Source organism: Triticum aestivum, chromosome 3B, assembly GCF_018294505.1.
Source record: "Triticum aestivum cultivar Chinese Spring chromosome 3B, IWGSC CS RefSeq v2.1, whole genome shotgun sequence".
Classification (NCBI taxonomy): domain Eukaryota; kingdom Viridiplantae; phylum Streptophyta; class Magnoliopsida; order Poales; family Poaceae; genus Triticum; species Triticum aestivum.
In genome coordinates, this window is record NC_057801.1 from 483,091,144 (window position 1) to 483,163,232 (window position 72,089).

The following is a 72,089-nucleotide window of genomic DNA, read 5'->3' on the forward strand; positions in this document are numbered from 1 at the left end:
TGGTTCAGCGGTATTGTGAGATGAAGCGGCCCGGACCGACATTATGCGTACGCTTACGCGAGACTGGTTTCACCGTTACAAGCACTCGTGCTTAAAGGTGACTGGTGGGTGTCTGTCTCTCTCACTTTAGTTGAAGCGAGTGTGGCTACGCCCGGTCCTTGCAAAGGTTAAAACATCACTAACTTGACGAACTATCGTTGTGGTTTTGATGCGTAGGTAAGAACGGTTCTTGCTCAGCCCGTAGCAGCCACGTAAAATTTGCAACAACAAAGTAGAGGACGTCTAAGTTGTTTTTGCAGGGCATGTTGTGATGTGATATGGTCAAGATGTGATGCTATATTTTATTGTATGAGATGATCATGTTTTGTAACCGAAGTTATCGGCAACTGGCAGGAGCCATATGGTTGTCGCTTTATTGTATGAAATGCAAACGCCCTGTAATTGCTTTACTTTATCACTAAGCGGTAGCGATAGTCGTAGAAGCAATAGATGGCGTAAACGACAACGATGCTACGATGGAGATCAAGGTGTCGCGCCGGTGACGATGGTGATCACGACGGTGCTTCGGAGATGGAGATCACAAGCACAAGATGATGATGGCCATATCATATCACTTATATTGATTGCATGTGATGTTTATCCTTTATGCATCTTATCTTGCTTTGATTGACGGTAGCATTTTAAGATGATCTCTCACTAAATTATCAAGAAGTGTTCTCCCTGAGTATGCACCATTGCGAAAGTTCTTCGTGCTGAGACACCACGTGATGATCGGGTGTGATAGGCTCTACGTTCAAATACAACGGGTGCAAAACAGTTGCACACGCGGAATACTCAGGTTAAACTTGACGAGCCTAGCATATACAGATATGGCCTCGGAACACGGAGACCGAAAGGTCGAACGTGAATCATATAGTAGATATGATCAACATAGTGATGTTCACCATTGAAACTACTCCATCTCACGTGATGATCGGACATGGTTTAGTTGATTTGGATCACGTGATCACTTAGATGACTAGAGAGATGTCTGTCTAAGTGGGAGTTCTTAAGTAATATGATTAATTGAACTTAAATTTATCATGAACTTAGTACCTGATAGTATTTTGCTTGTCTATGTTTGTTGTAGATAGATGGCTCGTGCTGTTGTTCCGTTGAATTTTAATGCGTTCCTTGAGAAAGCTAAGTTGAAAGATGATGGTAGCAATTACACAGGACTGGGTCCGTAACTTGAGGATTATCCTCATTGCTGCACAGAAGAATTACGTCCTGGAAGCACCGCTGGGTGCCAGGCCTGCTGCAGATGCAACTGACGACGTTAAGAACGTCTGGCAGAGCAAAGCTGATGACTACTCGATAGTTCAGTGTGCCATGCTTTACGGCTTGGAACCGGGTCTTCAACGACGTTTTGAACGTCATGGAGCATATGAGATGTTCCAGGAGTTGAAGTTAATATTTCAAGAAAATGCCCGGATTGAGAGATATGAAGTCTCCAATAAGTTCTATAGCTGTAAGATGGAGGAGAATAGTTCTGTCAGTGAACATATACTCAAAATGTATGGGTATAATAATCACTTGATTCAACTGGGAGTTAATCTTCCTGATGATAGTGTCATTGACAGAATTCTCCAATCACTGCCACCAAGCTACAAGAGCTTCGTGATGAACTATAATATGCAAGGGATGGACAAGACTATTCCCGAGCTCTTCGCAATGCTAAAAGCTGCGGAGGTAGAAATCAAGAAGGAGCATCAAGTGTTGATGGTCAATAAGACCACCAGTTTCAAGAAAAAGGGTAAAGGGAAGAAGAAGGGGAACTTCAAGAAGAACTGCAAGCAAGTTGTTGCTCAAGAGAAAAAAAAACCCAAATCTGGACCTAAGCCTGAGACTGAGTGCTTCTACTGCAAGCAGACTGGACACTGGAATCGGAACTGCCCCAAGTATTTGGCGGATAAGAAGGATGGCAAAGTGAACAAAGGTATATGTGATATACATGTTATTGATGTGTACCTTACTAATGCTCGCAGTAGCACCTGGGTATTTGATACTGGTTCTGTTGCTAATATTTGCAACTCGAAACAGGGACTACGGATTAAGCGAAGATTGGCTAAGGACGAGGTGACGATGCGCGTGGGAAATGGTTCCAAAGTCGATGTGATCGCGGTCGGCACGCTACCTCTACATCTACCATCGGGATTAGTTTTAGACCTAAATAATTGTTATTTGGTGCCAGCGTTAAGCATGAACATTATATCTGGATCTTGTTTGATGCGAGACGGTTATTCATTTAAATCAGAGAATAATGGTTGTTCTATTTATATGAGTAATATCTTTTATGGTCATGCACCCTTGAAGAGTGGTCTATTTTTATTGAATCTCGATAGTAGTGATACACATATTCATAATGTTGAAGCCAAAAGATGCAGAGTTGATAATGATAGTGCAACTTATTTGTGGCACTGCCGTTTAGGTCATATCGGTGTAAAGCGCATGAAGAAACTCCATACTTATGGACTTCTAGAATCACTTGATTATGAATCACTTGGTACTTGCGAACCGTGCCTCATGGGCAAGATGACTAAAACGCCGTTCTCCGGAACTATGGAGCGAGCAACTGATTTATTGGAAATCATACATACTGATGTATGTGGTCCAATGAATATTGAAGCTCGCGGCGGGTATCGTTATTTTCTCACCTTCACAGATGATTTGAGCAGATATGGGTATATCTACTTGATGAAACACAAGTCTGAAACATTTGAAAAGTTCAAAGAATTTCAGAGTGAAGTGGAAAATCATCGTAACAAGAAAATAAAATTTCTACGATCTGATCGTGGAGGAGAATATTTGAGTTACGAGTTTGGTTTACATTTGAAACAATGCGGAATAGTTTCACAACTCACGCCACCCGGAACACCACAACGAAATGGTGTGTCCGAACGTCGTAATCGTACTTTACTAGATATGGTGCGATCTATGATGTCTCTTACTGATTTACCGCTATCGTTTTGGGGTTATGCTTTAGAGACGGCCGCATTCACGTTAAATAGGGCACCATCAAAATCCGTTGAGACGACGCCTTATGAACTGTGGTTTGGCAAGAAACCAAAGTTGTCGTTTCTTAAAGTTTGGGGCTGCGATGCTTATGTGAAGAAACTTCAACCAGATAAGCTCGAACCCAAATCGAAGAAATGTGTCTTCATAGGATACCCAAAAGAGACTATTGGGTACACCTTCTATCACAGATCTGAAGGCAAGATTTTCGTTGCTAAATTCAGATCCTTTCTAGAGGAGTTTCTCTCGAAAGGAGTGGGAGGAAAGTAGAACTTGATGAGGTAACTGTACCTGCTCCCTTATTGGAAAGTAGTTCATCACAAGAACCGGTTCCTGTGACAACTACACCAATCAGTGAGGAAGCTAATGATATTGATCATGAAACTTCAGATCAAGTTGCTACTGAACCTCGTAGGTCTACCAGAGTAAGATCCGCACCAGAATGGTACGGTAATCCTATTCTGGAAGTCATGTTACTTGACCATGGCGAACCTACGAACTATGAGGAAGCGATGATGAGCCCAGATTCTGCAAAATGGCTTGAGGCCATGAAATCTGAGATGGGATCCATGTATGAGAACAAAGTATGGACTTTGGTTGACTTGCCCGATGATCGGCAAGCCATCGAGAATAAATGGATCTTCAAGAAGAAGACTGACGTTGATGGTAATGTAACTGTCTACAAAGCTCGACTTGTTGCGAAAGGTTTTCGACAAGTTCAAGGGGTTGACTACGATGAGACTTTCTCACCCGTAGCGATGCTTAAGTCTGTCCGAATCATGTTAGCAATTGCCGCATTTTATGATTATGAAATTGGGCAAATGGATGTCAAAACTGCATTCCTGAATGGATTTCTGGAAGAAGAGTTGTATATGATGCAACCGGAAGGTTTTGTCGATCCAAAAGGTGCTAACAAAGTGTGCAAGCTCCAGCGATCCATTTATGGACTGGTGCAAGCATCTTGGAGTTGGAATAAATGCTTTGATAGTGTGATCAAAGCATATGGTTTTATACAGACTTTTGGAGAAGCCTGTATTTACAAAAAAGTGAGTGGGAGCTTTGTAGCATTTCTGATATTATATGTAGATGACATATTGTTAATTGGAAATGATATAGAATTTCTGGATAGCATAAAGGGATACTTGAATAAAAGTTTTTCAATGAAAGACCTCGGTGAAGCTGCTTACATATTGGGCATTAAGATCTATAGAGATAGATTAAGACGCTTAATTGGACTTTCACAAAGCACATACCTTGATAAAGTTTTGAAAAAGTTAAAAATGGATTAGGCAAAGAAAGGGTTCTTGCCTGTATTATAAGGTGTGAAGTTGAGTCAGAATCAATGCCCGACCACAGCAGAAGATAGAGAGAAAATGAAAGATGTTCCCTATGCTTCAGCCATAGGCTCTATCATGTACGCAATGTTGTGTACCAGACCTGATGTGTGCTTAGCAATAAGTTTAGCAGGGAGGTACCAAAGTAATCCAGGAGTGGATCACTGGACAGCGGTCAAGAATATCCTGAAATACCTGAAAAAGACTAAGGATATGTTTCTCGTTTATGGAGGTGACAAAGAGCTAGTCGTAAATGGTTACGTCGATGCAAGCTTTGACACTGATCCGGACGATTCTAAATCGCAAACCGGATACGTGTTTATATTGAACGGTGGAGCTGTCAGTTGGTGCAGTTCTAAAAAAAGCGTCGTGGTGGGATCTACATGAGAAGCGGGGTACATAGCTGCTTCGGAAGCAGCAAATGAAGGAGTCTGGATGAAGGAGTTCATTTCTGATCTAGGTGTCATACCTAGTGCATCGGGACCAATGAAGATCTTCTATGACAATACTGGTGCAATTGCCTTGGCAAAGGAATCCAGATTTCACAAGAGGGTCAAGCATATCAAGAGATGCTTCAATTCCATCCGGGACCAAGTCCAGGTGGGAGACATAGAGATTTGCAAGATACATACGGATCTGAATGTTGTAGACCCGTTGACTAAGCCTCTTCCACGAGCAAAACATGATCAGCACCAAGACTCCATGGGTGTTAGAATCATTACTGTGTAATCTAGATTATTGACTCTAGTGCAAGTGGGAGACTGAAGGAAATATTCCCTAGAGGCAATAATAAAGTTATTATTTATTTCCTCATATCATGATAAATGTTTATTATTCATGCTAGAATTGTATTAACCGGAAACATGATACATGTGTGAATACATAGACAAACTTAATGTCACTAGTTTGCCTCTACTTGACTAGCTCATTAATCAAAAATGGTTATGTTTCCTAACCATAGACATGTGTTGTCATTTGATTAACGGGATCACATCATTAGGAGAATGATGTGATTGACCTGACCCATTCCGTTAGCTTAGCACTTGATCGTTTAGTATGTTGCTATAGCTTTCTTCATGACTTATACAAAGTTCCTATAACTATGAGATTATGCAACTCTCGTTTACCGGAGGAACACTTTGTGTGCTACCAAACGTCACAACGTAACTGGGTGATTATAAAGGAGCTCTACAGGTGTCTCCAAAGGTACATGTTGAGTTGGCATATTTCGAGATTAGGTTTTGTCACTCCGATTGTCGGAGAGGTATCTCTGGGCCCTCTCGGTAATGCACATCACTATAAGCCTTGCAAGCAATGTAATTAATGAGTTAGTTACGAAATGATGCATTACGTAACGAGTAAAGAGACTTGCCGGTAACGAGATTGAACTAGGTATTGAGATACCGACGATCGAATCTCGGGAAAGTAACATACCGATGACAAAGGGAACAACGTATGTTGTTATGTGGTTTGACCGATAAAGATCTTCGTAGAATATGTAGGAACCAATATGAGCATCCAGGTTCCGCTATTGGTTATTGACCAGAAACAGTTCTAGGTCATGTCTACATAGTTCTCGAACCCGTAGGGTCCGCACGCTTAACGTTACGATGACAGATATATTATGAGTTTATAGTTTTTGATGTACCGAAGGTTGTTCAGAGTCCCGGATGTGATCACGGACATGACGAGGAATCTCGAAATGGTCGAGACATAAAGATTGATATATTGGAAGCCTATATTTGGATATCGGAATCATTCCGGGTGAAATCGGGATTTTACCGGAGTACCGGGGGGTTACCGGAACCCCCCCCCCCCCCCCCCCGGGGATTAATGGGCCTACATGGGCCCTAAGGGAGAAGAGGAGGGCCGGCCAGGGCAGGCCGTGCGCCCCCTCCCCCCTAGTCCGAATAGGACAAGGAAGGGGGGGCGGCGCCCCCCTTTCCTCTTTCTCCCTTCCCCCTTCCTTCTCCAACAAGGCAAGAGGGGGGAGTCCTACTCCCGGTGGGAGTAGGACTCCTCCAGGCGCACGCCTAGTGGCCGGCCGCACCTCCCCCCTCCCTCCTTTATATATGGGGGCAGGGGGGCACCCCATGACACACAAGTTGATATTCGTGCTCGTTCCTTAGCCGTGTGCGGTGCCCCCCTCCACCATATTCCACCTCGGTCATATCGTAGCGTTGCTTAGGTGAAGCACTGCGTCGGTAGAACATCATCACCGTCAACACGCCATTGTGCTGACGGAACTCTTCCCCGACACCCTGCTGGACCGGAGTCCGGGGATCGTCATCGAGCTGAACGTGTGCTGAACTCGGAGGTGCCGTACGTTCGGTACTTGGATCGGTCGGATCGTGAAGACGTACGACTACATCAACCGCGCTGTTCTAACGCTTCCGCTTTTGGCCTACGAGGGTACATGGACAACACTCTCCCCTCTCGTTGCTATGCATCACCATGATCCTTGCATGTGCGTAGGAAATTTTTTGAAATTACTATGTTTCCCAACACATAGCTAGCCCGAATTCTTAATAACCTATCCCAAGCATCTTTTAAAGACTCATCAAGTAAATAACAAAAAATTCCAGTGTCATCTTCATCAAAATTATTTAAGCTCTCATTGGTGACCCCGGTGGGTCTTTCTATAGCATCCTTATTCATGAGCTTAGAGAGGATAGAGGGGTTATCCAAGGTACTAGAACCTTGGAAAGGGCCCTTAGTTCTTTTTGCTTCAGCCATGGCAACGGAAAGGCAAAGGAAAAGAGAAAGGAGAAGATTGGCAAAGAGAGGGCGAATAAAATGGCAAGGGTGAAGTGGGGGAGAGGAAAACGAGAGGCAAATGGCAAATAATGTAAATGCGAGGGAGATGAGTTTGTGATGGGTACTTGGTATGTCTTGACTTGAGCGAAGACCTCCCCGACAACGGCGCCAGAAATCCTTCTTGCTACGTCTTGTGCTTGCCTTGGTTTTCCTTGAAGAGGAAAGGGTGATGCAGCAATAGTAGCGTAAGTATTTCCCTCAGTTTTTGAGAACCAAGGTATCAATCCAGTAGGAGGCTCCTCAGAAGTCCCACGCACCTACACAAACAAACAAAGAACTCGCAACCAACGCCAATAAAGGGGTAGTCAATCCCTTCACGGCCACTTGCGAAAGTGAGATCTGATAGAGATAGTATGATAAGATAAATATAATTTTGGTATTTTATAATATAGATGCGAAAAGTAAAGATGCAAATAAAAGTAGAATGAAAGCTTGTATGATAAAAGATAGACCCGGGGGGCATAGGTTTCACTGGTGGCTTCTCTCAAGATAGCATAAGTATTACAGTGGGTGAACAAATTACTGTCGAGCAATTGATAGAAAAGTGAATAATTATGAGATTATCTAGGCATGATCATTTATATAGGCATCACATCCGTGACAAGTAGACCGACTCCTGCCTGCATCTACTACTATTACTCCACACATCGACCGCTATCCAGCATGCATCTAGAGTATTAAGTTCATAAGAACAGAGTAACGCATTAAGAAAGATGACATGATGTAGCGGGATAAACTCAAGCAATATGATATAAACCCCATCTTTTTATCCTCGATGGCAACAATACAATACGTGCCTTGGAACCCCTGCTATCACTGGGTAAGGACACCGCAAGATTGAACCCAAAGCTAAGCACTTCTCCCATGGCAAGAAAGATCAATCTAGTAGGCCAAACCAAACCGATAATTCGAAGAGACTTGCAAAGATAACTCAATCATACATAAAAGAATTCAGAGAAGATTCAAATATTTCTCATAGATAAACTTGATCATAAACCCACAATTCATCAGATCTCGACAAACACACCGCAAAAAGAGTTACATCAAATAGGTCTCCACAAGAGAGGGGGAGAACATGGTATTGAGATCCAAAAGGAGAGAAGAAGTCATCTAGCTAATAACTATGGACACGAAGGTCCGTGGTAAACTACTCACAACTCATCGGAGGGGCTATGGTGTTGATGTAGAAGCCCTCCATGGTCGATTCCCCCTCCGACGGAGCGTGGGCTAAGGCTCCAAGATGGGATGTTGCGGATACAGAAGGTTACGGCGGTGGAAATTGTTTTTCGTTGGCTCCCTGGATGTTTTCGGGGTACGTGGGTATATATAGGAGGAAGAAGTACGTCGGTGGCCTCCCGAGGGGCCCACGAGACAGGGGGGCGTGCCTAGAGGGGGTGGGCGTGCCCTCCTATCTCCTGGACGCCTCGATCGCTTCTTGACTTGCACTCCAAGTCCTCTGGATCACGTTCGTTCCAAAAATCACGCTCCCGAAGGTTTTATTCCGTTTGGACTCCGTTTGCTATTCCTTTTCTTCGAAATACTGAAATAGGCAAAAAAACAGCAATATGGGCTGGACCTCCGGTTAGTAGGTTAGTCCCAAAAATGATATAAATGTGTAAAATAAAGCCCATAAACATCCAAAAGGGGCAATATAATAGCATGGAACAATCAAAAATTATAGATACGTTTGATATTCCTTTTCTTCAAAATACTGAAATAGGCAAAAAATACAGCAATACGGGTTGGGCCTCCGGTTAGTAGGTTAGTCCCAAAAATGATATAAATGTGTAAAATAAAGCCCATAAACATCCAAAAGGGGTAATATAATAGCATGGAACAATCAAAAATTATAGATACGTTGGAGACGTATCAGACCGCGCTGATTCCTCCGGGCAGCGTTCCGCCTTCGCCGAGGGCGTCCCAAGTGGCGCCAACTAATGATGATACAGACCTAGGGTAGGGTCATAAGCCTGACCTATACGCCCTACCCAAGGTCACTACCCCAAAAGCAAAGAAGCTCAAGAGACAATAGGGAGTACCCAATAAATGCGTCGAGTGCGATCCACTCGACCAATCAACCACTCGGTTACCCCTCCTTCCTGAAGTCACACGACCAGTCAATCACTCAACCATACAAGAAACCACTCGACCTACTGAAGACCAGGAGTCACTCAGAACAGCAACGGGCAAGCATTCACTCTGTAGTCTTTAAGGTCATTTAAGGCACTTAAGGCTGGCGTTATCAGTAATGCCCCATCTTTATGTACATTGAACCCTCTGTAATGTGGGATGGCTGGGGTCCTAGCGAACTCTATATAAGCCACCACCCTCCTCTGGGACAAGGGTTCGCACCCCCTGTAACACACACTCATATAATCCAGTCGACCACCTTCGGGAACCGAGAGGTAGGGCTTTTACCTCCTCCGAGAGGGGCCTGAACTCGTAAACACTTGCGTACAACCCTGCCGTAGCTAGGACCTTGCCTCCTCTTTCGTACCCCCTATACTTACTGTCAGACTTAGTACCACGACAGTTGGCGCCTACCATGGGGCAAAGCGTCTTAGCGACTTCTGGCGAGGTTGCGTTTTCTTCTATCTCCATCAGCATGGTTTCCGGCGGCGGTTTGGTCATGGGCCACGAGTTCCGACTCGGTGCGCTCACTTTCGTCGCCAACAACTCTGCCTGGCTCCAGGAGGCCTCCCTCGATGTCGAGGCTCTCACGGCTCGTGGCTTGGCGCACTTTCATGCGAGTTCCTGCGGCGTCCTCCTCAGGCAGTCGTCTTCACCGTACTAGTCGGTCATCGCATCATCGACTCACCCCGCTGGACGCTGCTGCAATCGGTCTGGTCGTTCACGACTCCAGCGATAAGTGAGACACGCGGTGGCTCGTCAGGCCTTCACCCCTCAAGTCACGGCGATTGAGCCCGACATGTATTCTCGCGGATCGGTCGACTTGTCGAATGATTTTGCGGATACCTTTTCTGAGAGCAGGAGTTGTGACCCCGCGGCGGAGGTCCTCATGGTTTACTCCCATCGCGGTCCACCTGGCTTCCGTCGCAGCGGCGACGGCGGCAGAAGTGTTGGTCCGTCACTCGACCACGAAGAGTACCAGCCCCAACCTCTCAGCTCGCAGCAGAGGGAGGAGCTGCACCCCGCAACATGGAGGCTCTCCAGACCCACATCATAGGGGAAACCGCCGAGGCCCGGGACTTGGAGGCGGTGCGCCTGGCCACTCTGGCTGAGCGCACTCGTATGGAGAATCTCCAACATTCTCTCGACGAGCATGCCCGTCGATTGATTCCCGAGTCCAGTCGGCGTCCACGACAGTTGTTTCCACCAGAAACTCGGGTATTCCGTACACCGATTTAGAATTTGGCAGCCGCTACATGTATTGTAGAGTCTATTCGGCCATCTCGTTCGGAGGCTGGAAGAGGCTTGGAGCAGATTAGAACGTTGCTCCGAGCAGCGGGAGACCAGAACTCCGCTGTGTCCCAGTCGTAGAATAGAATCCACAGCAGATCAGTGAGAGCAGATACCATTCAGTCGGCTCACAGTCCTAGATCCCCTTTGCGACATGGAGTCCGTGATCACCGCCAGGATCGGTACCTAGGAAGAGCTGATGGCAAATATGATCGTGAGTACGCCCGCGACAACTACCGTCGAGCGCCTTCGCCCCTTCCGAGGGACGGGTCGTACGCGCCCCGGAGCAATGACGACAAGCGTCCATATGGGAACGACCGCAGAGTTCTAGTCGACCCCAGAGAGCCTGGCTTTGACCCAAGGTCTGTCCTTGTGCAAGGTTTGGTCGACCGGAACAGAGCATACAGGGTAGGGCTGGATCGGGACAGACCCAGGGGAGGCAGAGTCCACATTTCTGGCCCTGAATGTTTTGGAAGGGCCATTAGAGTTGCTGAGATTCCCCATAACTTCAGACGGGCGACTGGCGCTAGTAAGTATACACGTGAGTCGAAGCCCGATACTTGGCTCGAAGACTACCGAGTGGCTGTGCACATTGGTGGCGGCAGCGATGAGGTGGCCATGAAGCACCTTCCTCTGATGCTTGAAGGTTCTGCCAGAGCTTGGCTGAATCAGTTGGCCCCTGGGAGTATTTTGAGATGGGATGAGTTAGCCCGAGTGTTCACCAGAACATTTGAGGGCACTTGTAAGAGACCTGCCGGTCTACCGGAGCTGTAGCATTGTGTGCAGAAACCGAATGAGACCCTGAGGGACTATATCCAGATATGGATCACTCTACACCACACAGTGGAGAATGTGTCAGATCACCAAGCAGTCTGTGCCTTCAAGGAAGGCGTTCGCTACAGAGAGCTCAATCTGAAATTCAGTCGAACTGGAGATATGTCTTTGACTCGGATGATGGAGATTGCCACCAAGTATGCTAACGGCAAAGAGGAAGACCAACTCAGGAGTGGCAAGCATAAAACAGTCGCCCAGGACACCAGAGGAGGGAATTCCAGTCGGAAGCAGAAGCGAAAGGCTAAGGCAGCAGGTCATGCCGAGGCAGCAGTGTTGAATCAAGGAAAGTTCAAAGGGAAACCTAAAGGGCCCTGGACCCCCAAGAAGGTGAATGATCAAGAAGGAAATGATGTGATGGATTTGCCATGTCATATTCACACTAAGAAAGATGAAGAGGGGAACCTGATTCTCCCCAAACATACCACTCAACAATGTCGACTCCTAATCCAGAGCTTCTAAGAGAGTAAACCCAGTGATAATGATAAAGAGCTTGAGAAGGAAGAAGAGGATAAGGACGATGACGGTGGTTATCCCAATGTCAATGCCACCTTGGTGATTTGCCGATATCGAGAGCAAAAGTCGACTGAAGGTCATTAACAGAGAGGTAAACATGGTTGCTCCGGCAACACCAAGATATCTAAAGTGGTCAAAAGTCCCCATTACATTCGACTAGTCCGACCACCCAACACGCGTAGTTACCCCTGGGCGGCAGGCGCTGGTGGTCGACCCAGTCATGGGGGGCACCCGACTGACTAAGGTCCTAATGGATGGTGGTAGTGGCCTGAATATTCTGTATGCTAAAGCTCTCAAAGGAATGGGATTTCCGATGTCCAAACTCAGCGAAATCAACATGCAGTTCCATGGGATCATACCAGGAAAGAAAGCCAAATCACTTGCCAGATCACTCTCGATGTGGTTTTCAGCGATGAGAAGAATTTCCGCAAGGAGAAGTTGACGTTTGAGGTAGTTGATTTGCAAAGTGCATATCATGCCATTCTGGGCAGATCTGCTTATGCTAGCTTTATGGCTCGACCGTGCTATGTTTATCTCAAGATGAAGATGCCTGGCCCCAGAGGCATAATAACGGTTTCCTGTAACCGTCAGAGAGCAGAAGACTATCTTCAAGATGGGGCAAAGATAGCAGATGAGCAGATAGCAGTAGTAGAGTTTCAAGAATATCAGAAGACTGCAGATCTGAGTGATTTGCTGCATGCTAAGAGGCCTGCTTCGGAGTCCGCATTTCAGTCGACCAGCGAGACCAAGCCAGTCCATGTTCACCCGACCGACCCCAATGCTGCCCCGACCCATATCTTGTCAACACTCGACAACAAATAGGAAGAAGCGCTCATCCAGTTCCTCCGTGAGAACTAGGACATCTTTGCATGGAAACCATCTGACATGCCAAGTGTACCCAGGGGACTGGCTGAGCACCGTTTGCGAGTCGATCCAAAAGTAAAACCTGTCAAAGAGCACCTCCGTCGGTCTGCCACGGAGAAGAGAACAACCATTGACGAGGAAGTGGCTCGGCTCTTGGCTGCTGAGTTCATCCGTGAGATATACCACTCCAAGTGGCTCGCCAATGTTGTTATGGTTCCCAAGAAAGACAAATCACTTAGAATGTGTATTGACCTCAAACACATCCATCGGGCATGCCCGAAAGATCATTTTCCTCTGCCTCGCATCGACCAGATTGTCGACTCAACTGTGGGATGTGAGCGACTGTCCTTCCTGGATGCTTATTCCGGGTACCATTAGATCCGACTGTACGGGCCCGATGAGATAAAAACGGCTTTCATCACCTTGTTCGGGTGTTTTTGGTATGTTACTATGCCTTTCGGCCTCAAGAATGCTGGTGCCACATTCATGCGCATGATTCAGAAGTACCTGCTCACTCAAATCAGTCGGAATGTGGAAGCATATATGGATGACATAGTGGTTAAGTCACGCAAAGGTTCTGACCTGCCGACTGACCTTGCTGAAACCTTTGCCAACCTGAGAAGGTATGATATCAAGCTTAATCCGTCTAAGTGCACATTTGGAGTCCTAGGCGGAAAGTTACTCAGTTTTCTCATTTCCGAATGAGGGATCGACGCAAACTCAGAGAAGATTGGCACAATCCTCCGAATGAAAGGCCCAGTGCGCGTGCATGACATTCAAAAGCTTACTGGTTGCTTTGTTGCTTTGAGCCGATTCATCTCACGCCTCGGTAAAAAGGCACTGCCTCTTTACCAACTGATGAAGAAATCTGACAAGTTTGAGTGGAATGACGAAGCTGAAGCAGCGTTTGAAGAGCTCAAAGCCCTGCTTTCCACCCAGCGGTGCTTGCTGCTCCGGTTAGCAAGGAGCCTCTACTGCTTTACATCGCAGCCATAGGGCAAGTTGTTAGCATAGTGCTCACGGTCGAGCGGGAAGAGAAGGCAAGACCTTCAAAGTTCAGCGTCCCATGTACTACATTTCAGAAGTCTTAACCCCCTCCAAGCAGAGATATCCTCACTATCAGAAGCTTGTTTATGGAATTTACCTGACCACGAAGAAGGTTGCACATTATTTCTCTGATCACTCAATTTCAATCGTCAACGACGCTCCATTATCAGAGATCCTGAATAACAGAGATGCAACTGGTCGAGTGACAAAGTGGGCAATTGAACTTCTTCCTTTGGATATCAGATTTGAGGCAAAGAAGGCCATTAAGTCTCAAGCAATTGCAGATTTCCTCGCAGAGTGGACTGAACAACAATAGCCGATTCAAATTCAGTCGGAACATTGGACCATGTTCTTTGATGGATCCAAGATGTTAAATGGCTCTGGTGTAGGAGTGGTTTTAGTGACCCCACGAGGAGACAAGCTCAGTCATGTCCTCCAGATTCACTTTGACTCTTCAAACAATGAAGCTGAGTATGATGCGCTATTATATGGGTTGCATATGGCCATTTCACTCGGCGTCCGGCGCCTGATGGTTTATGGTGACTCAGATTTAGTGGTTAACCAAGTAATGAAGGAATGGGATGTCAGGAGTCCCGCAATGACAGGTTACTACAACACAGTGAGAAAGCTAGAGAAGAAGTTTGAGGGATTGGAGCTCCACCACATACCACGAATCGAAAATCAAGCTGCTGATGATTTGGCGAAGATAGGTTCCACTCAGAAGCCTATCCCCATCAATGTGTTCTTGGAGCATCTCTATACCCCGTCAATACAGTAAGATCCCTTCAAAGAAGAGCCCCCGCAACCGATAAGTCCAACCAACCCGACTGAGATAGAGATTCCAGCCGTGGTCGACCTGATCATGGAAGTCTTGGTGATCAATCCCGATTGGACAGTATCGTACATCACATACATTCTCAGAAAAGAGCTCCTAGAGGACGAAGACGAGGCTCGCCAGATAGTCCGTCGATCCAAAGCTTTCACAGTGATGAAAGGGCAGCTTTACAGAGAAAGTGTTACAGGAGTGGCCCAACGCTGCATCACCCCAGAAGAAGGTCGAATGATCCTAAACGACATCCACTTGGGGACCTGTGGTCACCATGCATCCTCTCGGACCATCATGGACAAAGCATACCGAGCGGGATTCTATTGGCCTCGAGCAAATGAGATGGCGAAACATATAGTCGACAAGTGCGCAGGTTGCCAGTTCTACTCCAACATGTCTCACAAACCCGCATCTGCCCTGAAGACTATTCCACTCGTCTGGCCGTTTGCGGCCTGGGGATTGGATATGGTTGGACCCTTCAAGACTGGCGTGAGTGGCTTCACCCATTTGCTCGTAGCAGTCGACAAGTTTACCAAGTGGATCGAAGCCAAGCCCATTAAAAACCTTGGAGCAGGCACTGTCGTCAGTTTCATTAGAGAGTTGATATTCAGATATGGATTTCCTCACAGCATCATCACATATAACAACTCCAACTTTGATTCTGATGAGTTCAAGGCGTTCTGTGCATCTCAAGGCACTCGGGTCAACTACGCGTCCATCGCGCACCCGCAGTCGAATGGACAGGCTGAAAGGGTGAATGGTTTGATCCTTCAGGGGTTAAAGCCTCGTCCGATGCGTGATCTTAAACATGCTGTTGGAGCTTGGGTGACCGAATTTCCATCAGTCCTATGGGGGCTGAGAACAACACCCAACCGGTCGACTGATCGAACCCCTTTCTTCCTGGTGTACGGCGTTGAGGCTGTACTTCCGAGTGACTTGATACACAATGCTCCCAGAGTTGAACTGTTCTCAGAAGATGAAGCAGAGCAAGCACGCGAAGACGCAGTCGATCTCTTGGAGGAAGAACGCGAGATGGCTTTGGTTCGGTCGACCATTTACAGCAGGATCTACGTCTATTCCACGCCCGCAATGTCAGAGGTCGAGCATTTCAAGAAGGAGACTTTGTGCTCTGAGTGGTTCAGAAACGACCTCACAAGCTCGCTTCGGTCTGGGAAGGTCCCTTCATCATCACCAAGGTGCTTCACAATGGGGCATATCACATCTACATTGTAGCCAAGAAAATGGACGAGCCTCGTGCATGGAACGCAGAGCTGCTTCGTCCTTTCTATACCTAAAATCACTTGACCCGATGAGTTGTAATAAAAGCACTTCAGTTTGTTTTCCAAACACAAGATTTTTACAGTATCTTAATGATTGGTGTCTCGTAATCACTTGTGTCCAAATCCCCCAGTGGGTGGCTTAGCTGCAAACCCGATTCGCCTAAGTTAAAAAACACTCCGAGTGGAGAGCAATCCTCCCATTCGGGGGCTTAGCTGCGACCCCGTAATCGCCTACGTTAAAAAAACTCCAAGTGGAGAGCAATCCTCCCACTCGGGGGGCTTAGCTGCGACCCCGTAATCGCCTAAGTTAAAAATATTCCGAGTGGAGAGCAATCCTCCCACTCGGGGGCTTAGCTGCGACCCCGTACTCGCCTAAGTTAAAAAACACTCCAAGTGGAGAGCAATCCTCCCACTTGGGGGCTTAGCTGCGACCCCGTACTCGCCTAAGTTAAAAAACATTCCGAGTGGAGAGCAATCCTCCCACTCGGAGGCTTAGCTGCGACCCCGTACTCACATGGCGTTAAAAAACATTCCGAGTGGAGAGCAATCCTCCGACTCGGGGGCTTAGCTGTGACCCCGTACTCGCCTAAGTTAAAAAACACTCCGAGTGGAGAGCAATCCTCCCATTCGGGGGCTTAGCTGTGACCCCGTAATCGCCTAAGTTAAAAAAAAATTCTGAGTGGAGAGCAATCCTCCCATTCGGGGGCTTAGCTGTGACCCCGTAATCGCCTAAGTTAAAAACATTCCGAGTGGAGAGCAATCCTCCCACTCGGGGGCTTAGCTGCAACCCCGTAATCACCTAAGTTAAAAACACTCCGAGTGACAAGCAATCCTCCCACTCGGGGACTTAGTTGTGACCCCGTAATCGCCTAAGTCACAAATATCCTCTAAGCTCCGCCACAAATACAATGTATGCTCCATCCCTATCCGCCAGGGCGACGACGTGTCGATTGAACATCACCTCTGACCTACGCCACAAATACGACGTACGCTCCATCCCTATCCGTAAGGATGACGAGGTGTCGATCAAACACCACCTCTGAGCTATGCCACAAGTACAATGTTCCGTCCCTATCCACAAGGACGACAAGGTGTCAATCAAACACCACCTCTGACCTACACCACAAGTACAATGTTCCATCCCTATCCGCAAGGACGACGAGGTGTCGACTGAACATCGTGTCTGAGCTCCGTCACAAGTACAATGTACTTTAATTCGGCAAACGGTGAGAAGATCAAGTCCACTCGGAACCAAAAGACAATCAGAAAAGTTCAAAAACAGAGCAAAAGTCATGATATTCGAAGGAATCCAAGTTCGGAGAAACCCTGCAAAAGTTTAGGACCGCAGCAGGCAGAAGTACTCAGGCATCAAGCCTGAAAGAGTTTAACAATTACATAACCACTCGGCATTCCGAGGCAAATAAGGGTGGGGCATAATGTTTTTGGTCACTCATCAGGAGAGGGACTTGCTGGATCGCAGAAACTGTCAAGATCAATGTTGTCCGCGATGCGAGCGGCAGCGTCAAGGAAAGTGTCCAATAAGCGTCAAGGTAAGTGTGCTTCTTGGTGTTCACAACCTTGAGGACCGCCAGCTTGTCTTCTCTGACATCCTTGCAGTGCACTCAGACCAATGACAGGGCGACGTCAGCGCCGCAGCGAGCGGACGATTTCTTCCATTCTTGCACTCGGCCAGGTATCTGATTCAGTCGTGCCATCAAAGACTCAAGATCTTGTGAGAGTTCCGCCTAAGGCCAGAGTTCAGCATCAACCCGAGTCATCGCCGCCTTCAGTCGGGCAAGATAAGCAATAGTGTTGTCCATGCGTGATTCCAACCGCAGCAAGTTCATCGCAACATCATCTTTAACAGGACAATTGATGGGGTCGAGACCCATCTCAACCAGCCCAGTCTCAGCTTCAAAGTCCTGACAAAGTTTTGCACAGTCAGAAAAAATGGTGAGTCAACAGTATGACAAGACATACCAATCGACAGCAACAAATTAGTCGGACAAGAATACCTTCAAGCTTCAGGACCAGTTTTGCAGCAAGTTGTCCCAGATAGGACTCCAGCTCGCCCTTCTTGGCTTTGAGGTTTCCAACTTCGTTGGTCAAGCTCTCCTTGTCTTTCTTCAGTTGCTCGACCTCCCGATTGGCCTCAGAGACGGCAGTCTTCAGCTTAGAGTTCTCCTCTTCCAACTTCCTGACTGAAGTCGGCTTCTTGTCCGCAAGCATTGTTTTCTCTCGCGCCTCCTTCTGGGCAGCAGCAAGATCCTGATCCTTCTTCTCTAGAGCCTCCTTCATTTTCTCTAAAGAAACAACATTCTTCAGACGAGCTTGAAGTTGACGATTCTCACTACGCACATCTGTTTGAGTGAAGTCACTCGGTTCAAAGAGACTAAAAGGAGAAACACGGAAGAGTGCGAGTCACAAGCTGGACAGTTGATGATCGGTTACCTCCCATGATAGCTGCTTCATCCTCAGCAGTCTTGAGGTTCTTCTTGGCCAGCTCCAGATCAAGACTGAGGCTGATTTGTTTCTTGTTTAGTTTCGAAAGTTGAGCCCCAAGATCACACGACCTCTGCGATCAGCAAATAAGATACATCAGTCGGCAGAAACAAAAGACAATCACAGTGAAAGTTGCTCTAAGACTACCGCCAAATCGAACATTCAACAGTAGTCTCGGGGACTACATCCAATGGGTGCACTCGGCGTGCCCCCACTGGTTGGTTCAACACTCAGCATGGTCTATCCAGCGTGAGTTCAAAAAAAAGAGGAGATTCTCAGACCACAGTCGACTGCCAGCAGTCGATCGTGGTCTCGGGGACTACACCCAGTGGGTGCACTCTGCGTGCCCCCACTGGTTCGGACAAACGCTCGACTCAACCTAAGTCGACTGAAGTGGAAGACCTATTCAACTCTAAGATAGACACACCCTAGTGGGTGATTGGATGTGAAACACAGACCCATGATAGTAGATGCAATATGGGCAGCGAAGCAACAATGGCAGTTTTCATTATTCAAAAGATTAGTCGGGAATCAACTAACCTTGACGTTGGTTTCTAGAGCGGTGCTGGCATTATAAGCCACTTGACTGGCCTCGTGCACCACCTTCATCTGCTCCATCACAAGATTCACCTGGAGAAGAGCCTCCCTGATGGCACTTGGCGAGTCGTCTGGAGTTTGGTACGCAACAAAGAGCGATGGTGTCAAGGCAGTCGAAGCAGCCACTGGGTTGAATGCGTGGAGTTGTACAGGAGCAGCAGGGGTCTGAGCAGTTGACCCTGATGGGCGATCAGTCAACAGCAGGTTAGCGAAAGTGACGTTGGTCCGAACTAGATCTCCATATCGCTCAACCACCGTCTCAAGCACTATTGTTGACTGAGGGACCTAAGCCTCAGGCGCTTTCCCGCTTGATCCCTTGCCCCTCCTCCTCCTCTCCCTCAGAGGCACTTCTTCTTCCTCATCATCTGGAAGCACGACAATGTCTCGTGGAGCTACAACAAAAAGAAACATCAGAAATTCAACTGACCGACAACTCAATCGACAGAATAAATTCGAGTCGAGCGGACTTACTAGCTCTGGAGGTGGCCGCGTCATCGTCTTCCTCGTCACCTGGGGCCTTGTCAATGTCCATATCAGTCGCAGTGGAGGTAGGGCTGGAAAAGTGTATGATCCATTCGGTCAGAACGGAAGAGTCAGTCGATGGAGGAAAACACAGAAAGAACACTCACCCAGAGGCAACAGGAACATCCATCTTAATCCTGGGCAAAGTCTTCTGAGCTTTTGGGGGAACGACCTTGGGCTGCTTAGCGATTTTCTCTGTCGGCTCCGGAGTTGAAGTCCGAGTACACTTCTAAGTTTGGGTGCTCGAGGCTACGGTCTTGCCACGCCCGCCCACTGGATCATGGAGTAGTTTGGATCGATGTTCCGAACGAGGTGGTGAGTCGACAATCTCTTCGTCGTCCGACTCATCGCTCTCCACTTCGTCCTCGTCGTCTGGAGATTGCCAATCGCCGCTCTCCTCCGCACTGTCCACTCCCTCCTGGTCTTGCTCCAGAACTTGTTCGCCATTGGGCATCGAGTACATCTCAGTATAAACCTACAAGACAAGAAGTCGAGTGAAAGTCAATCAAATTCAAAGACAGACAGAAGATGTACACAAATACAGTCGGTGGCAGAGACCAAACCTTGTCTGGCTGGTTGCTGTCGCTGAAGGGGTCGACTCTCCTGGTACCTCTGGGGTTGTCCTTGTTTCCTGTGATACTCCTCAACCACTGGGCCATAGTATTGGCCGATACTTCCTCCGAATGAACCCGAGCGGTGTCGTCGACTCCAGAATCCACATGGGGTGGTCGCGAGCCTGCAGCGGCTGGATCCGCCGACTGAGAAATACCACCAGCAAATCCATGCCAGTGACGCCTTGATTGATCAACTGGACCACCCTCTCAACCAGCATGTTTGTTTCCACCCTCTCTGCAGTGTTCACTTTCATCGAGGAAGGGGTCTGAACAGGATCGAAGGTTAAAGGGGGAAGTCCAGTCGACTGTCCTGGAGTTGCATTGTCCTGGCAGTAGAACCAGGTCGATTGCAAGCCCCTGACCGACTCAGGAAGGGTCATGGAAGGGAAAGAGCTCCTCTTCCTCTTCTGGATACCCAAACCCCCACACATCTGGATAACGTGTGTTTTCTCGTCACTCGTGTTTGCTTTCTTTACCGACTGGGAGCGGATAGTGAAAATGTGCTTGAAAAGACCCCAATACGGTCGACAACCTAGAAAATTCTCGCACATGGACACGAACGCAGCTAGGTATGTGATGGTGTTGGAAGAAAAGTGATGGAGTTGGGCTCCGAAGAAGTTCAAGAAACCTCAGAAAAAAGGATGCGGAGGAAGCGAGAAATCACGGTCGACATGGGTGGCGAGCAAAACGCACTCACCCGATAGCGGCTGTGGCTCCATCTCTCCTTCCGGCAACCGCACATCGCCATTGGCGATCAGTCCGGACTCAGCCAGCTCGTCCAAGTCATCATGCCGGAGCGAGGATCGGATCCAATCACCCTGGATCCAACCCAGCGACAGCACCGACCGCGACGACGACCCCTGATTCTGCTTCTTGCCTTTTGCCGCCCTCGTCGCCTTCTTCGTGGGTTCCAGTGCTGCTGTCTTGTCCTTCACCATGGTGGCAGAGCAGCAGCGTCGAGAGCGGAGGAGCCGGATGCGGTGGAGAAGTAGAGGAGAAGGGGAGAGAATGGACGCGCACAGTGCAGGCGCCTCGGCCCCGTCTCCTTTTAAGGACCCACTTCCGAGTGGCTGACGTGTGGGCCCAGGCGATCCTGTCAAATCGCGCAACAGTCGCGCGCTGGATACGTGGCGAAAAAGGTGGCGTGGGGATTGAGGCGCTCCTGTCTATCCATCCCTCTTACCGCGGCACGCTCCGTCCAGCACGCTTCCCCAAAATTTCAAATCCCGTGAGATCCGGGATATGCCGTAACCAATCGCGGCAGAGCTTCCGCGCCCCAAAACAACACTCGACGGGTGACGTTATAAATTCACTCGGCAGCTTTTGAATCGATCAAGGTGACTGAAATGAAGCCGAAGTTCTAATATGAGCCTTCCATCCAACGTAAGTACTTGTGAAGCGCAAGGGTCAAAGCAAGATCAACTTCAACCTTCTTTCCACTCGGACCTCAATCCATTCGGGGGATAATGATGATGATACAGACCTAGGGTAGGATGATAGGCCTGACCTATATGCCCTACCCAAGGTCACTACCCCAGAAGCAAAGAAGCTCAAGAGACAACAGGGAGTACCCAATAAAGGCATCGAGTGCGATCCACTCGACCAATCAACCACTCGGGTACCCCTCCTTCCTTAAGTCACACGACTAGACAATCACTCGACCATACAAGAAACCATTCGACCTACCGAAGACCAGGAGTCACTCAGAACAGCAATGGGCAAGCATTCACTCCATAGTCTTTAAGGTCATTTAAGGTACTTAAGGCTGGCGTTATCAGTAACGCCCCATCTTTATGTACATTGAACCCTCTGTAACGGGGGATGGTTGGGGTCCTGCGAACTCTATATAAACCACCCCCTCCTCTGGGACAAGGGTTCGCACCCCCTGTAACACACACTCATATAATCCAATCGACCACCTCCAGGCACCGAGACGTAGGGCTTTTACCTCCTCCGAGAGGGGCCTGAACTCGTAAACACTTGCTTACAACCCTGCCATAGCTAGGTCCTTGCCTCCTCATTCGTACCCCCTATACTTACTGTCAGACTTAGTACCACGACACCAACCACGAGTTCTCCTGCTCCCGAGAGTTCAGCTCCAGCCGCCCCCTCTCAGCGCCCGCTGCTGGGCCTGAAGAGGAGCTATGTCTTTGCCGAGCAGTAAGTCTTCTCCTTGGCCTTGTTCGTTGATTCTTGAAGCGATGCTTAGCATCTTCGCCTGTCATTAGGCAGCAGTCCTCGAAGAAGTAGAAGGAGGGCGTGGAAGTCGCCGTGGTCGAAGGTGCCGAAGTGGCCGCCGCGGCCCTAGCAAAGGAGAGTGTCGCGACCCCTGCAGCTCCAGTGGTGATGCCGTCTCCCCAGGGCGTGGAAGCCCGTCCTCAGGAGGTGGCGATGCCTTCGGCGGGGCTGACCCCGTCGGTGCCCATCCTCGCAGTGGCTGCTGAGATTGCCCAGCCTCTGGAGCCCCCGGTCCTTCCTGATGCCGAGGCTTATTCTGTCTTGGCGCCGAGGACGTCTTCTCCCCTGCCCAGCGTGCAGCCGGGCCATGGCGCTCCTGCCACCCCTGGGGCCCTGGAGGAGGCAAGGGCGGCGCTGAGCCTCCTTCGGGGTGAACTTCGGGGCCCGGACTGGCACTCGACATTGGGATGCTTGGGGCTGATTTCTGGTTGGCTCCAGGCCGACGCGTCTGTCTGCACGGCCTGGGGCTCTGCGGAGGAAGCTCAGGACGTGCTCGTGGTGGTTGCCACCGAGTGCGACCTGGCGCGGAAGGAGGCCATGGAAGCCGAGGATCGGTGTCGCATGGTGAAGGCTGAACTGAAGGCTCTTCAGGTTCAGCAGGCCGCCCAGGTCAGCCAGCTCTAGGAGCATGAGAAGAAGCTGAAGGCCCAGGAAGCTGCCGCTGCCGATCGAGACGCCAAGCTGAAGAAGGCGGCCTTAGAGCAGGCTGCGGAGCACGGCCGCCTGACGAAGCTGAAGGATGAGGCGGAGGTGGCCCAGGCGTCCCTTGTCGAGGCCAAGAAGGCGGCCACCATGGAGCGCAGCACCCTTGCGTCCCTCGAGGTGAGGTTCCACAAGACTCAGCAGTCGCTCTTTGGGGACGATCCCTTGAAGAAGGCGACGGCGACGACCTCGAGGGAGAGCCCTGCTGCCCTGCTCCCTGAAGTCTTGGCAGTGCTCGAGGATGCTGTCGACGGGTTTGGCTCTTTGGTGGAAAGCGAGGCGCGCTCGCTTTCTTCCTCCGCCCTTACTGTGTCTTCAGCCATCTCTATCTCCAGGATGCCGGCTTTGACTTCTCCTCCTTCCTTGCTCCCGTGGACTCCGACTCCCAGGACGTTGCTGCTGCCGCTGTGAAGAGCTCCCTGGACGCCATGCTGAGTAGGTTCCTGGTCGTCAGTCCTCCGACCGAGGCCGAGGGAACGGGCGACGTGCCTGGCGACGGGCTCCTTTGGCGGGTGACGGTGGCACCCAGGTCTGAAGAGGTGTCTTTGGCGATGCTGCTCTTCCTTGTTCATCATGTGTCATGTAGCATGCCTCGGGGAGGCATTTAAGACTGTTTGCTTGGAACAATATGTTTTGTAATAATTAGACTATGGCCCCTCGACTTTTTCTTGCTTTGTTGCTCTGCGTCGGTAGAGCCCGGCCCTGCACATACCTCAGCTGCCGTTGGGTCGTCCGGATCGCCAGGACGAGCCCAAGGGGCGAGGGGCTATGTGACCAGTTAGGCTCCTGAGATGCGATGCTCAGGAGTCCTCCTTGACGTGTGAATACCTTAGGAGAAGGCGCGGAGGCAAGCCTTGATGTTCTGCATCGGCAGGAGCCGGCCACGCGTATGCCTCAGCCGCCGTTGGGTCATCCGGATCGCCAGGACGAGACCAAGGGGTGAGGGGCTACGTGACCATTTAGGCTCCTGAGACGCGATGCTCAGGAGTCCCCCTTGACGTACAAACCGACCATCATACCTTTTCCTCGCCAAGCTCTTGCTTGGGAGGGGTGCGCGAAGACCAGGCCCGTGAGGCCTGGCGAGGTGGGGTACGCCAGGCGTGACCTGAGCGTAGCCCCGTGCCCAGCCCCCTCACGCTACCTCCCGAGGGAGAGAAACGCGGTGAGGCTGGTCACTGAGCCTGGAGGCTCCCTGAGGTTAATGCGGCCGCGAGGCCACCCCCAGTTGTTTATCACCAGTGCGGAGCATAGTGCTTCCGCTCTTGCACGGGCATAGCCGCTCCTCGGCAGTGTCGATGGCCAGCGCGGAGCATGGTGCTTCCACTGGTGCGTGGGAGGGGGGTTCCCTTTGAGGAGAGCCCTCGAGGCGTGTACAACCCGCCCTGACACGTGGCTTGCACGACAGGGCTGGAGGAGGTGTATATGGGCACCCGTGAGCCAGCGCAGGACTCACGAGGCCCTACCTCAAGGCGGGTTGCGACTGATCTTGATTAGGGGTGCTTGTATTAGTCCTGTGAGATGGTTAGGCAGCCTGCACCAAATGAGTCTCCTGAGGTTATTGCATGAGAAGGCCAGACACCAACGACCCCAGGAGGTGACATGAACGGGACCGGCCCGCCAGACAGAGCTCAGTCGTTGGGTTTATCAACGCTGCAAAGACGGACCCGAGCACAGACGCCGTGCCTAGTCTTCTCATGCAAAGGTCCTGAAGAAAAAAATTGGCATGCGGTTCCCGTGGCCACAGGGGCACCAGGTCGTGCGCCCTTACTCATCCACCCGCGATTAGCTCATGCAAGAACAAGGCCCCAAGGGCCATGGGAGGTGATGTACACAGGGACTGGCCCGTGAGCCAGAGCTCAGCCTCTTGGATTTAGCGATGCTGCAGGGACGGACCCGAGCACAGACATCGTGCCCGTCCTTAATCATGAGGCGGTCGTGGGAGGGCTCGCAAGGGCGCGAGACGTTCTCAGCGACGATGCGCCGGTCAGACAATTGATAACCTAAAGGTAGCTTGCGAAGGAGGGTAAACTAGCTCTCATAGATGCGAAAAGGGATACATGCCGCAGAGACGGGCCCATGCGGCCTGGGGATGATGCTGCCCGAGGGGCGCCCCCAAACTAAACAAACTAGAGAGATGTCACCCGGTACCGTCGCTGAAGAGGTGTTGAAGTAGCCAAAAACGCACGCTGCTGGAGTCGTTCCTCACGAGCCACTCTGGTGCCGAGCCTTGTGAGGCTCCTGGAGGTGCTCCTCCGTCTCCGCCTGGATCGCCCGATGCCTGGCCTCGCGAGCCGCCATGGCGTCCCTCATGCAGCGTTGGAACACCACAGCCGCACCGGGCAGGCCGAAGGGCATGCAGACGTAGTTGGTGTTGTGGTTGTGAACGTTGTGGAAGACGCTCGGGGCGTCGACCGAGGCGCACGACGCAGAGGATTCTATGCTCTTGACAGTCGTTGGTGTTGTGGCTGTGAACCGTTGTGGAAGACGCAGAACGGTCGGTTGCTCTTGGATGACTCGGGGTGGTCACAGCCGCGCTTCATCTCTGGTTCGGCCACAAGCATGGCTGGCCCCTTGCGCTTCACGTCCTTGGCCTTGGCCTTCTTGTCTTCTGGATCAGCATCGGGGAGCTCGAGGAGGGAGAGGCGCCCCTCCTCAGCCCTTGCGCACTTGTTTGCCATGTTGAACATCTCCAGAGCTGTGCAGAGATCCTCATAAATAGCGAGCTCGTCTGTCATCCTGACATCGCGGACGCCATCAGTGAATGCTGAAATGATGGCCTCGTCCGACACCTTGGGGATCTTGAGGCGAACGTTGTTGAAAAGCTGGATATACTTCTGTAGGGTCTCTCCAGGTTGTTGTTTGATGCGATGCAGGTCACCCGCGGCCGGCGGACGGTCGTGAGTGCCCTAGAAGTTGGTGATGAAGCGGCCGTGCATCTCCTCCCAGGAAGAAACCGAACCCTCGGGTAGGTTCAGGAGCCAAGAACGCACGCCATCCTTGAGGGCCATCGAGAACCAGTTTTCCATGATCTTCTCATCGCTGCTGGCCGCCTCAATGCTCAGCTCGTAGAGCTGCAGGAACTCGGCGGGGTCGGCGGTGCCGTCGTAGCGCGGAGGCAGGTCAGGCTTGAACTTGCTTGGCCAGACGATGTTGCGGAGCTCCGGGGTGAACGTGCAGCATCCTGCCGTGGCCACTGGAGCCCGTTGAGGGGGGTGGAACCTGGTCCTGGTGCACGCACACCGCCACCTCCTGCGGCGGTACGCGGGCCTGGTGCGGGGTGCTGGAAGTACGCGCGCTTCTCCTTGAGGTCGCTGCACCACCTGACAGCTCAGGTCCTCCCGAGTTGGCGCAGGGCGCGGTGGGTCGCGCCTGGCGCCACACGCCTTGGCCCAACGATGACGCCCTGGGTCGGAGGTGGTGGAGGAGCCACGTCGCCCGCTGCAGGTGGCTGCTGAGGCAGTGAGCGAGCCGGAGCGGCGGAGCCCCTGGCCACGCTGACGAGCTCAGCGATCCGCTCGAGCCACTCCTCGTAGAGGTCACCAACCGGGCGGTAGCGAAGGAGCTCCCGCGCCATGAGCAGAGCAGCCTGCGCGTCCGCCTGGCCGCGACGTGCGTGAGAGGACGAAGCTGCTGGGGTCAATGACGGAGTAGCGGTGCACCCGTCGCGGCGCACCGACGGGTGCAGCGATGAAGCTTGCTGCTCGTGGCCGGCAGGGCCCGTGGCGGCGTTGGCCACCGGAGATGGAGCACGACGGGCACATCCATCACCAGCCAGAGCCGCCTGAGCAACGCGAGCGGCGACTGCGGCCCGATGCTCGGCGTGAGCTCGGTGTGCGTCGGCCATGGAGGTGCCAGAGTGGCGGTGGATCGATCGACAGGAGAGAAGATCCGACGCAGCCCTACCTGGCGCGCCAAATGTCGGATTACGGGTTCCACAAACCCTTGAGAGGTTCAAACTCTGGGGTGCGTGCGGAGATCTCAACCTACCCAGCTTGCCTACTCGCGATCCTCCTAAGCCTAGCGCGACGAGCTCGAAGAGACAAAGAGACACAACAGTTTATCATGGTTCGGGCCACCTTGCGGTGTAATACCCTACTCCAGCATTTTGGTGTACTGCTTCGGAGGATTGAGGATGAACTAGTACAGTGGATGAACTGGCCTCAGGAGGTGAGGTGTTCTTGAGCTCGATGGAGCTGTGGGGATGTGAACCAGATCAGATCAGTTGCCTCTATGGTGGTGGCTAAGGCTTATTTATAGTGCCATTGGTCCTCTTCCCAAATGTTGGCGGGAAGGGATCCCACAACAGCCGGATTTGAAAGGGGACAAGTAGTACAGCTTATCCCGACAAAAGTAGTCTTCGTCTGCGAAAAGTGTCTGGTCGTGACGCTGCGGTGGGCTCGTCGATGACATCCGTCCTGTCGTCCTGGCGGTCTTGGTCTCGTTGCATCAGAATGGAAACCTTTGGCTGATTTCTCGGGACTCTGCGTCTGCTGCTTGCCTCCTTTGCACCGAAGAGGAAACCTGTGCTCTGCGCCCGCCTGGCGCCCGCCTAGCCTTGGTCGTCATGGCTCATGTCAGCTGAGCCTCGTGAGGTAAACCTTGCATGGAACTCTCCGCCCCTCGGGAGCCGCCTGAAGAGGCCGATCCCCTCGGGGATCTTGGCGTTGTCCGCCTCGCGAGGGTCTTGAGTTGTTAATGCTGAAGTTGGGCCGTACCAGGCCGTCGATGGAGCCACGCGGTGGGCCGCAGGCAGGCAAGGCTGAATACCCCCTTATCCAGAACGCCGACACATAATTTATCCTAAACTTTTTATATCTTCACTTTTCACCAGACGAGGGAGTAGAAGATAAAAGAGAGCCAGTACCGAACGGAGAGAAGCTGCGGGGGAGCTCGGGTGACGCGTGGAGGAGCTGCGGGGGAGCCGACAGGGGAACCTCCGTCGCCGAAGAGGAGCGGGGGAGGCGACAGGGAGCGCGGGGTTTGTCTGGAATTTGCTGAGGGGGTTCTCAAAAAAAGACCAGGACGACATGCTTTTTCAGAAAAAGAGCAAAAGATAAAGAGAGTCCGCACTACTGTCGCTGTGGCCTGTGAACCTCCATAGGCAGTCTCTCTTCTCGTGGTCCACACGATGCCCGGTTTCCTTCACGGAAAAGTCGCAGCCACGATATTGCTCGACAAGTGTCATCTTCCGATGGTGTTGGTCCGTTGGCAAATCAAGATGAAACAGAAATTCAGATGTAGTACAATTTTGACTAAGGATTGACTTGCTGAGTGATCGGGAGTATCATCAAACACGCACCTAGCGACCCCCACCGAGCATTCACGCAGCTAGCTCGCCATTCATCCATCGATTCCATGGCTGCTAAGCCTTTGCATCTGCTCTTCTACTCAACACTAGTCATGCTTGTTTCCCTCCAATTCCAAGCGTCATCCGCCCAAACCAACATCACATCAAGGTTCCCCCTACTGGCTGCCGCCGGCGCCGGCTGGTCGTCCCCGTCGGGCCGCTTCTCCTTCGGCTTCTACGCCACGGACGGCGGCCTCGCCATCGGCGTCTGGCTCGCCACCGCGCCCAACATAACCGTCACGTGGACCGCGAACCGCAACAACACGCCGGACACGGGCGGCTCGCTGAGGCTCACCTACGACGGTCGTCTCATCTGGATCGGCGCGAGCATCCAGGACAGGCCGGTGGCAGTCCCGCCCCGTCCGGCAGTCTCCGGCGCCATGCTCGACGATGGCAACTTCGTCCTGTACGGCGCGGACGCGTCGGTGGTGTGGTCGACGTTCGCGTCCCCGACCGACACCCTGCTCGCCGGTCAGGACCTCGTGCCCGGGGCGCAGCTCTTCTCCAGCGTGTCCGACACCAACAGGGCCACCGGGAAGTACCGGCTCACCAACCAGCAAAACGACGCAAACCTCGTGTTGTACCCGGTGGGCACGAGCAACGTGGCAGACGCGGCGTACTGGAGCACGGTGACCTTCCAGATTGGCTTCCTCCTCACCCTGCGCCTGGATGCCAGTGGCGTGCTCTACCAGGCCAACAGCAACGGCAGCTTCACCAGCAACCTGACGCGATCTGGATCCGCAAAAGCTGGGGCGGAGGCCTACTACCGTCTCACGCTTGACCCTGACGGAGTTCTGCGTCTGTACCACCACGCCTTCGTGTCCGGCGGTGCGTCAAAGGCCAGCGTCCAGTGGAGCACACCGAGCGATCGGTGCCTTGTGAAGGGCGTTTGTGGGCTCAACAGCTACTGCGTCCTCGATCACGACGGGCAGCCTAGCTGCTTGTGCCCGCCTGGGTTCGGTTTCCTCGACGCGACCAACACGGCGCTCGGTTGCACGGTGAACTCCAGCGCCGGCGAATGCAGAGGGGGGCAGCAAGACGCCGCAAGCTTCTCCATGGCACCCACGCTGAACATGTCATGGGTGAACGCGGCGTACGAGGTGATGGGCGCGGGCACGAGCGCGGCCGACTGCCAAGCGGCGTGCCTGAGCGACTGCTTCTGCGCCGCGGTGCTAAGGGACGCCAACGACGGCACGTGCACGAAGCAGCAGCTCCCTCTGCGGTACGGCCGCGTGGGCGGCGCGTACACGCTGTCCGTCAAGACCGGGGGAGCGGCGAACCCGGCGTCGGGCGGCGGCGGCAGCGGCAGGGACACCCGCAACAAACCCGTCGGCGTCGGGCGCGCGACCACCATCGCATTGGTGTGCATCGGCATCCTAGCATGCGTCGCGTTGTCCGCCTTCATCGCCTCCGCGCGGCTGCTCCGGGTGAAGCGCCGGCACGTGGCGCTCGCGAACGCTGACGCCGGCGAGGGCTTGGAGGAGGAGACGGCGCCCCTGAGATCGTACACCTACCAGGAGCTGGAGCGCGCGACGCACTGCTTCCGAGACCCGTTGGGCCGCGGCGCGTTCGGCACGGTGTTCAAAGGCGCGCTGCGCGACGGCGAGAAGGCCATCGCCGTGAAGCGGCTGGAGAAGCTGGTGGAAGACGGCGAGCGGGAGTTCCAGAGAGAGGTGCGTGCCATCGGGCGGACGAGCCACCGCAACCTGGTTCGCCTCCTGGGATTCTGCCACGAGGGCGCAAACCGCCTCCTCGTCTACGAGTTCATGAGCAACGGCTCGGTGGCAGACCTGCTCTTCAAGGGCGGCGCGCCGGCGTGGCCCGACCGCCTGGGCATCGCGCTCGACGTGGCGCGGGGCCTGCACTACCTCCACGACGAGCTCGACAGCCGCGTGATCCACTGCGACGTGAAGCCGCAGAACATCCTCATGGACGCGGCCGGCACGGCCAAGATCGCCGACTTCGGACTGGCGAAGCTGCTCCAGCCCGACCAGACGCGCACTTTCACGGGCGTCCGCGGCACGCGCGGGTACCTGGCCCCCGAGTGGTACAGGGGCGCCGGGCCGGTCACGGTGAAGGCAGACGTGTACAGCTACGGCGTGGTGCTGCTCGAGATCGTGACGTGCAGGAGGAGCATGGAGATGGAGGAGGCCGGCGAGGAGCGCACGCTGATGGAGCTAGTGTACGAGTGCCTGCTGAGGGGTGAGGTGACGAGGGCCATGAGCAGCGACGAGGTGGTCGACGCGGCGGCTGTGGAGCGGGCGGTGAAGGTTGGGATCTGGTGCGTGCAAGGAGAGCCTGAGTCGAGGCCGTCCATCAAGAGCGTCATCTTGATGCTGGAAGGACATTTGGAGGTGCCATTCCCACCGCCTCCCGCTTCGTAGAAATGCAGCTCCATTTTAATACCTCAATTTTGTAGAAATCAACAATGTGTATTTTGTTGTACTTTGGTTTGCCCAAATGATCCAACTGATAAATCATGACAAAGAATTCCAAATTGAAATACGACGCTCCATTTTGTAGACACTGCTATTTCACAGCCAGATATTTTCTTTTTACCAACCGGGCGATTCACCTTTCCATTAGTGATATTGGACTAATGTTTCCGAAGAGAACGAACTTCCAAACTTGCATGAATGAAAATGATCGTTTGTCTGAATTCTGATACTCCACTAAACGAACAGATTAATAATGTCCCCTCTCCTTTTTTTTAGAGAAAAAGGGCCTAGCCCCGGCTCCATTGAATAAACAATGAAACCCACCAGAACAAAGTCATGTACTAGCAATTAAAGCATTGCAAAGCTTAAAAGCTTAAAAAAAAACTTTTTGAGTTCCTCATAGGAGACCAAAAAAAAACACTTGGCAAAAGAGATTCAGGTCGCTGGGTAGTGGGGATCAAGAACTGTTGAACCGGTATGGGCCCTAGCCCATCAAGATCTGTCTCTTGGGCCCAAGCCCATGAGAGGTGCTGACCTAGAAGAGGAGCCCCTCTTCCCCCTGCCCCGTGTGAGCCGCCAGACACGAGAGGAACCACTCGTGAGTCACCAGACACCACCTGCTCTCCTCTTTGTAGGTACTCTCCCTCTCGTCTCAACATGGTATCAGAGGCCAGCGACGGCGGGGCCTAAGGAGACAGCGGCGACGTCCGGCGAGGTGGCGGCGGATCTGGCGCGCGCGCGGGAGGCTGCGGTGAGCTGCACGCATGAGAGACGCGGGGAGCGGGCCGGCAGAGCTGCGCAGGCGGCTGCTGCTGCTTCTTGGACCGGAGGCAGAGCCCCTGCTCGAGCTCTTCCTCGTCCTCGGGCGGCTGCAGAGGAAGAGGAGCTGCTCGGGGTGGTTGCTGGCGTGCGTGTGTTGAGCGGAGAGTAGAAAGGGGAGAGATCGAGCGGAGAGGAGCTGCTGCTGGGCGTTGTGGTCCTGGAGGCTGCGTGTTTGCTGATGTTGACTCTGTTGCTGCTACTGCTGGTGCTGCTGAGGGGGAGAAGGAAGAGGAGGTGCTGGAGCTTGTTCCTGCGTGGAGCTGCTGCTGGTTGGAAAGAGAAGAAGAGGTGTTGCTGAAGCTGAGCTGCTGCTGGTTGGAAAGAGAAGAAGAGGTGTTGCTGAGTTTTGCTGTTGCTGCTTATCCCGCCAAACGATGGCTGAACCAACTGGTCTTGCCGAGGCTTTGGAGAAGCTCGCTAAGATCCTCGCGGAGTCCAACTCTGGGGCCATCGTTCCTCGACAGGAAGTGGCTCAAAAGCTTGAAATGTCGCCCCTGAACATGAAGCTAGAGGGGGCAATAAATTATTTGAGCTAGTCCAGGAGGGCTTTGTAGGCTGTGGAGCAGAAGGAGCTTGATGGATATTTGTTGGGCACCATTGTAGAACCAAGGGACAAGAGTAGTGCAGAGGGCAAGAGGTGGAAGGTCATCCACTCTGTACTGATGGTGTGGTTGTTGAACTCCGTGGTGCCCTCCATTGGACGCTCTGTGGAGGGGCTATCCTCACCTGCTGAGATATGGAAGATTCTGTCCACTCAATACTCTGACAAGGGCAATGTCATGCTCATTGCTCAGATTGAGGACAAGATTAGGTTGCTGCGTCAAGATGATGGCATGTCAGTGATGGCATGTCAGTGATGACATATGGGGCAGAACTGCAGGCTCTATGGGCTGACCAGGATAACTGTGATCCCTTGGAACTCTATGATGCGGCTTCAATCGAGTCAGGGCATAAGTGGATGGCACGCAGGCGTGTGCTGAAATTTTTGGCTGGCCTCAAAGGTTGCTTTGATGGCAGGAAGGCTTCCCTGTTGCACCAACCTAGTCTGCCTACCATTCCTGAGGCTATTGCAGCGATGACTCAAGAGGAGGTGCGCCTATCCCTTGAGCATGCAGACATGAAGGTTGTGCCAGCTTCGACATTTGCAGTCACTGAGCGCATGGAGTGGGGAGATCCCACCAAATGTCATATCTGTGGGGAGGTAGGTCACTGGAAGAGAGAATGTCCAACTCGTGGCAGAGGCAGGGGATATAACAGAGGGGGAGCAGGCAGAGGTAGAAGTGCTAGAGGCAGAGGTGGATACTCAGAGACCTCATGGAGCCAGGCTTCTAGAGGTAGAGGTGGCTACTCAGGACACTCAGGGGGTCAGAGGGCTCACATGGCCGTTGCAGGAGACACTGGGACGTCCAAAGGCAAAGATGTAGATGATGTTGTCTATGGAGACTTTGCTCACTGGGCCTCCACTGATGAAGGTAATCCGGAAAGAGCATCTCTTGCTACTAATGAGAGTGCTCCAGAGTGGGTTCTTGACTCTGGAGCATCTAAGCATGTTGCTAGTAACTCATGTGTGTTCGAATCTTACACTAAGCATCCTCCCTCTCACACGGGCACTATACAAACGGCTGATGGCACAAAACAACCAGTCATAGGGGTTGGTACAGTAAAGTGTACTCCGACCATTTCCCTATCGTCAGTTTTACATGTGCCAGCCTTTCCTGTCAATTTGGTCTCTTTCAGTGCACTCATTGATCAAATGGACTGTCGTGTGATCCTTGACAAGTTCGGTTGCTTGATTCAGGTGCGACAGACGAGCCAGACGGTTGGGACTGGCACCAGGCGTAGGGGGCTCTGGTACATGGACCAGGAGGTGCAGCCGGACTTGGTGTGTGCTGCGACCATGGAGGATAAGGAGAAGCAGGCGATGATCCATCATTGTAGGATGGGGCATGTATCTTTTGATAAGATGAGTAGAATATTTCCGGATGTTATGTGTGGAATAGGCAAAGGCAAGCTGACATGTGATGCTTGTGAATATGCAAAACACACACGGGCCTCATATGTGAGTAAGGGGCTCAGGAGCATATCTCCTTTTATGCTTATTCATTCGGATGTATGGACTAGCCCAGTGGTGTCAATGAATGGGAAGAAGTATTTTGCTACCTTTATTGACTGCTATTCTCGCATGACTTGGATTTACTTGATGCGTCACAAGGATGAGGTGTTTAGCTGTTTTCAGAACTTCCATGCTCTTGTAAAGAACCAGTTTCAGGTACAGGTCAAGGTGCTCAGGACGGACAATGGAACGGAGTATGTGAACAACATTTTTGGGGCTTTCATGGCTGACCATGGGATTCTTCATCAAACTTCATGTCCGGACACCCCCCCCTCAGAATGGAGTGGCCGAACGGAAGAATCGTCATGTTCTTGAGGTTGCTCGGTCGTTGATGTTTACCATGAATGTGCCTAAGTTCTTGTGGGATGATGCAGTTATGACAGCCACATACTTGATCAACCGAACACCTTCCATGATACTTGGCATGAAATCTCCGTCTGAGTTGATCGTTGGAGATAATAAGTTTGTTGTTCCCCCAAAGTTGTTTGGCAGTACCTGCTTTGTTCGTGATCACCGACCATCTGTTGGCAAGCTTGATCCTCGGGCAGTGAAGTGTGTCTTTCTGGGATACTCGTCTAGTCAGCAGGGGTATAAATGTTGGTGTCCCTCTGAAAAACGCAGGTTTGTAAGTATGGACGTTACATTCAGGGAGTCTGAGCCATTCTATGGTGAGCCGACTGATCTCAGTCTGCTGTTTGCAGAGCTTGACCACCTACACCCTGTGCATGATGGTCAAGAGGGGGAGAAGGATGTGTCTCATACACACGGTGATTCTGTGGACATTAACACTGATAATGATGTGCAGGATCAAGTTCAACCAATAGTGGGTACAATTTTGGTTAGTACCATCACTGATGATGATGTGCGGGCTCATGTCGAGCCAACTGTCGATACACTTAAGATTGGTGCTCTCCAGGTTCCTGTTCGGGATCGATGGCAGATGAATACCCTGGTGTACTCTCGGCGGCAACCACAAGTGCAGGGGGAGCAGAAAGGCAGGGATGCAAGAGTGCAGGGGGAGCAGCAAGGCAGTGAGGCAAGAGTGCAGGGGAAGCAGCAAGGTAGTGAGGCAAGATCATCTGACACAGTGGAGCTGCCCATTACGTTGCGAAAGCCTACACGTGAAGCGGCAAGGAAGGGTGAGGTAGCAAGGAAGGCTCTGCCAAAGGATGATGCTTGTGATGACCTTGATATTGGCAATTTTGTGTCTTACAAGGCTTTGTCACCTTCATATAAGGCGTTTGTTGCCTCTCTACAAACTGTGTCTATCCCTAGGGATTGGAAGGATGCAAAGCAAGATCCGAAGTGGCGTGAATCGATGATAGAGGAGTTAGAAGCATTGAAAAAAAAAACAAGACATGGGTGCTAACCACATTGCCGGCAGGAAAGAAAGCAGTGAGTTGTAAGTGGATTTTTACTGTGAAGCAGAATCCTGAGGGCAAGGTGGAACGGTATAAGGCTAGATTGGTCGCTAGAGGATATAGTCAAACTTATGGAATTGACTATGATGAGACATTTGCTCCAGTTGCAAAGATGAACACGGTACGGGTATTGGTCTCGTGTGCTGCAAACTTTGGGTGGAAATTGCACCGGTTAGATGTCAAGAATGCCTTCTTACATGGTGACTTGAAAGAAGAGGTATACATGGATATACTGTTGGGGAACGTAGTAGAAATTCAAAATTTTCTACGCATCACCAAGATCAATCTATGGAGAGACTAGCAACGAGAGAGAGGGGAGTGCATCTTCACACCCTTGAAGATCGTGATGGGGAAGCGTTCAAGAGAACGGGGTTGATGGAGTCGTACTCGTCGTGAACCAAATCATCGAAGATCCTAGTGCTGAATGGACAGCACCTCCGCGTTCAACACACGTACGGTTGGAGAGACATCTCCTCCTTCTTGATCCAGCAAGGGGAAAGGAAAGGTTGATGGAGATCCAGCAGCACGACGGCGTGATGGTGGAAGTAGCGGCGATCTCAGCAGGGCTTCGCCAAGCTCAGCGAGAGGGAGAGGTGTTACGGGGGAGAGGGAGGCGCCAGGGACTAGGGTGGGCAGCCCTCCCTCCCCCCCTCTTTATATAGGGGCCCTAGGGGGTGCGCCGGCCCCTAGAGATCCAATCTCAAGGGGGGGCAGCGGACAAGGGGGGAACTTGCCCCCCAAGTCAGGTGGGGCGCCCCCCACCCCTAGGGTTTCCAACCCTAGGCGCAGGGGAGGCCCAAGGGGGGCGCACCAGCCCACCAGGAGCTGGTTCCCTTCCCACTTCAGCCCATGTGGCCCTCCGGGAGGTGGACCCACCCGGTGGACCCCCCGGGACCCTTTCGGTGATCCCGGTACAATACCGGTGACCCCCGAAACTTTCCCGGTGGCCGAAACTGGACTTCCTATATACAAATCTTCACCTCCGGACCATTCCGGAACTCCTCGTGACGTCCGGGATCTCATCCGGGACTTCGAACAACTTTCGGATTACCGCATACTAATATCTCTACAACCCTAGCGTCACCGAACCTTTAGTGTGTAGACCCTACGGGTTCGGGAATCACGCAGACATGACCGAGACAGCTCTTCGGTCAATAACCAACAGCGGGATCTGGATACCCATGTTGGCTCCCACATGTTCCACGATGATCTCATCGAATGAACCACGATGTCGAGGATTCAAGTAATCCCGTATACAATTCCCTTTGTCAATCGGTACGTTACTTGCCCGAGATTCGATCGTCGGTATCCCAATACCTCGTTCAATCTCGTTACCGGCAAGTCACTTTACTCATTCTGTAATGCATGATCTCGTGACCAACCACTTGGTCACATTGAGCTCATTATGATGATGCATTACCGAGTGGGCCCAGAGATACCTCTCCGGCATACGGAGTGACAAATCCCAGTCTTGATCCGTGCCAACCCAACAGACACTTTCGGAGATACCTGTAGTGCACCTTTATAGCCACCCAGCTACGTTGTGACGTTTGGTACACCCAAAGCATTCCTACGGTATCAGGGAGTTACACAATCTCATGGTCTAAGGAAATGATACTTGACATTAGAAAAGCTTTAGCAAACGAACTACACGATCTTGTGCTATTCTTAGGATTGGGTCTTGTCCATCACATCATTCTCCTAATGATGTGATCCCATTATCAATGACATCCAATGTCCATGGTCAGGAAACCATGACCATCTGTTGATCAACGAGCTAGTCAACTAGAGGCTCACTAGGGACATGTTGTGGTCTATGCATTCATACATGTATTACGGTTTCCAGTTAATACATTTATAGCATGAACCATAGACAATTATCATGAACAAGGAAATACAATAATAACCATTTTATTATTGCCTATAGGGCATATTTCCAACAGTCTCCCACTTGTACTAGAGTCAATAATCTAGTTCACATCACTATGTGATTGTAATGAATCAACACCCATGGGGTTTGATCATATCTTGCTTGTGAGAGAGGTTATTAGTCAATGGATCTGAACCTTTCAGATCCGTGTGTGCTTTGCAAATCTCTATGTCATCTCCTAGATGCAGCTACCACGCTCTATTTGGAGTTATTCCAAATAACTGTTCTACTATACGAATCCGGTTTACTATTTAGAATAATCCGGATTAGTGTCAAAGTTTGCATCGGCGTAACCCTTTACGACGAACTCTTTTACCACCTCCATAATCAAGAAAATTCCTTAGTCCACTAGCTACTAAGGATAAGTTTGATCGTTGTCCTGTGATCCATTCCTGGATCACTCTTGTACCCCTTGACTGACTCATGGCAAGGCACACTTCAGGTGCGGTACACAGCAAGCATACTATAGAGCCTACGTCTGAAGCATAGGGGATGACCTTCGTCCTTTCTCTCTCTTCTGCCGTGGTCATGTCTTGAGTCTTACTCAATATTCACACCTTATAACATAGCCAAGAACTGCTTCTTTGTCGATCTATTTTGAACTCCTTCAAAATCTTGTCACGGTATGTATTTATTTGAAAGTACTATTAAGCGTTTTTGATCTATCCTTATAGATCTTGATGCTCAATGTTCAAGTAGCTTAATCCAGGTTTTCCATTGAAAAACACTTTTCAAATAACCCTATATGCTGTCTAGAAATTCTACATCATTTCTAATCAACAATATGTTAATAACATATACTCATCAGAAATTCTATAGTGCTCCCACTCACTTCTTTGGAAATACAAGTTTCTCATAAACTTTGTATAAACCCAAAATCTTTGATTATCTCATCAAAGCGTATATTCCAACTCCGAGATGCTTACTCCAATCATTAGAAGGATTGCTGGAGCTTTGCATACTTGTTAGCATCTTATAGGATTGACAAAACCTTTTGGTTGTATCATATACAACCTTTCCTCAAAATCGTCGAGGAAACAATGTTTTGACATCGTATCTGCAAGATTTCATAAATAATGCAGTAACTGCTAATATAATTCCAACATACTCTTAGCATCACTACGAGTGAGAAAGTCTCATTGTAGTCAACTCCTTGAACTTGTCGGAAAACATCTTAGCGACAAGTCAAGCTTTCTTAATGGTGACACTTACCATCATTGTCCGTCTTCCTTTTAAAATCCATTTGTACCCAACAGCCTTACGACCATCAAGTAGTTCTTCCAAAGTCCACACTTTCTTCTCATACATGGATCCTCTCTCGGATTTTATGGCCTCTAGCTATTTGTCGGAATCCGGGCCCACCATCGCTTCTCCATAGCTCGTAGGTTCATTGTTGTCTAGCAACATGACCTCCAAGACAGGATTACCGTACCACTCCGAAGTAGTACGCGTCCTTGTCGACCTACGAGGTTCGGTAGTGACTTGATCCAAAGTTTCATGATCACTATCATCAGCTTCCACTTCAATTGGTGTAGGTGCCACAGGAACAACTTCCTGTGCCCTGCTACACACTGGTTGAAGTGATGGTTCAATAACCTCATCAAGTCTCCACCATCCTCCCACTCAATTCTTTCGAGAGAAACTTTTCCTCGAGAAAGGACCCGCTTCTAGAAACAATCACTTTTGCTTCCGGGTCTGAATTAGGAGGTATACCCAACTGTTTTGGGTGTCCTATGAAGATGTAATTATCCGCTTTGGGTTCGAGCTTATCAGGATGAAACCTTTTTCACATAAGCGTCGCAGCCCCAAACTTTCAAGAAACGATAGCTTAGATTTCTCTAAACCATAGTTCATACGCTGTCATCTCAACGGAATTACGTGGTGCCCTATTTGAAGTGAATGCGGTTGTCTCTAATGCCTAACCCATAAACGATAGTGGTAATTCGATAAGAGACATCATGGTATGCACCATATCCAATAGGGTGCAGCTATGATGTTCGGACACACCATCACACTATGGTGTTCCAGGCGGTATTAGTTGTGAAACAATTTCCACAAGGTCTTAATTGTGTACCAAACTCGTAACTCTGATATTCGTCTCTATGATCATATCATAGACATTTTATCCTCTTGTCACGATGATCTTCAACTTCACTCTGAAATTACTTGAACCTTTCAATAATTCAGACTTGTGTTTCATCAAGTAAATATACTCAGCATCTACTCAAATCATCTGTAAAGTAAGAACATAACAATATCCACTGCGTGCCTCGGCACTCATTGGACATCACGCATCAAAATGTATTACTTCCAACAAGTTGCTCTCTTGATCCATCTTACTGAAAACGAGGCTTTTCAGTCATCTTGCCCATGTGGTATGATTTGCATGTCTCAAGTGATTTAGAATCAAGTGAGTCCAAACGATCCATCTACATGGAGTTTCTTCATGCACACATACCAATAGACATGGTTTGCATGTCTCAAATTTCTCAAAAATGAGTGAGTCCAAAGATCCATCAACATGGAGCTTCTTCATGTGTTCTATACCAATATGACTCAAATGGCAGTGCCACAAGCAGGTGGTACTATCATTACTATCTTATATCTTTTGGCATGAACATGTGTATCACTACGATCGAGATTCAATAAACCATTCATTTTAGGTGCAAGACCATTGAAGGTATTATTCAAATAAACAGAGTAACCATTATTCTCCTTAAATGAATAACCGTATTGCGATAGACATAATCCAATCATGTCTATGCTCAACGCAAACACCAAATAACAATTATTTAGGTTTAACACCAATCTCGATGGTAGAGGGAGCAGGCGATGCTTGATCACATCAACCTTGAAAACACTTCCAACACACATCGTCATCTCACCTTTAGCTAGTATCCGTTTATTCCGTAGCTCTTTTATCGAGTTACTAACACTTAGCAACCGAACCAGTATCTTAATACCCTGGTGCTACTAGGAGTACTAGTAAAGTACACATTTAATACAATGTATATCCAATATACTTCTGTCAACCTTGCCAGCCTTCTCATCTACCAAGTATCTAGGGTAGTTCTGCTTCAGTGACCGTTCCCTCATTACAGAAGCACTTAGTCTCGGGTTTGGGTTCAACCCTGGGTTTCTTCACTGGAGCAGCAACTGATTTGCCGTTTCATGAAGTATCCCTTCTTGCCCTTGCCCTTCTTGAAACTAGTGGTTTCACTAACCATCAACAATTGATGCTCCTTCTTGATTTCTACTTTCACGGTGTCAAACATCGCGAATATTTCAAGGATCATCATATCTATCCCTGATATGTTATAGTTCATCACGAAGCTCTAGTAGCTTGGTGGCAATGTCTTTGGAGAAACATCACTATCTCATTTGGAAGATTAACTCCCACTCGATTCAAGTGATTGTTGTACCCAGACAATTTGAGTACAAGCTCAATGATTGAGCTTTTCTCCCTTAGTTTGTAGGCTAAGAAACTCGTCGGAGGTCTCATCCCTTTTGACGTGGGCACGAGCCTGAAATCCCAGTTTCAGCCCTCGGAACATCTCATATGTTCCGCGATGTTTCGAAATCGTCTTCGCTGCCTCAATTCTAAACCGTTTAACATTACTGAACTATCACGTAGTCATCAAAACATGTATGTCAGATGATCGCAACATCCACAGACGGCGTTCGAGGTTCAACACACCGAGCGGTGCATTAAGGACATAAGCCTTCTGTGCAGCAATGAGGACAATCCTCAGTATACGGACCCAGTCCGCATAATTGCTACTATCAACTTTCAACTAAATTTTCTCTAGGAACATATCTAAAACAGTAGAACTAAAACGCGAGCTACGACATAATATGCAAAGACCTTTTGACTATGTTCAGGATAATTAAGTTCATCTAACGAACTCCCACTCAGATAGACATCCCTCTAGTCATCTAAGTGATACATGGTCCGAGTCAACTAGACCGTGTCCGATCATCACGTGAGACAGACTAGTCATCATCGGTGAACATCTTCATGTTGATCGTATCTACTATATGACTCATGTTCGACCTTTCGGTCTCTTGTGTTCCGAGGCCATGTCTGTACATGCTGGGCTCGTCAAGTCAACCTAAGTGTTTCGTGTGTGTAAATCTGGATTACACCCGTTGTATGTGAACGTTAGAATCTATCACACCCGATCATCACGTGGTGCTTCAAAACAACGAACTTTCGCAACGGTGCACAGTTAGGGGGAACACTTGCTTGAAATTTTAGTGAGGGATCATCTTATTTATGCTACCGTCGTTTTGAGCAAATAAGATGTAAACATGACAAACATCACATGCAAATCATAAAGTGACATGATATGGCCATCATCATCTTGCGCCTTTGATCTCCATCTTTGAGGGGCGGCATGATCACCTCCGTCACCGGCATGACACCATGATCTCCATCATCATGATCTTCATCATCGTGTCTCCATGAAGTTGTCTCGCCAACTATTACTTCTACTAATAGACTAACGGTTAGCAATAAAGTAAAGTAATTACATGGCGTTGTTCAATGACACGCAGGTCATACAATAAACTAAGACAACTCCTATGGCTCCTGCCGGTTGTCATACTCATCGACATGCAAGTCGTGATTCCTATTACAAGAACATGATCAATCTCATATATCACATATCATTCATCACATTCTTTTGGCCATATCACATCACATAACATACCCTGCAAAAACAAGTTAGACGTCCTCTAATTGTTGTTTGCATGTTTTACGTGGCTGTTATGGGTTTCTAGCAAGAACGTTTCTTACCTACGCAAAAGCCACAACGTGATATGCCAATTGCTATTTACCCTTCATAAGGACCCTTTTCACCGAATCTGATCCGACTAAAGTGGGAGAGACTGGCACCCGCTAGCCACCTTATGCAACAAGTGCATGTCAGTCGGTGGAACCTGTCTCACGTAAGTGTACGTGTAAGGTCGGTCCGGGACGCTTCATCCCACAATACCGTCGAAACAAGATAGGACTAGTAACGGTAAGCATATTGAACAAAATCAACGCCCACAACAACTTGTGTTCTACTCGTGCATAGAATCTACGCAATAGACCTAGCTCCGATACCATTGTTGGGGAACGTAGCAGAAATTCAAAATTTTCTACGCATCACCAAGATCAATCTACGGAGAGACTAGCAACGAGAGAGAGGGGAGTGCATCTTCATACCCTTGAAGATCGCGATGCGGAAGCGTTCAAGAGAACGGGGTTGATGGAGTCGTACTCGTCGTGATCCAAATCACCGAAGATCCTAGTGCTGAACGGACAACACCTCCGCGTTCAACACACGTACGGTTGGAGAGACGTATCCTCCTTTTTGATCCAGCAAGGGGAAAGGAGAGGTTGATGGAGATCCAGCAGCACGACGGTGTGATGGTGGAAGTAGCGCCGATCTCAGCAGGGCTTCGCCAAGCTCAGCGAGAGGGAGAGGTGTTACGGGGGGAGAGGGAGGCGCCAGGGACTAGGGTGCGCAACCCTCCCTCTCCCCCTCTTTATATAGGGGCCCTAGGGGGTGCGCCGGCCCCTAGAGATCCAATCTCAAGGGGGGCGGCGGCCAAGGGGGGAACTTTCCCCCAAGTCAGGTGGGGCGCCCCCCACCCCTAGGGTTTCCAACCCTAGGCACAGGGGAGGCCCAAGGGGGGCGCACCAGCCCACCAGGGGCTGGTTCCCTTCCCACTTCAGCCCATGTGGCCCTTCGGGATAGGTGGGCCCAGCCGGTGGTCCCGATACAATACCGGTGACCCCCGAAACTTTCCCGGTGGCCGAAACTGGACTTCCTATATACAAATCTTCACCTCCGGACCATTCCGGAACTCCTTGTGACGTCCGGGATCTCATCCGGGACTCCGAACAACTTTTGGGTTACCGCATACTAATATCTCTACAACCCTAGCGTCACCGAACCTTAAGTGTGTAGACCCTACGGGTTCGGGAATCACGCAGACATGACCGAGACAGCTCTCCGGTCAATAACCAACAGCGGGGTCTGGATACCCATGTTGCCTCCCACATGTTCCACGATGATCTCATCGAATTAACCACGGTGTCGAGGATTCAAGTAATCTCGTATATAATTCCCTTTGTCAATCGGTACGTTACTTGCCCGAGATTCGATCATCGGTATCCCAATACCTCGTTCAATCTCGTTACCGGCAAGTCACTTTACTCGTTCCGTAATGCATGATCCCGTGACCAACCACTTGGTCACATTGAGCTCATTATGATGATGCATTACCGAGTGGGCATAGAGATACCTCTCCGTCATACGAAGTGACAAATCCCAGTCTCGATTCGTGCCAACCCAACAGACACTTTCGGAGATACCTATAGTGCACCTTTATAGCCACCCAGTTACGTTGTGACGTTTGGTACACCCAAAGCATTCCTACGGTATCAGGGAGTTATACAATCTCATGGTCTAAAGAAATGATACTTGACATTAGAAAAGTTTTAGCAAACGAACTACACGATCTTGTGCTATGCTTAGGATTGGGTCTTGTCCATCACATCATTCTCCTAATGATGTGATCCCGTTATCAATGACATCCAATGTCCATGGTCAGGAAACCATGACCATCTGTTGATCAACGATCTAGTCAACTGGAGGCTCACTAGGGACATGTTATGGTCTATGCATTCACACATGTATTACGGTTTCCAGTTAATACAATTATAGCATGAACAATAGACAATTATCATGAACAAGGAAATACAATAATAACCATTTTATTATTGCCTCTAGGGCATATTTCCAACAGATACCGCCAGGTTTTGGCACAGAACAGACTACGGGGAAGGTATGCAGGCTGAAGAAATCCTTGTATGGTCTGAAGCAATCGCCGAGGGCATGGTTTGATAGGTTCAGACGAGCTGTTTGGAATATGGGGTATGGCCAATGTAATGGTGATCACACGGTGTTCTATAGACACACTAATAAGAAGATCACCATTGTTGTAGTGTATGTTGATGATATCATCATCACTGGAGATGAGGAGGAGGAAATAAAGAGAGTGAAGGGGTGTATGAGCAAGGAGTTTGAGGTAAAAGACTTAGGAAATCTAAAGTACTTCCTTGGCATAGAAGTGGCTCGGACAGAGAAGGGAATATCTTTGTGCCAACGAAAATACACCTTGGATCTTTTGAGTGACATGGGCATGATGGGATGTCGTGCAGCCCCTACTCCAATTGAACAAAATCATCAAGTAACAACACAATCAGGTGAGCTAGTGAATAAGGAAGATTATCAGAAGCTGGTTGGGAGGTTATTGTACTTGTGTCATACCAGGCCTGACATTACGTATGTCGTGGGGGTGGTGAGCAGATACATGCATGAACCAAGGAGTGGGCATCTTGATATTGTTCATAGAATCCTGAGATACTTGAAGGGGACTCCGAGTAAAGGGTTGTGGTTTGCGAAGAGTGAACATCTTGAGGTGGATGGCTATAGTGACTCTGATTGGGCTAGTTGTCAAGATGATAGACGATCAACTTCAGGCTACTGTGTGTTTGTGGGAGGAAATTTGGTGTCATGGAGAAGCAAGAAACAGAATGTTGTGTCTAGATCAACAGCAGAAGCTGAATATAGAGCATTATCTCAAGGGTTGTGTGATATGCTCTGGGTGAAGCACCTACTATGCGAGTTGAAACTCTTGAGGAAGGGACCCTTAAGGGTGTGGTGTGACAATCAGTCAGCTATAGCCATTGCTAATAACCCAGTTCAACATGATAGGACGAAGCATGTGGAAATCGATCGCTTCTTCATTAAAGAGAAACTTGATGCTGGGATCATCAACCTTACTCATGTCAGCTCTGGGCAGCAGTTTGCAGATTGCTTGACAAAGGGACAGGGAACAAATGTAACTTGGTGTGTGACAAGATGGGGATGATAGATATCTACCACCCATCTTGAGGGGGAGTGTTGAACCGGTATGGGCCCTAGCCCATCAAGATCTGTCTCTTGGGCCCAAGCCCATGAGAGGTGCTGACCTAGAAGAGGAACCCCTCTTCCCCCTGCCCCCGTGCGAGCCGCCATACACGAGAGGAACCTCACGCGAGTCATCAGACACCACCTGCTCTCCTTTCTATAGGTACTCTCCCTCTCGTCTCAACAAGAACTCATACCATCTGTTATCTCTGTGTTTCCTGTATCCGACCCAGTACACGTTTTCATTGCATGTAATGCTGCATCAGCAATAACGAAATTCTTTACAAGGAGGGTCTTCCATGACCGTCAAAGTGGTGGAAAAATATACACCAACATTTAATACAAGCACGAGCTGTACAAGAATTGACCAAGCGGCAACGCCCGAGAGATGGCGGGACAAAGCTGGCATTGACGTTTGTGACGCAAGGAGATTGAACTTCTCAACACGTAGTATGTAACTCTGGAATCTGGGTTGGCATTGCGCAACGAGTATGTAACCGTGGCTGTACGGTGTGAAGCTATAGAAGTTGGGCGGTTCCAAACGGGTTGGCTTGTGCGTGCATTCCATTTCCATTTGCTGCTGGGAAAGGGCCGAAGCCGGCATCGAGGAATGGGTTTGGCACAGGCTGTGGGTGCGATGGTGGTCCGAAGGGATTTGGTTGCATCTGCTGGGGCTGCTGCGCCATGGCGGCCATTTGAACCGATGGCGGGGAAGCTACTTGATTCGACACCGCGAAAGGGTCGCTCGCCATGAAGGGATTGTGAGGTACTGCACCGTATGGCAACTGTTGCTGCATCTGCCTGTAGGTTCCATCGTCGTACAAGCTGTCCAACGTGAGCTTGTCGAATCCACCGCCCTGCCAGCAGGAATAAGAGTGGCAAGTTTGACAATCAGACAGATACACATAGATAATTAAAGAAAGACATTACAATCTTGCTAACAGAAAAATATAATCAGTGCAAGAAATCTATAGCTTTCCATACATCATCTGGCTGCTAATTCTTATCATCAATTTTTATTTGCAGATGCATTTGGGTAGCTGAGAAGTGGTTTCAGCTTCGCCTATTGAGGCGGCAATTTATACCTCCAAAAGGTTCAGGTGTCGAAAAACTTGCGTGCCTAAAGTTGTGAACCTGAACACTGTTCTGACGAGGCAGTGAATGATTTTGCAGGTATTGAAGGATCTTTACTTTACGAAGCCTTTTATCCCAAACAAGTTGGGGTAGGCTAGATATGAAACCCTTTTACGAGGACTTCCCAGAAGGTCACCCATCCTAGTACTACTCTCGCCCAAATGGGTTTCATACCCAAAAGACTGGCTAGTTTTTACGTTGGCTCGCCAAGCCTATCACAACCCTTAGATATGAAACCCTTTCACGAGGACTTCCTAGGAGGTCACCCATCCTAGTACTATTCTCGCTCAAATGGGTTTCATACCTATGGGACTGGCTAGTTTTTACGTTGGCTCGCCAAGCCTATCACAACCCTCCTCCTTTACCCGGGCTTGGGACCGGCTATGCCTAGAAGACATAGGCGGAGTTATTTTGCAGGTATTGAAGGAATGCCAACGAATTATAATTTCAACTATTCCTTCATGAGAGCCATTAGGTAATTATGAAGGAATGTCTACGAATTATAATTTCAACTATTTCTTCATATATTATCCAAAAAAATATTGCTTCGTATAAATGCACTTTTTTCATGTGAATGCATTTTGGTACAATGGGTCTCAAGTAGTCACTGCTCCAGGTATTGAAGGACAATCAACCAGGCACATGCTGATTTTCGTCCAGTCATCAACTGAGTTTTAGGCTATGGTCAGAATCCTACCAAAACTGTGAAAAGCTTGCTGGACGCCATGAAACCGCTATGCTTACGATTGACAGCCCTACTTAGACCAAAACTGCGACAAGCTTGCAGGAAATCAGTAGCAGACGCATAGAAGCCTAGCAGGTTCCAGATCCAGATTTGAACAGAGGCAACCAACAGTAAGGTAAATATATTCAGAGAAAGGGTAAAGACACCAACCAAAGTGTTGTGTCGCAGACTCACCTTGTTTTGGCTGTGTCGTATGTGTGTGTGGCGGCTCTCCTAAGAACGGGAGGACTGGATGCCTCCTTCTAGGTCAGTACCTCCACATGGGCTTGGGCCCATACCGGTTCAACACTCCCCCTCAAGATGGGTGGTAGATATCTATCATCCCCATCTTGTCACATGCCAAGTTACAGTCCTTCGTTCCCAGTCCCTTTGTCAAGCAATCTGCAAACTGCTGCCCAGAGCTGACGTGAGTAAGACTGATGATACCAGCATCAAGTTTCTCCTTAATGAAGAAGCGATCAATTTCCACATGTTTTGTCCTATCATGCTGAACTGGGTTATTAGCAATAGCTATAGCTGACTGATTGTCACACCACACCTTCAAGGGTCCCTTCCTCAGAAGTTTCAACTCGCTCAGTAGGTACTTCACCCAGAGCATCTCACATAACCCTTGAGATAAAGCTCTATACTCGGCTTCTGCTGTTGATCTAGACACAACAGGTTGTTTCTTGCTTCTCCACGACACCAAGTTTCCTCCCACAAACACACAGTAGCCAGAAGTTGATCTTCTATCATCTTGACAACTGGCCCAATCAGAGTCACTATAGCCATCCACTTCAAGATGTCCACTCTTCGCAAACCACAACCCTTTACCTGGAGTCCCCTTCAAGTATCTCAGAATTCTGTGCACAATATCAAGATGCCCACTCCTTGGTTCATGCATGTATCTGCTCACCACACCCACGGCATACGTAATGTCAGGCCTGGTATGACACAAGTACAATAACCTCCCAACCAGTTTCTGATAATCTTCCTTATTCACCAGCTCGCCTGACTGAGCTGTCACTTGATGATTTTGTTCAATCGGCGTAGGGGCTGCACGGCATCCCATCATGCCCATGTCACTCAAGAGATCCAAGGTGTATTTCCTTTGGCACAAAGATATTCCCTTCTCTGTCCGGGCCACTTCAATCCCAAGGAAGTATTTTAGGTTGCCCAAATCCTTCACCTCAAACTCATTGCTCAGACACCCCTTCAATCTCTTTATTTCCTCCTCATCATCTCCGGTGATGATAATGTCGTCCACATAAACTGCAAGAATGGTGATCTTTCGATTAGAGAGTGAGTGTCTGTAGAACACCGTGTGATCACCATTACATTGACCATACCCCATAGCACGGACAGCACGCCTGAACCTATCAAACCAAGCCCTCGGCGATTGCTTCAGTCCATACAAGGATTTCTTCAGCCTGCATACCTTCCCCGTTGTCAGTGAAGTACCAAAACCTGGTGGTATCTCCATGTACACTTCTTCCTGCAACTCACCATGCAAGAAGGCATTCTTGACATCTAATTGATGCAATTTCCACCCAAAGTTTGCAGCACAGGAAACCAATATCCTTACTGTGTTCATCTTTGCCACTGGAGCAAACGTCTCGTCATAGTCAATTCCATAAGTTTGACTATATCCTCTGGCGACCAATCTGGCCTTATACCGTTCCACCTTCCCCTCAGGATTCTGCTTCACTGTATAGATCCACTTACAACTCACTGCTTTCTTTCCTGCCGGCAATGTGGTTAGCACCCACGTCTTATTTTTCCTCAGTGCTTCCAACTCTTCTATCATTGCTTCATGCCACTTCGGATCTTGCTTTGCAATCTTCCAATCCTTTGGGATTGACACAGTTTGAAGAGAGGCAACAAACACTCTATAGGAAGGAGACAAAGCCTCATAAGACACAAAATTTCCAATGTCATGATCATCCAAAAACTCCAGTGGTAAAGCCTTCTCAGCCGCTTCACGTGTCCCCTTTCGCAACGCAATAGGTAGCTCCACTGTGTCAGATGAGCTTGCACCACTGCCTTGCTGCTCCCCCTGCACTGACTGCTCCCCCTGCACTTGTTGCTCCCCCTCCTGCACAAGTGGCTGCCGCCGAGAATATACCAGACGAGTGTCAGATGAGTCATGCACCTGTGGCACTTGTGGCTCTCGCCGAGAGTACACTAGGGGGATCTTCTGCCACCGATCTCGAACAGGGAGCTGGAGATTACCAATCTGAATGGAACCCACGGTTGGTTGGACCCGTACCTGCACATCACCATCAGTGAGAGTACCAACCGAAATTGTACCCACAATTGGCTGGACTTGAACCTGCACATCATCATCATCAATGTTAGTGCCCACAGAATCCGCGTGAGTGTGAGATACAGCCTTCTCCCCCTCTTGACCATCTTGCACAGAGTGGAAATGGTCAAGCTCTTGAAACAACACACTTAGATCTGTTGGCTCACCATAGAATGGCTCAGACTCCCTGAAGGTTACGTCCATACTGACAAACCTGCGTTTCTCTGAGGGACACCAACATTTATATCCCTGCTGACTAGAAGAATAGCCCAGAAAAATACACTTCACTGCCCGCGGATCAAGTTTTCCAACAGAAGGACGGTGATCTCGAACAAAACAAGTACTGCCAAACAACTTTGGGGGAACAACAAACTTAGTTTCTCCATATACTAGCTCACACGGAGATTTCATGCTTAGTATTCTTGATGGTGTCCTGTTGATCAAGTATGTGGCTGTCATAACTGCTTCACTCCACAAGAATTTGGGCACATTCATCGTAAACATCAATGACCGGGCAACCTCAAGAATATGCCGATTTTTCCTTTCTGCCACTCCATTCTGAGGAGGGGTGTCTGGGCATGAAGTTTGATGAAGAATACCGTGATCAGACAAGTAAGCCCCAAATGTGTTGTTCACATACTCTGTCCCATTGTCAGTCCTGATCACCTGCACCTGCACCTGAAACTGATTCTTCACCAAGGCATGGAAATTCTGAAAACAGCTAAACACCTCATCTTTGTGACGCATCAAATAAATCCAAGTCATACGAGAATAGCAATCGATGAATGTAACAAAGTATTTCATTCCATTCATTGATACAACTGGGCTCTTCCATACATCCGAATGAATAAGCATAAAAGGAGATATGCTCCTAAGCCCCTTACTCACATATGAGGCTCGTGTGTGTTTGGCATATTCGCAAGCATCACATGTCAACTTGCCCTTGCCTATCCCACACATAACATCCGGAAAGATTCTACTCATCTTATCAAAAGATACATGGCCCATCCTACAGTGATGGATCATCGCCTCCTTCTCCTTGTCCTCCATGGTCGCAGCACACACCAAGTCCGGCTGCACCTCCTGGTCCATGTACCAGAGCCCCCTACGCCTGGTGCCAGTCCCAACCGTCTGACTCGTCTGTCGCTCCTGAATCACGCACCCGAATTTGTCAAGGATCACACGACAGTCAATTTGATCAATTAGAGCACTGAAAGAGACCAAATTGACAGGAAAAGCCGGCACATGTAAAACTGAGGATAGGGAGATGGTCGGAGTGCACTTGACTGTGCCAACCCCCATGACAGGCTGGTTTGTGCCATCAGCAGTTTGCATAGTGCGCGTGTGAGATGGAGGGTGCTTATTGTAAGACTCAAACATGCAGGATTTACTAGCAACATGCTTAGATGCTCCAGAGTCAAGAACCCACTCTGGAGCACTCTCATTAGAAGCAAGAGATGCCTTTTCCGGATTACCTTCATCAGTGGAGGCCCAGAGAGCAAAGTCTCCATAGTTGGCATCGTCTGCATCTTTGCCTTTTGACGTCCCAGTGTCTCCTGCCACTGCCATGTGAGCCCTCTGATCTCCTGAGTGTCCTGAGTAACCACCTCTGCCCATAGAAGCCTGACCCCTTGAGGTCCCTGAGTATCCACCTCTGCCTCTACTCCTGCCTCTGCCAGTTCCCCCTCTGTTGTATCCCCTGCCTCTGCCACGAGTTGGACAGGCCCACTTCCAGTGACCTATCTCCCCACAGATATGACATTTGTTGGGATCGCTCCACTCCATGCGCTCAGTGACTGCAAATGTCGAAGCCGGCACAGCCTTCATGTCTGCATGCTCAAGAGATAGCCGCACCTCCTCTTGAGACATTGCAGCAATAGCCTCCTCAATAGAGGGCAGAAGAGGTTGGTGCAACAGGGAAGCCCTCCTGCCATGAAAGCAACCTCTAAGACCCTCCAACAGTTTCAGCACACGCCTGCGTGCAATCCACTTGCGCCCTGACTCGATGCAAGCCGCATCATAGAGTTCCAGAGGGTCGCAGTTATCCTGCTCTGCCCACAGAGCCTGCAGCTCTGCCACATATGCCATCACTGACATGTCGTCACCTTGATGCAGCCGACTGATCTTCCCCTCAATCTGAGCAATTAGCATGACATTGCCCTTGCCTGAGTACAAAGTGGACAGAGTCGTCCATATCGCAGCGGATGTGGATAGCCCCTCCACAGAGCGTCCAATGGGGGGCACTACCGAGTTCAACAACCAGCCAATGAGCACAGAGTTTATGACCTTCCATCTCTTTCCCTCCACAGTAGTCTTGTCTCCTGGTTCAGCAACAACACCCAACAAGTGCCCATCAAGCTCCTTCTGTTCCACAGCCAGCAACGCCCTCCGGGACCAGCTCAGATAATTGGTAGTCCCCTCTAACTTCATGTCCATGGGTGACAGTTCGATCTTCTGAGCCACTTCCTGTCGAGGAACGATGGCCCCAGATTTCGACTCCTCGAGGAACTTAGCTAGCTTCTCGAAAGCCTCAGCAAGGCCTGTTGGCTCACTCATCTTCGGAGACAGGCTCTACACACCCAACAACAACAGCAGCAAGCACAGCCGCACACAGTCCTCTGCAGAATCAGCAGCAACAGTCCGCTGCACACATACAGCAAGGCCCTCTGTTCTTTCTCCCCCTCTGCTCACACTCCGCACGCGCAGCAGCAACAATAAGCAGCACCTTCCTCTTCTTCAATCCCAGCAGCCAGGACACAACGGCAACGAGCAGAGCCGTGCGGACTCGCTCTCTCCCTCCGCGCGAACGACAGCAGCACGCCTCTCCTGCTCTCCACGTTCGCTGTTCCTCCGGCTCTTCTCCTCGTCCTGCGCCACAGCCGCACGCCTCCACGCGCACAGCCGCCGTTGATTTCCCGCTGGCCCGCGCAGCCGCCGTGCGCTCGCCGCCGTGACGCGCAGCCGCACGCGCACGCTCGCACACAGCCACGTCCGCCCAGATGCGCCGCCGCCTCCCCACCGGACTCCGCCGCCGGCCGGCGACTAGGCCACCGTCGCCGTCGTCCCCAGCACCTCGCCTGCGTCTGATACCATGTTGTGTCGCAGACTCACCTTGTTTTGGCTGTGTCGTATGTGTGTGTGGCGGCTCTCCTAAGAACGGGAGGACTGGATGCCTCCTTCTAGGTCAGTACCTCCACATGGGCTTGGGCCCTAAGTGACAAGGCTTGATGGGCTTGGGCCCATACCGCCAGCAGGAATAAGAGTGGCAAGTTTGACAATCAGACAGATACACATAGATAATTAAAGAAAGACATTACAATCTTGCTAACAGAAAAATATAATCAGTGCAAGAAATCTATAGCTTTCCATACATCATCTGGCTGCTAATTCTTATCATCAATTTTTATTTGCAGATGCATTTGGGTAGCTGAGAAGTGGTTGCAGCTCGCCTGAAATATTGAGGCGGCAATTTATACCTCCAAAAGGTTCAGGTGTCGAAAAACTTGCGTGCCTAAAGTTGTGAACCTGAACACTGTTCTGACGAGGCAGTGAATGATTTTGCAGGTATTGAAGGAATGCCAACGAATTATAATTTCAACTATTCCTTCATGAGAGCCATTAGGTAATTATGAAGGAATGTCTACGAATTATAATTTCAACTATTTCTTCATATATTATCCAAAAAAATATTGCTTCGTATAATGCACTTTTTCATGTGAATGCATTTTGGTACAATGGGTCTCAAGTAGTCACTGCTCCAGGTATTGAAGGACAATCAACCAGGCACATGCTGATTTTCGTCCAGTCATCAACTGAGTTTTAGGCTATGGTCAGAATCCTACCAAAACTGTGAAAAGCTTGCTGGACGCCATGAAACCGCTATGCTTACGATTGACAGCCCTACTTAGACCAAAACTGCGACAAGCTTGCAGGAAATCAGTAGCAGACGCATAGAAGCCTAGCAGGTTCCAGATCCAGATTTGAACAGAGGCAACCAACAGTAAGGTAAATATATTCAGAGAAAGGGTAAAGACACCAACCAAAGTACTGTCCACAGCCAGTGAATTGGTGTTGCTACTCGAGGTAGTGACAAGAGCAAGTTCCCATCCCGTTGGGTCAAATCCTATATCTTGCATTGCTGTACTAGTTGTTGAAGTATTAACACCTGTTGCATTTATGCAGATAATCTTCAGAATTACCTAATATCAGATTCATGTCAGACATTACTACGAATTGAATGCTGACTAATTACCTGTTGGAGTAATAGCCAAGGCCAAAGCATTGCTTTCCTCTATTGCCGATACACTGGGGTTTGGATCACTTAATCCCTAGGAGCAGATATGACATTAGATTGTGGAAAAATGCACTGGTGTAAAATTCAGCAAATGATCTGTTTTGCTTACCAGTAAATCACCAGTATCTGCAACCCTGGTGTTGGGAGGAGATGAAGCTGCTTCAGTTAAAGATGGTACTGGAGCAGGTTCTTCCATTTGCCGAACTTCCTCCTGAACAGGAACAGGCTCAGGAATTTCTTCTGATTCTCCCGGTTTGTATGTAAGAAGAAGCCTCTCAGGAAACTCCTGATAAAATAACAATTACGCAAGTGTAAGAATAAATTCTAGCCATCAATACATTGTTTAAGGGAAAAAAAGTCTACATGTGCTTTCATAGTGGTGACACAATGACCATTACAGAACCTATTAAAATTGCTAACAGTGTGACTTGGATGGTAACAAAAGTACATGTTTCTATCACTATAGCAGTGAAAGAAGAATGGACAAGTTAACAATATTGTTGTCTAGACTGAAATAGGTAGATCTTAACTAACCAAGGGGTCTTTAATTGGAACCATACGTGGAGCCTCCTTCACGTACTCTTCCATGGTTGAAAGGAATGTCTGTGGTGGCTGAGAACAAATAAAACTGAAGTGAGCACAGTGATAATACCGGATAGTAAACAATGGGAACTTACACCATAAACACAAAACCTCACCTCCCTCAAAGTGGGAAACTGGAAATTTCTTGCGAGTTCTAATCCCCGGCAATTTTCGTAGAAATCAGATAGGTTTCCAGCCTGAAGCATCCAAGTAAAGTTGTTCGGTAAAAATACCAAAATAATCACAGGCAATTGCTATCATCTTGATCCTCTACGATGTAAGATAAATTTTACGCGATCACCCTACAGATTTACCTGTTGGCCAGCCCTCCTGTATATTTCAAGGGCTTTAAGTGCATCATGCCTTGGCATCTCAAAAAACTACATAGTTGTTCAGCAAAAAGAATGAAAAAAATTGCACATAACTTGTCACGACAAGAAAAATGATGCTATCACTTTGAAAAATAATTTACCTTATCAACAAGGTTGATAATTCCATCGTTTATTGCGCAATAAATTTTGAAGCTTTCTTTAAGGACCTGCGGAAATGAAGGCATCCACTCAAATTACCAAGTTTAACACTATTGAGGCATGTTTTCGAGAAAATACAGGAGCCATTTGCCCATTCATGTTGCCTATGTGAACATAATGTTTTCCCTCATTTTATAAGGTGTGCAGAATCAAAGTAATCAAAGTACAGATGTGAAGTTGTGATTACTTTTCATAAAAGGAACAAAATTGTATCCTTTCACACAGGATGGGAGATGGGGTGTAATTAAATCAACAACTCGGCAAGTGGAAATTTCTGTGAATGTGCTAAGGAATCAGCTAGCTGGCTGTAATATTACTCCCTCCACTTGTGTATACAAGGCCACTATCCCATTTTTCATATACCAAGAAAACAAAGCCAACTAACAAATAACACAATTAATTGTGTGGAAAACCTCTCGTGTTCCGAGCTAATTAAATATGTTGCATGTGATGCTTCTTTCTCTATAAGCACCATCGTACAAGGCAACAATCTAATACATTCTTCTTGGGAAGAGATAGTGGCCTTGTATAGATGTAAATTGTATTTTTGATAGTGGCCTTGTATTTAAAATCAGAGATAGAGATACTAGAAATAACAAACAATAAATTGTTAGAAAAGAAATGGAACATGTTATGTTACTGCATAAATTTTGTTTTACAGAAAGTATATATGGAAGGAAAAGAACTGCTCCGCGATAACACCACCGGCACACATTATTCTCTGTTCAGAGAAACTGTTAAGTGCCCAAGGCAACCAAAGAGGTTCGCGAAAGTATAGTTGCACGGTCAAATGAAATATGATTTTTCAGATTGAGTAAGAAAAGGAAAAAAAGTGATCACTAAACAATAAATCTTACAAGGGCTAGAGCATATTGCACCAAATAATTGGTATTCGCAGCTCCTTCTGGCTGCATCAGAAAAGGAAAAGGCATGTCATGTTCTGTCCATAAAAATACTGAGGGGGAAATGGATTATCCAAAATATTCATTATTCAACTAGTGCAGAGTAGTGGATGGTAGGTATAAGAGAGAATCACCCGGCATCCAATAAGTCGATATAGTAACTGCTGAAGTGCCGGCATCTGCTCCAGCAAGGCCTGAGAATCTAATTCTCTGGTTTGACTGTGTGCCTGAAAATTAGTCTAATGATAAATTAAAGCAGCACCAGCATGATAATCAACAGATAATATTTGGCAAAAATTGTATAACTTTTCCAATTTAGTCATAACTCTGAAAGCTGATTTTTATTATGAGAATGCAAATGCTCAAACCTTTTCACTCCCTTGACCTTGCTTGGGCAAACGCTCAGCTTCAATATCATACTTCAAGATCCTGAAGCATTGCAGTCTTTCCTCCAAAAACAAACCATATGTTCGAACCCATGAAGAATAGTCCCAAGCTGGATATATAAATCAATATTAGAAAGGAAATTTAGCATGCAGAATGTTGAACTGAACAAGGCATGATGTCATGCTGCAAATAGAGAAATAGAAATACTGACCAATAGGACTGGAGTTATCCTTGAAGTTAGATAACTGCAGAATCTGGACCCTTTGTGTAAAATTAAGAAGTTCTTCCCGGAATGTAGGATCACCATCCCGGAGGAGTCGATGGATCACCACAAGTGTCTTCAGTGCAACCTGCATAGTGCGTGAAAATGGATCCCAAATTAGTTGGTTCCCACGACGATGGACAAAGACTTCACCTATCAAGTTAACTGAAAAGATGTATAGCACTACAAATATTACTAGATAACAATTTTTGAGTACTCAAAATAACTTTGATGTTATTCCTGTTAAAGTAATTGCAAGAAAAAAAAGTAGCAGAGCAAAGCATGATTGGCTGAACAGGATTCCTATTCAAAATGTTTAACTTCAACTATCAAGTTAGTAAATACTCGCTCCGTCCCACAATGTAAGACGTTTTTTGACAACTTTAATGTAGTGTCAAAAAACGTCTTACATTGTGGGACGGCGGGAGTAAGATATATTCCGGCATAAGCACTTAATATGATACTATAACATCACTAGATTGAGGATATGAAAGCTAACCCAAGAAAATACAGAAACTACGAAGATAGGGAATTTTAATGAATTATATGCTCATGTTAGGTTTGAACTCGGCAACTCGCGGCTCCAAGGTATAAGCTATTTCAGCTGTGTAGTGTGCACGCCAGATAGCATGTTAGCAAATTTCAATGGCACATGATAGTGCATTGAAGACTGGCGACCTGAACTGGAATTTCACAGAGATCAGCAGGTATGGGACCACTGACACCCGTTGTTTTGACTTCTGATGGCACAAACAGTTTTTGGACTCTTCTATGTTCATCTTTTTGTGCTGGGACATTGGCAATGTATATGCAATGCAATACGAGGAAGAAACATAAGAAATTAAGTTACAACAAAAATAACCAAACCCAGATACTGCAATTTCCAGCTCGGCTATATAAACCGTATGGGGTTGAAGTCGCTTTCTGACCAAATTGCACAGTTGTTGGCCACACTTGTGGTTTTAGGTTCCAAATCGACAAACTATCAGCAATCAACCTTCAGTACAAACTGGAATCGCACTGGAGATCATACGTAGCAACATGATGGTATTCTCAATGCCAAATTCAAACAAGTGACGTATCGATCCGAGAATAAACGCATATTTCTATTGCCTTGGATAACAAAGTCAGTGCACCAAACTACGTCCAATTTGGACTCAACAGTCAGCAGCTGGACAGATTGATTACTGACTGATCACATTTCGGGATACTGCACAAATTTCAGTCACCGTGCAACAGTTAAGCGGCAGCAGTACGGAAAACGCAGGGAGAAAGGCATCATGGTTATCCATAGAAGTATCAATCAAATATACTACCAAATGAATGGAAGAAAGATTTCACGGGAGAAGCGAGTGCACAGTGCTTACGATCCAACTCCGGGTCTTGGTGAGGCGGCGGGCAAGCGCGTGGATGCAGTAGGCGACGTCCGCTTGGGGCCTGGCGATGGACGAAGCCGCCACAATCTCTGCAACACCACCACCAACTGATCAAACACCAAACAAAACCGAGACTGGGGACAACCTACGGCACCCTCTCTCCCACTGCTCAACCTACGGCACACACTAGATTACCAGATTAAATTAAGCCAGAAATATAAGACGAACTCGGGGTGCGAGAATCAATCGACGTACTGCGCAGGTGGCGATCCTTGGGCGGGCACTCCACATGGTTCGTGGCCTTCACGATCGCCACATCCAGATCCTAGGAAAAATGGCAGAATAAATCTCGAGTCGGTGGAGTACGAACCACAGATCCAAAGCGCGTGCGCGCAGCAACTGAACCCCTCGCCTCGGACAGTTGGGGGAATGGGGGGAGAACCGAGCGAACTTGGCGGCCGGAGACGGCGAGGAGGGGGAACCTTGAAGTCGGAGTTGAGGCTGGCGAGGCTGACGGTGGTGGTGTCCTTGAGCGCGCCGTACGCCTTGCGCCAGCTCTGCAGCGCCGACATTTGCCGCTGCTGCTCGTCGTCGGCTGCCGCCTCGCCTCGCCTCGCCTCGTTTTTTATTTTCGCCTTGTGTGTTGGTGCATCCAATCGACGACGCACGGAGCAGCCGAAATAGATGTTGGTTGTTTCGGAAAAAAAAAATAGATGTTGGTTTCCTTTCTTTTTCGCGGAGCTGCCGCCTACCAGTGAAGCAGATGGCGTGTTTCCCACTCTTCAGTTTTCATTCACGCCTCAGGCCTTTGCTTTAAAAAACAAATCTGGTGTATTGGTCACCTCTCGTGATAGTACAAACAACATAAAAAAAACAATGCTGGAAAACATTAAAAATAACAACAAATAAATTCAGGTCCGTATGACTACAAGCATATGAGCGGGCTGAATGTGCGCCGCCGTGATTGGCCCTTCTTCACCGAAGCCAGGCAAAATTTAATGTACTAGTAGTAAATAGATAGGAAATTGTCATCTTAAGGTTTCACAGAAAACACACCAGAATAGCAGCTCCTTCGGAAGGATCTAAAATGTAGTCACATGAACGAACGTTAGATCCATCAAAGACTAACACCGACCAAATCCTACAATATCCATCAAAGACATACCTCCACATTGCCTTTTTTGATTTTGGTTTATACAATAGATATACGGAAACACTAACGCCCACACGTGTGGGCGTTTGCATCTCGCCCACACGCGTGGATCCACGTCCGTTTGTGGGTGCACGAATTTTGGCATGTTTGTGATGCCACGTAGGACTGAACTGGTGTGTTGGCATTTACCGGTCGCCCACACGTTCGTTTCACCACATGGAGGGGCCGGTGTGTGTGCATTTAGTAGTTCACCCACACGTCAGTTTTCACTCATGTACAAGGGCTGGTGTATGGGCATTTGCCATCTTGCCCACACGCACGTTTCCTCTCCCACACCGAAACTGCCAGTTGTCATGTGTTTTGCAGTGTACATGGCAACTGCCCTACTGTGCTTGTAATCAGATGACAACTCTTTTTTTACCCGAACATGTCAGTTGCCATGTGTTTTGCAGGGTACGCGGCAACTACCCTAGTGTGCTTGTAAGCACATGGCAACTCTCTCATAGTTAAAAAAAGGCATTTTTGAACTATGCTCTCTTTTTTACCCGAACATGTTTGTTTTGTCATGTCTTTTTGTAACGCTACACGACAACTGCCTAGTGTTGGTAGGTGGCAACTCCTAAGGTTTTTAATTCATGGCAACTATAGTAAACCAGATCATACATGGCAACAACTGCAGCTGTCCAAAATGGCATCTCGCACTTGACCTGAGATGGCAACTGCAGTTGAGCAACCATGGCAACTGCAGTTGTCCGACATGGCAACTGTAGTTCAGCGACATGGCAACTGCAGTTAAAGGGACATTGAAGAGGGTCCGGACCATGGCAACTGCGGGGACGCGTGCTGACTGTCATGCGGGGTGTGCGGGGCCGTGAGGTAGGTGGATGAGAGAGGTGTGTGGCAGTTATCCATTTTGCCCACACGTAGGCGTGTGAGAGGGACCGCAAGAAAAAAAGAGGCGTGTGGGCGCTAGCTGTTTTGCCCACACGTAGGCATGTGGGTTGGTCCTCTTAGACACCACACAAAATATGTGGCCAGACCCCTTAACGCTCACACGTATGGCAGTTATCGTCGTCCTAGATATATCATAGGAATAGAAATATAAATATAAATACGGAAGTCATATTCCCGCAAAGAAAAGAGATAGAAAAGTCATAGCCATTGAGATGGCAATGTATCTCAATTACTATTTTCCCTTTGAAGTGTGAAGTACATGAATCAATCATACATAGGAATAGGAATTCATTCTTGCAAACCAAAAAATTCAGGCCTCTTTTTGTTTCATAGAATAGGAATATTATTAAAATAGAAAAATCACAAAGAATGAAATGACATGTATCTCAAATCCTACAAGAAAAGGGATGTCATTTGGTTCATAGGGATTTTCCCCATGCAATTTAGCTAATTTTTCTTTGAAATACAAAGGACAGGTTCATATCTTATGTAGGAATAGGATTATGTTCCTATAAACTAAAGGGCTCCAAAGAAAATTTTCTTATAGAATTCCTATCCTTTATTTTCTTAATAAAATTCATGTAAAAGACCCTAAAAAGGGAAAAATCTATAGGAATCCTATATCATAGAACTCCTACAAAATTCATGTAAATCAAAGGAGGCCTCGGTTCTAGCGAGTGGTTTTAGGATTTTGAACCTTTAAAACCCGAGTAGAATGTAGATACGCATATGGATGACAAAAGAGCGGAGTCATGGAGAAAACACCACAAACCGGCGCTCTTCCAATCCCATCTCCCAACACCCAGCCGCCCGTGCCTCTTGCAAACGCCGTTGTCGGCCCGCCTCGCCCCCGGTGGCTCTATGGGTCGTACGGCGGATCCCGATCCCTTTTTGGAGGGCTCTCAATTTTTGCTTAACTAGGTTTAGTGCCTTTCTCGAGGCGGCTAGGTGGCGTCGTCTAACATTCTTGAAAAACACATGTATTTTTGAAACTTGAAACGACCTTTTCCGCGGGGTTTTCATCGAATACTGGTTTTCATATGATATTCTCTTGCACATTTAACCCAATTGAGTTTTTTTAAGATAGCCAACAAATGTCAAATATTTCTAAAAAAATTGAAAAATATGTGGTCTAGGTTTAGGAGAGTGATGTTCTATTGCCATTTGAAATTCCAAATTGAAACAATTACATGATGCGAGCTATGAAAATAACAAAATCAACACTGTATAGCGCCGAACAGTAACATCACTATTCATCATAACTTTTTTTCATAACTCACATTTCGTGATGTGTTTGAACTTGAAATTTCGCATGTCAATAAAACATCACCTTTGCGAACCAACTTGTGATTGGATGGTTAGGAGGACAGTGATATACTAGCCCACCAGAGTCCAAGTCCTAAACTTGACACCGATGCTCGCATTTTCCTGGATTTATTCCACGCCTTCCGGCAATGTGCATTCACTGGAGGAGACGTCGACTATGAAGGCATCGGTGGCGATTTTGTCAATCTTCGGATGATGTGCCGGCTCAGTCTTCCGGATGTGCTTATAGGGATAGGGTGTGCGTACGTGCGTTCATAGGGGTGAGTTTATGCGTGTATGTATGATCATCTGCGTCTGTACTGTGTTGGAAAGACATCACCCTCTTAACATCCTATATTTGTTTAGAAAAATTGAAACATTCAAACATTGTTTTTGCGAAGTTTTTTTTGTATTATGGTTTCCATGTGATATTCTCCACCCTAGACTGTCGGGGTATTTCCGAGCTACGATTGGCTTTTCTTTTTCTGTCGGCTCAATCTGTACCATCAATGCATGATGCATCCACTAAAAACCTGATCGGGTACAATCCAAAAAAAAAACTGATCGAGTATAGAGTACACGAGCCTATTTGCATCGTTTCATGTACTGTAATCATATTTATGCTGTGTATACGTACAGAAACAGAAGCATGCGGTGGTCTGGTTGTAAAAGACGAGCGACAACTCAGATGACCTAACCGAAATGGTCCTACCTCGAAAGAAAGCCAGGCAGGAGTTGCGTAACTGGAAGGTGGAGGTGCGGTGATTAACGCCGCCGTTACTATCTGAAGCTTCTTTTGCGAGTTCCCCTGGTACCAAAGTCGGTCATTTAAGAGAAAGAAAATGGATCGATCTGAAGAAAAGATTGAGCGCAGAATGAAGGAACGGTGGCTCCTCCCTTTCAGTCGGTCAGGCCTCGCGCGCGGTATCTCTTTCGCCAGCGGACATGGATGTGAGGCGCTGGCGTCGAGTGGTTGGAGATGTTTCTGTTGGGCGTTTACAGGGTTCGTACGCATGGTGCCCACAAGGCCACAACACAGATTTTCCCGTGATTATCAGGAAATGGAGTTCATCTCAAGATCACCTTTAGAAGGTGCTTTACTCGAGGGCTACTCAATGAGTGGTTTGACCTTTTTTAACATTGTTAAAACTTTGCACCTTGTAGACAGTGAGGATACCCTGATTTGGAACTTTGATTCCAAGGGAGTTTATACTGTTAATTCCTTTTATAAAGTTATTAATTTCAGAGGGGTACTTCCTGTCAACACTAGTGCAGTTTGTTCTGAAGCTGAATCTTGCAACCATTTTTTTTTTTGAACCTGTGACCGTAGAATTGTTCTACGGTATTTTCATTAATATAAAGTATGTATACAAAGGGAAATTACATGGGGTGGATCACCCAATACCAGTTTTAGGTAACATCAAATCAATTAGATGTTCTGTTCAATCCAGAGATCTATCTGGTCTATTTTGGCTTGCTTTGACCTGAGCTTGATATTCTATAGTCCTTCCTGTAGATAGTATTTTCTATAGTGAGGAGGAGCAGCTCTAGAAACTTTATCATTACTAACCATCCAAATACTCCAGCATCCCATAATAATGACCTCCATTGCTATGTCCTTAGGCAGCTTAGTCTTGGTCAGCACAATTTCATCATATGCAGAGATTCCTCTCTGCCTGGTGGGGAGCAGGCTATTCCAACAGCTAAGTGAGAATGGGCAGTTCCAGAACAGGTGGATTAATGTCTCTTCTGTTGAATCAGTACATAGAGCACAATTGTAATCTGCTAAGTGCATGTTTTTGCGTTGCAAATGATTCCTTGTGCTAACTTTGTCATGTAGTGGCATCCAGAAAATAATCTTGTGTCTGAGTCTGCAGGCCGTTTTTCATAGTTGGCTGAAGATGGAGTGAACTTCAGTCTTCTCAGAGATGTTCTTGTACATCTTCATTGAGGAGTATTTTGTTGATGCCCATGGGTATCTCCATTGATCCTCCTCATCTGTGTGTGTTCTGTTATGAATCCGGTCTTGAAGTAGGCTGGATTAGTTGAAAACTTTCAGAGAGAGTGGTCTGTGGAAAAGATGACTAAACTCTTGTTGCTCATAGACTTGTCTGAGTGTGATCTCCTTGTTAATGGCAAAGGAAAAAAGTTCAGGAAGCTTCTGCTGCAGTGAGTTATCCATCCAGTTATCATACCAAAACAGAGTTGTGTCTCCCTTGCCTGGTTTGCAGATAGCATGTTATTTGAATGTAGGTAGTGTTTTAAGAATTGTTTTCCACCAAAAGGAGCCCACCATTTTATCACCTCGGAGGCATTCTTTGTTGTATGTTTCCCAAATGATCTTGACCCATGGTGTGTTCACTTTGTTGAAGAACTTATGCAGGAATTTCATGAGTAGGGCCTGATTATGGGTATGGATATCCAGGACACCTAGACCACCTTGTGCTTTAGGTAGGCATACTTTCTGAAGGAAATATGCCCTAGAGGCAATAATAAAGTTATTATTTATTTCTTCATATCATGATAAATGTTTATTATTCATGCTAGAATTGTATTAACCGGAAACATGATACATGTGTGAATACATAGACAAACATAACGTCACTAGTATGCCTCTACTTGACTAGCTCATTAATCAAAGATGGTTATGTTTCCTAACCATAGACATGTGTTGTCATTTGATTAATGGGATCACATCATTAGGAGAATGATGTGATTGACATGACCCATTCCGTTAGCCTAGCACTTGATCGTTTAGTATGTTGCTATTGCTTTCTTCATGACTTATACATGTTCCTGTAACTATGAGATTATGCAACTCCCGTTTACCGGAGGAACACTTTGGGTGCTACCAAACGTCACAACGTAACTGGGTGATTATAAAGGAGTACTACAGGTGTCTCCAAGGTACATGTTGGGTTGGCGTATTTCGAGATTAGGTTTTGTCACTCCGATTGTCGGAGAGGTATCTCTGGGCCCTCTCGGTAATGCACATCACTATAAGCCTTGCAAGCAATGTAGCTAATGAGTTAGTTACGGAATGATGCATTATGTAACGAGTAAAGAGACTTGCCGGTAACGAGATTGAACTAGGTATTGGATACCGACGATCGAATCTCGGGCAAGTAACATACCGATGACAAAGGGAACAACGTATGTTGTTATGCGGTTTGACCGATAAAGATCTTCGTAGAATATGTAGGAGCCAATATGAGCATCCAGGTTCCGCTATTGGTTATTGACCAAGAATAGTTCTAGGTCATGTCTACATAGTTCTCGAACCCGTAGGGTCCGCACGCTTAAGGTTTCGATGACAGTTATATTATGAGTTTATGAGTTTTGATGTACCGAAGGAGTTCGGAGTCCCGGATGAGATCGGGGACATGACGAGGAGTCTCGAAATGGTCGAGACGTAAAGATCGATATATTGGACGACTATTCGGAGTTCGGAAAGGTTTCGAGTGATTCGGGTATTTTTCGGAGTACCGGAGAGTTACGGGAATTCGCCGGGGAGTATATGGGCCTTATTGGGCCATACGGGAATAGAGGAGAGAGGCCAAAAGGAAGGAGGCCTGCGCCCCCCCTCTGGTCCGAATTGGACAAGGGGCGCAGCCCCCCTTTCCTTCTTCCTCTCCCCCTCTTTCCCCTTCTCCTACTCCAACAAGGGAGGTGGAATCCTACTAGGACTAGGGAGTCCTAGTAGGACTCCACACTTGGCGCGCCCCCTCCTAGGGCCGGCCTCCTCCCCCTTGCTCCTTTATATACGGGGGCAGGGGGGCACCCCATGACACACAAGTTGATCTACGGATCGTTCCTTAGCCGTGTGCGGTGCCCCCCTCCACCATATTCCACCTCGGTCATATCGTCGCGGAGTTTAGGCGAAGCCCTGCGCCGGTAGAACATCATCATCGTCACCACGCCGTCGTGCTGACGGAACTCATCCCCGAAGCTTTGCTGGATCGGAGTCCCGGGATCTTCATCGAGCTGAACGTGTGCTGAACTCGGAGGTGCCGTACGTTCGGTACTTGGATCGGTCGGATCGTGAAGACGTACGACTACATCAACCGCGTTGTCATAACGCTTCCGCTTACGGTCTACGAGGGTACGTGGACAACACTCTCCCCTCTCGTTGCTATGCATCACCATGATCTTGCGTGTGCGTAGGAAATTTTTTGAAATTACTACGTTCCCCAACAGTGGCATCCGAGCCTAGGTTTTATGCGTTGATGTTATATGCACGAGTAGAACACAAGTGAGTTGTGGGCGATACAAGTCATACTGCTTACCAGCATGTCATACTTTGGTTCGGCGGTATTGTGAGATGAAGCGGCCCGGACCGACATTACGCGTACGCTTACGCGAGACTGGTTTCACCGTTACGAGCACTTGTGCTTAAAGGTGGCTGGCGGGTGTCTGTCTCTCTCACTTTAGCTGAATCGAGTGTGGCTACGCCCGGTCCTTGCGAAGGTTAAAACAGCACTAACTTGACGAACTATCGTTGTGGTTTTGATGCGTAGGTAAGAACGGTTCTTGCTAAGCCCGTAGCAGCCACGTAAAATTTGCAACAACAAAGTAGAGGACGTCTAACTTGTTTTTGCAGGGCATGTTGTGATGTGATATGGTCAAGACGTGATGCTATATTTTATTGTATGAGATGATCATGTTTTGTAACCGAAGTTATCGGCAACTGGCAGGAGCCATATGGTTGTCGCTTTATTGTATGAAATGCAAACGCCCTGTAATTGCTTTACTTTATCACTAAGCGGTAGCGATAGTCGTAGAAGCAATAGATGGCGTAAACGACAACGATGCTACGATGGAGATCAAGGTGTCGCGCCGGTGACGATGGTGATCACGACGGTGCTTCGGAGATGGAGATCACAAGCACAAGATGATGATGGCCATATCATATCACTTATATTGATTGCATGTGATGTTTATCCTTTATGCATCTTATCTTGCTTTGATTGACGGTAGCATTTTAAGATGATCTCTCACTAAAATTATCAAGAAGTGTTCTCCCTGAGTATGCACCGTTGCCAAAGTTCGTCGTGCCCAGACACCACGTGATGATCGGGTGTGATAGCTCTACGTCCATCTACAACGGGTGCAAGCCAGTTTTGCACACGCAGAATACTCAGGTTAAACTTGACGAGCCTAGCATATGCAGATATGGCCTCGGAACACGGAGACCGAAAGGTCGAGCGTGAATCATATAGTAGATATGATCAACATAGTGATGTTCACCATTGAAACTACTCCATCTCACGTGATGATCGGTTATGGTTTAGTTGATTTGGATCACGTGATCACTTAGATGACTAGAGGGATGTCTGTCTAAGTGGGAGTTCTTAAGTAATATGATTAATTGAACTTAAATTTATCATGAACTTAGTCCTGGTAGTATTTTGCAAATTATGTTGTAGATCAATAGCTTGCGTTGTTGCTTTCATATGTTTATTTTGATATGTTCCTAGAGAAAATTGTGTTGAAAGATGTTAGTAGCAATGATGCGGATTGGATCCGTGATCTGAGGTTTATCCTCATTGCTGCACAGAAGAATTATGTCCTTAATGCACCGCTAGGTGACAGACCTATTGCAGGAGCAGATGCAGACGTTATGAACGTTTGGCTAGCTCAATATGATGACTACTTGATAGTTTAGTGCACCATGCTTAACGGCTTAGAATCGGGACTTCAAAGACGTTTTGAACGTCATGGACCATATGAGATGTTCCAGGAGTTGAAGTTAATATTTCAAGCAAATACCCGAGTTGAGAGATATGAAGTCTCCAACAAGTTCTATAGCTAAAAGATGGAGGAGAATCGCTCAACTAGTGAGCATGTGCTCAGATTGTCTGGGTACTTCAATCGCTTGAATCAAGTGGGAGTTAATCTTCCAGATAAGATAGTGATTGACAGAATTCTCTAGTCACCATCACTAAGTTACTAGAACTTCGTGATGAACTATAGTATGCAAGGGATGACGAAAACGATTCCCGAGCTCTTCGTGATGTTGAAATCGACGAAGGTAGAAATCAAGAAAGAGCATCAAGTGTTGATGATTGACAAGACCACTAGTTTCAAGAAAAGGGCAAAGGGAAAGAAAGGGAACTTCAAGCAGAATGGCAAGCAAGTTGTCACTCCCACGAAGAAGCCCAAAGCTGGACCAAAGCCTGAAACTGAGTGCTTACACTGCAAAGGAAATGGTCACTGGAAGCGGAAATGCCCTGAATATTTGGTGGATAAGAAGGATGGCAAAGTGAACAAGGGTATATTTGATATACATGTTATTGATGTGTACCTTACTAGTGTTTATAGTAGCCCCTGAGTATTTGATACTTGTTCGGTTGCTAAGATTAGTAACTCGAAACAGGAGTTACAGAATAAACAGAGACTAGTTGAAGGGGAAGTGACGATGAGTGTTGGAAGTGGTTCCAAGATTGATATGATCATCATCGCACACTCCCTATACTTTCGGGATTAGTGTTAAACCTAAATAAATGTTATTTGGTGTTTGCGTTGAGCATGAATATGATTTGATCATGTTTATTGCAATACGGTTATTCATTTAAAGTCAGAGAATAATTGTTGTTCTGTTTACATGAATAAAACCTTCGATGGTCATACACCCAATGAAAATAGTTTGTTGGATCTCGATCATAGTGATACACATATTCATAATATTGATGCCAAAAGATGCAAAGTTAATAATGATAGTGCAACTTATTTGTGGCACTGCCGTTTGGGTCATATCGGTGTAAAGCGCATGAAGAAACTCCATAAAGATGGATTTTCGGAATCACTTGGTTATGAATCATTTGATGCTTGCGAACCGTGCCTTTTGGGCAAGATGACTAAAACTCCGTTCTCCGGAACAATGGAACAAGCTACTGACTTATTGGAAATAATACATACCGATGTATGCGATCCAATGAGTGTTGATGCTCGTGGCAAGTATCGTTATTTCCTGACCTTCATAAGATGATTTGAGCAGATATGGGTATATCTATTTGATGAAACATAAGTCTGAAATAGTTGAAAGGTTCAAAGAATTTCAGAGTGAAGTGGAAAAATCATCGTAACAAGAAAATAAAGTTTCTGCGATCTGATCGCGGAGACGAATATTTGAGTTACGAGTTTGGTCTTCAATTAAAACAATGTGGAATAGTTTCACAGCTCACGCCACCTGGAACACCACAACGTTATGGTGTGTCCGAACGTCGTAACCGCACTTTATTGGATATGGTGCGATCTATGATGTCTCTTATTGATTTACCATTATCGTTTTGGGGTTATGCATTAGAGACAGCTGCATTCACGTTAAAAGGGCACCATCTAAATCCGTTGAGACGACACCGTATGAACTATGGTTTAGCAGTAAACCTAAGCTGTCGTTTCTTAAAGTTTGGAGTTGCGATGCTTATATGAAAAAGGTTTTCAACCTGATAAGCTCGAACCCAAATCGGGAAAATGCGTCTTCATAGAATACCCAAAGGAAACTGTTGGGTACTCCTTCTATCACAGATCCAAAGGCAAAACATTCGTTGCTAAGAATGGATCCTTTCTAGAGAAGGAGTTTCTCTCGAAAGAAGTGAGTGGGAGGAAAGTAGAACTTGATGAGGTAACTGTACCTGCTCCCTTATTTGAAAGTAGTTCATCACAGAAATCTGTTCCTGTGACTACTACACCAATTAGTGAGGAAGTTGATGATGATGATCATGAAACTTCAGATTAAGTTACTACAGAACCTCGTAGGTCTTCCAGAGTAAGATTCGCACCAGAGTGGTACGGTACTCCTGTTCTGGAAGTTATGTTACTAGACCATGACGAACCTACGAACTATGAAGAAGCGGTGGTGAGCCCAGATTCCGCAAAATGGCTTGAGGCCATGAGATCTGAGATAAGATCCATGTATGAAAACAAAGTATGGACTTTGATTGACTTGCCCAATGATCGGCGAGACATTGAGATTAAATGGATCTTCAAGAGGAAGACGGACGCTGATAGTGTTACTATCTACAAAGCTAGAATTGTCGCAAAAGGTTTTCGACAAGTTCAAGGTGTTGACTACGATGAGAGTTTTTCACTCGTATCTATGCTTAAGTCTGTCTGAATCATGTTAGCAATTGCCGCATTTTATGAAATCTGGCAAATGGATAAACAAAACTGCATTCCTTAATGGTTTTCTTAAAGAAGAGTTGTATATGATGCAACCAGAAGGTTTTGTCAATCCTAAAGGTGCTAACAAATTGTGCAAGCTCCAGCGATCCATCTATGAACTGGTGCAAGCATCTCGGAGTTGGAATATACGCTTTGATGAGTTGATCAAAGCATATGGTTTTATACAGACTTTTGGAGAAGCCTGTATTTACAAGAAAGTGAGTGGGAGCTCTGTAGCATTTCTAATATTATATGTGGATGACATATTGTTAATTGGAAATGATATGGAAATTCTGGATAGCATGAAAGGATACTTGAATAAGAGTTTTTCAAAGCAAGACCTCGGTGAAGCTGCTTACACATTGAGCATCAAGATCTATATAGATAGATCAAGACGCTTGATAAGATTTTTCAATGAGTACATACCTTGATAAATTTTTGAAATAGTTCAAAATGGAACAGTCAAAGAAGGAGTTCTTGCCTGTGTTACAAGGTGTGAAGTTGAGTAAGACTCAAGACCCGACCATTGCAGAAAATAGAAAGAGAATGAAAAGTCATTCCCTATGCCTCAGTCATAGGTTCTATAAAGTATGCTATGCTGTGAACCAGACCTATTGTATACCTTGCTCTGTGTTTGGCAAAGGAATACAATTTTGATCTAATAAGTAGATCACTGGACATGGGTCAAGAATATCCTTAGTGAGGACTAAGGAGATGTTTCTCGATTATGGAGGTGATAAAAGAGCCCGTCGTAAAAGTTACAACGATGCAAGCTTTTACACCAATCCAGATGACTCTAAGTCTCAATCTGGATACATATTGAAAGTGGGAGCAATTAGCTAGAGTAGCTCCGTGCAGAGCATTGTGGACATAGAATATTTGCGAAATACATACGGCTCTGAATATGACAGACCCGTTGACTAAGCTTCTCTCACGAGCAAAACATGATCATACCTTAGTACTCTTTTGGGTGTTAATCACATAGCGATGTGAACTAGATTATTGACTCTAGTAAACCCTTTGGGTGTTGATCACATGATGATGTGAACTATGGGTATTAATCACATGCAGATGTGAATATTGGTGTTAAATCACATAGCGATGTGAACTAGATTATTGACTCTAGTGCAAGTGGGAGACTGAAGGAAATATGCCCTAGAGGCAATAATAAAGTTATTATTTATTTCCTTATTTCATGATAAATGTTTATTATTCATGCTAGAATTGTATTAACCGGAAACATGATACATGTGTGAATACATAGACAAACATATAGTCACTAGTATGCCTCTACTTGACTAGCTCATTAATCAAAGATGGTTATGTTTCCTAACCATAGACATGTGTTGTCATTTGATTAATGGGATCACATCATTAGGAGAATGATGTGATTGACATGACCCATTCCGTTAGCCTAGCACTTGATCGTTTAGTATGTTGCTATTGCTTTCTTCATGACTTATACATGTTCCTGTAACTATGAGATTATGCAACTCCCGTTTACCGGAGGAACACTTTGGGTGCTACCAAACGTCACAACGTAACTGGGTGATTATAAAGGAGTACTACAGGTGTCTCCAAGGTACATGTTGGGTTGGCGTATTTCGAGATTAGGTTTTGTCACTCCGATTGTCGGAGAGGTATCTCTGGGCCCTCTCGGTAATGCACATCACTATAAGCCTTGCAAGCAATGTAGCTAATGAGTTAGTTACGGAATGATGCATTATGTAACGAGTAAAGAGACTTGCCGGTAACGAGATTGAACTAGGTATTGGATACCGACGATCGAATCTCGGGCAAGTAACATACCGATGACAAAGGGAACAACGTATGTTGTTATGCGGTTTGACCGATAAAGATCTTCGTAGAATATGTAGGAGCCAATATGAGCATCCAGGTTCCGCTATTGGTTATTGACCAAGAATAGTTCTAGGTCATGTCTACATAGTTCTCGAACCCGTAGGGTCCGCACGCTTAAGGTTTCGATGACAGTTATATTATGAGTTTATGAGTTTTGATGTACCGAAGGAGTTCGGAGTCCCGGATGAGATCGGGGACATGACGAGGAGTCTCGAAATGGTCGAGACGTAAAGATCGATATATTGGACGACTATATTCGGAGTTCGGAAAGGTTCCGAGTGATTCGGGTATTTTTCGGAGTACCGGAGAGTTACGGGAATTCGCCGGGGAGTATATGGGCCTTATTGGGCCATACGGGAATAGAGGAGAGAGGCCAAAAGGAAGGAGGCCTGCGCCCCCCCTCTGGTCCGAATTGGACAAGGGGCGCAGCCCCCCTTTCCTTCTTCCTCTCCCCCTCTTTCCCTTTCTCCTACTCCAACAAGGGAGGTGGAATCCTACTAGGACTAGGGAGTCCTAGTAGGACTCCACACTTGGCGCGCCCCCTCCTAGGGCCAGCCTCCTCCCCCCTTGCTCCTTTATATACGGGGCATGGGGGCACCCCATGACACACAAGTTGATCTACGGATCGTTCCTTAGCCATGTGTGGTGCCCCCCTCCACCATATTCCACCTCGGTCATATCGTCGCGGAGTTTAGGCGAAGCCCTGCGCCGGTAGAACATCATCATCGTCACCACGCCGTCATGCTGACGGAACTCATCCCCGACACCCTGCTGGATCGAAGTCCGGGGATCGTCATCGAGCTGAACGTGTGCTGAACTTGGAGGTGCCGTACGTTCGCTACTTGGATCGATCGGATCGTGAAGACGTACGACTACATCAACCGCGTTGTTATAACGCTTCTGCTTACGGTCTACGAGGGTACGTGGACAACACTCTCCCCTCTCGTTGCTATGTC

The 72,089-nt window shown here is 48.0% G+C and overlaps 3 protein-coding genes across 3 annotated transcripts; all 3 read left to right on the forward strand.

The window, feature by feature from the left end:
- The first annotated feature begins 28,253 nt into the window (after positions 1-28,253).
- LOC123065567 (G-type lectin S-receptor-like serine/threonine-protein kinase LECRK4) lies at positions 28,254-31,037 on the forward strand. The gene has a single exon (XM_044488820.1). It carries the CDS (start codon positions 28,520-28,522, stop codon positions 30,893-30,895), a length of 2,376 nt encoding a protein of 791 aa, XP_044344755.1. The 5' UTR covers positions 28,254-28,519; the 3' UTR covers positions 30,896-31,037.
- Positions 31,038-32,663: 1,626 nt separating this feature from the next.
- On the forward strand, positions 32,664-33,936 carry LOC123070492 (branchpoint-bridging protein). Its single transcript, XM_044493729.1, has 2 exons — positions 32,664-33,243; positions 33,570-33,936. The coding sequence occupies exons 1-2, from the start codon at positions 32,730-32,732 to the stop codon at positions 33,611-33,613; spliced, it is 558 nt and encodes a 185-aa protein (XP_044349664.1). The 5' UTR covers positions 32,664-32,729; the 3' UTR covers positions 33,614-33,936.
- Positions 33,937-35,215: 1,279 nt separating this feature from the next.
- On the forward strand, positions 35,216-45,164 carry LOC123067551 (uncharacterized mitochondrial protein AtMg00810-like). Its single transcript, XM_044490298.1, has 2 exons — positions 35,216-35,532; positions 44,035-45,164. Exons 1-2 carry the CDS (start codon positions 35,418-35,420, stop codon positions 45,162-45,164), a joined length of 1,245 nt encoding a protein of 414 aa, XP_044346233.1. The 5' UTR covers positions 35,216-35,417.
- Positions 45,165-72,089: the final 26,925 nt, after the last annotated feature.

Bases quoted from the DNA above. Each gene is read 5' to 3' on its own strand.
- LOC123065567 (XM_044488820.1), top strand. From the start codon at position 28,520: ATGGCTGCTAAGCCTTTGCATCTGCTCTTCTACTCAACACTAGTCATG.
- LOC123070492 (XM_044493729.1), top strand. From the start codon at position 32,730: ATGGCACGCAGGCGTGTGCTGAAATTTTTGGCTGGCCTCAAAGGTTGC. The intron at 33,244-33,569 runs GTAATCCGGAAA...TGCTTGATTCAG, and splicing joins CTGGGCCTCCACTGATGAAG to GTGCGACAGACGAGCCAGAC.
- LOC123067551 (XM_044490298.1), top strand. From the start codon at position 35,418: ATGAACACGGTACGGGTATTGGTCTCGTGTGCTGCAAACTTTGGGTGG. The intron at 35,533-44,034 runs ATATACTGTTGG...CATATTTCCAAC, and splicing joins GAAAGAAGAGGTATACATGG to AGATACCGCCAGGTTTTGGC.